Genomic DNA, 72089 nt, shown 5'->3' on the forward strand with positions numbered 1-72089 from the left:
TCACCTCTGAGCAGGCGGTATGCTACTGAATAGAGCTGGACTTTCTTTAGTCTGGCAGAATAAGACATATGTTGGAGACCCTTGATCATCTTGGTGAGGTACTTTTGTGGTCTCTCCAGCTGTTGCAAATGCCGGGTGAGGTACATACCAAATGGGGCATTGTACTCAATCATGGGTCTGATGAGGGGGGAGTATAGGGGTACAATGACATCCTTGGATCTGGATGTGAATCCCTTCATGATGAGGTGTGCAAGGTAGAATGTTTTTCTAACCACTTTGGCAACGTGGGTATCAAATGAGAGGTCGCTGTCAACTTGGGTCCCTAGGTCTCTGATTACTTTTTCCCTACTCAGTGGGTTGCTGTCTATGTGATAATTTGTGGGTACTTTGTTTTTCCCAAAGGGGATGACTATACATTTTTTGGCATTAAGTTTAAGGCCGTGACTCCGGCACCAGTTGTCCGTTTCTGTGAGGCCTTTTTGTAGGATGTATGTGTCCGCTGGTGTATCGACTATGGTGCCTAGTTTGCAGTCATCTGAGAACTTTGTCAGCCACAACCCTCCCATGTTTGCTTTAACATCTGAGAAATAAATGCCGAACAAGAGGGGTCCCAGGATAGATCCCTGTGGGACACCACTTGTGACTGGCTTTGAGTCTGACATTGCTCCAGCAATTTTAACTTTATGGGTTCTGTCCTTTAGCCAGTTTGCAACCCATCTAGTGACATAAGGGTTTATGTTTAAGATGTTGAGCTTATCTATGATGCCTGAGTGGGGTATTGTGTCGAAGGCCTTAGCCAAGTCCAGGTAGGCTGTATGGACTGCTTTGCCCTCATCAATGGCTCTAGTAACTGTTTTGAAAAAGTCAACCAGGTTCAAAAGGCAGGATCTGCCCTTTACAAAGCCAAACTGGGTGGGGTCAAGTGTCTGTAGGTCCCCTATGTCTCTGTTTATGAGTTCCATAATGATTCTTTCCATAGCTTTGCAGACCAGGCTGGTTAAGCTTATGGGGCGGTAGTTCCCAGGGTCTGTAGAGGTACCCCCTTTGTAAAGTGGGACCACTGTTGCTGTACGCCAGTGATCAGGTACATACCCTGTAGTAAGGCTAAGGTTAAATAGCATTTTTATGTGTGGGTTTAGCTCCTCTTGGAGTTCACGTAGCACGCAACCCGGGATACCGTCAGGTCCCATTGATGCTGTGTTTTTATCTTTGTTGAGAGTGGTTCTCACTTGGACATCTGAGATGACAGGGAGATTACATTCAGCTGGGATAAGTATTTCTTCTTTTGGGGGTGAGGGAGGGGAGAAATTTGCACTGAACCTGTCAGCCAGAATGTTGGCAATATCTGTGGGTTCAGTGTATTTTTTGTTGTTGTGAACTAACTCTGAGCATATCTGAGGGTTTCCGCTCAGGTTTCTAACATAGCTGAAGAAGGCTTTGTGGTTATCTTTAGTGTCCTTAGCGATTTTTCGCTCAATCTACACGGCACTGTACAGCAATTCAACATCCTGCCATGTATCACCTGCATTGAACATGTGATACACATGGGACACTGGCTAGCCAGATGGTATTTGCAGGGATGGATATCAACTATAGCATGTACAGTCAAAGTTAACTAGTAGGCTATATGCCCTGGGCCATGTATGAATCTTGGATGAAAGGTTACCTAGCTGTAGCCGACAGGTGGGTCTCTGGGGCAAGGTGGAGCAGTGCCACATAACTGATCCACAGGGTTAATGATACATTTACCATGTGGTCATCACACCATGTCTGAGAGGGGGGCAATGTGCAGCTTTACTGGATGGGAATGCATAGTATGGCAGGACTGTGTAAAGTGTATGGGACAAGGATCTGTCCAGCATCTGGTGATCCTAGTACTAGGAAGGTGGATGTCCATGAAGTATGTGTTTGAGATCAGAATGTGTACGTGTAGCATGTCCAACATCACTGGGTTGGACATGGATTTATTCAGGGTATGCATCATGCTACATAGTGGAGATGGGGAATGGAAAGGATGGTGTAGGCCATCTGAACATGGCCAATACCCCTTAAAGGAAATATGTGATCTGATATGGGTCACTTGAGTGTTGTGTATGGCTGGACAATGATCTCTATATTCATGGATGGCACCCTGTCATGATTAGGGTTGCCACATATGACTACCTGAGAGGTGTGGTGACGTAACTATCACAGGAAAGACAACTGCCCAGCTGCATCCCTTGCACACAGTGTCCATTATGTTGACTGCTGCCTAGGTGGCAGTTAATGGGTGCAGGGTTATTAACATAGGGGTGACAATGCAATATGTAGCTCTCAGATTGTGGCCATATGTCACACAACCTCACCCACAAAGCCCCTTCTGTATGTTGTCCACAACAGTCTGAGTTGGCTATTGCTCCTAGGTCATAGTCATTTGCATACTTCAATAGGCAGATGCCTTCTGTTTGTCTGTGTGGTATGGACTACAATGAGGGGGAGTGCAATTAATTAACCCTATCTTACTGTAGCTGACACTGGTGTGATGTGCATGTATTATTCAGACACCTTCTGTAGTGCTGGTTCTGCCAGCAGTCCCATTGTAAAACACTCCTGTGACATGTACATCTAGTATACAGAGTATAGGTGGAACACAGTATGGGTGATGATCTCCTATGACTTGGCAAGGTTATGATATGCAGTGTGAAATCAACCTTACTGTCATCTATATATCATCATATATGTGTATATAGCATACACCTTTCATTGGGTACATGCCGGTTTGTCCTATTTCCACACACTCCTACCTTTTGTGTTTTAACCTGACAGTATACACAACTGCCCTTGGTACATCTCAGGTAGCTTAGTGGTAGGTCATTGTGAAGATTGTGTACATGGTTGCATGTTCTAATCCTGGCAGTGGAAATTTTACCTCTCAGAGCAGGTACTGGTAGTGCAATGGTAATTAACGCACATTCCAGCGGTTGTGTGTTCCAAATGTTTATTATTCTGTGGAATACTACCTATATATGCAAGCTGTGGTTAAGGTATACTATGTAACATGTAAATAATCTGAGAAGATTCTTGTCATGGGTACTCCCCATTATTTGGAACTACATCCCTAATTACATTATACGAAACCACTCACTAACACTCCAGAGAATCCTTGCAGAGTGGGTGGGGAACAGTGGATACACCCCAGGGATCCTGCAATTGTCTCTGCTCCACAGAGGGACAGTTAGTTAATCAATGGGGTGGCAACAGCAGACACTTTTTGGCTATGCTTATGAGTGGCCTTGGCGGTTGGGCATGTACCTACCTATGTATCTATGAACCTGTACATACAGTATGGACAGATGCTGATAGCTTAATTTACTGTTCAGGTATTGACTTACCTTGTGCCAATGGCAATTGTGTGTACAATAGTTGAGGGCTACCTATGTAGGATGCAGACAGTAGACCACCTATACATGACAATTTACAGTTGGTCATGTGTGTGTGTGCCATCCATGTTTGCTGTGTGTGCAGGTGGAGAAGGGTGTCAGTCCATAAGTGCCTACACTGTCAGTGTGTGTGCTGTACGTTCCCACTTTGCCAAGGCATAGGCATACTGGGCACGCCTCAATCTGCCTACTGGGGCTGGTCTGAGTCCCTCTGTGCCTGCGGGGCCCTTGGCAATGGTGGTGGGCTGTGAGGGCCTTCACCATTCTGTCCCTGCTGCAGCTGTTTCCGCAGGATCATATTGTGTAGCATGGCACATAATATGAAGATGTGGGCAATTGTGCTTGGAGAGTACTCAGAGCTCCACCAGATATGTCCCAGCAATGGAACCATGATTTCATCATCCCAAACACACTCTCTATGATGATTCTGGTTTCTGCATGTGCCTCATTATGGCATTCTTGCATGGCTGTGTGTGCATTTTTGATGGGAGTCATCATCCACGGTTCCAGTGCATAGCCAGCATCCCCTACCAGGTGGCCATATGGGATGCCCCCCCTGGCAAATTCCTGATAGAGCTGTGAGGCATGCCAGATGTGGGAGTCGTGATAGCTTCCAGGGCTGCCGGCACACACGTCCATGATAATGCCCTGGGCATTGCACATGACCTGGCAGTTGATGGAGGAGTATTCCTTGCGGTTTATGAAATGCCTATCCTGCTCACTGGGGGGTGTCTTGATGTGTATGTGCATGCAGTCTATTGCACCCAGTACCTCCGGGTAGTCTGTCACATGGTGGAAGAAACGCATGTTGCTGGCCAACTCCTCCTGCATTTGAGGGAAGTATATGTGCTCATTGGCATGTGGTAACATGGCATTCAGGAACTGGTGGAGTACCCTGGATGCTGATGCCTGTGAGATCCCCATGATATCCCCAGTTGGCCTTTGAAAGGTACCTGTGGCTAGTATTCTCAAGCTTACACATACCTTCATGTCCACTGGGATGGGTTCCCCTCTGTTATTTCTGCCTCTGAGTCATGGCTGGCAGAGCTCAACAAGTTGCTGTATGGTGTCCCTGTCCACCCTGTAATGCTCTACTATCTCCAGATCATGTAGCCCCTGGTAGGTTACCCTGGGTCTGAACACTCTTCTCCTCCTCCAGTGCCTGAGATGGTTGTCAGCATCATCCTCCACACCACCGTCAGTCTCCAACACATGCTGGTGAATCAAAGCTATGGCAGCCCCTAACATGTACTTATTAAAAGTTCCCCATCTGTATACACCAATGGTGCAGAGTGTCTGGGAATACACAAGTGTGTGTGTGGGACTTTCACACCTTATACTATTGTGCAATGGATAATGCTGGTGTAATTGGGTGTGTATGTGTAATTCCAGCTGCAGGGTATCTTAATTATGGGTTTTACAGCAGGTACTGCTATTGTGGGGCCTTTGGTGTTGACTTACGCTTGGCTGCCATGATTCATCTATTGTCCTCTACTTCACTTTTCAACCCGATTTCCCTCCCATTGTCATTCATGCATCCAGCTGCCTGCTTTCTTGTTTTGTACTTCCACAACCCAGGATTGTGTTGCAAAATGTGTTATGTAGCTGATCTTCTGCAAGTTTGTTTTGTTCTGCTGTGACAGTTCTCTTTTCTTTGCAGTACGGCACCTCTCCTTTCCTGTTCTGCAGGTAGTTGCTAGCAGCCTTGTTAGCTGTTGTCAATGGCCCACTGTGAGTTCCTAGGTGTTAATTACTCATTTGTACTCCAATTGCCAGGCTGCAGCATTTCCTTATTGTCTTCCCATATCCTTCCTGTTTCAGCTGTGGTGTGTGCCACGCACAGCCATTTACCAGGTTTCGAGCACGTTTTCATCCACGTTCACATGCACTTTTGATTACCTTGTGTGCTCTCAGCTAAGCAAAGCTATGGCTACTTCCACACCCCTATCCTGCAGCTTTGCTTAGCAATAGGCAACCCGGATTAGCAATCCTCCAATGTGCTTACAGCTATGGTGGCGCACTCCTCTCTTGATGTCATGTTTACCTCCAGGCCACACCTCGGTGTTGTACTGCTACGCTGTGTGGTAGATCCTTACACCGGCAGGGAGTTTGCGATTCAGTATTACTTGACTCATTTGCATGGCATTGACTACTAATTCCTAGTTACCATGCAGAACACTGTCACAGACCCTTAGCAACTTGCGCCATGGTTGTGGTGTAGAATGCGTGCCATTGACTATTATGGGGAATTCATGAAATGCGTTACATTGCAGTTTTATGACATCTAAATATATTTTCATTGTGATCCTGTTTGAGCACCGATGCACTGCGGTTTTACTTTGTGTTAGTGTGGCCATGACATTAAATGCTATTTTTTATGTGTTGTGCATTTTTGTATGCCATTGGCTATATATTTAGCCATTGGCATACATTAACATTATAACACGTAAGTTTGGTCCACTTTCATGGCTCCGATTTTATGTTTGAAAAAATGTAAACCTTTTTTTGGTTGACATTTCTTCATGCTTACGCTATGCCTGCACCACTTCATGAATCGCTATATACCTTCATTTGCATGCTACACTGCTGCGCATGGGGTAATTAGCATACATGCACCGGGAGCTGCGCAGCTCTGGTGTACGCTGGTAGTGCATGTGGAAACAGCTTGTACCTGAATTGCTCGGTGGCCATATTTGGCGTTAGATTGTCAATGCTACTCTGGCACCTGGCGCAAGCTTCATGAATCCCAGAGATTGTTTTTTCATTTATTTATTTATTTTTTTTTTGGATCTCAACCCAGCTGTTCACCACTAGCTGTGTAATGGAACCCCTCCTCTTTTATCTGTTCCACGTTCCCTGATACCTGTCTGACTTACTTCTTCAGGCAAAGCCCCAGAAGTGAGGATATCCTTAGTGTAACCAGTCAGAAGAAGATGAGTGAAGGGAGATCAAGTCACCCTGATATCTTTCCATCCCACTGTGCATATATATGCACATGCTTACAGATTAGTATGATTGCACTGTATGAATGAATGCTAATTATTGGCTATGAACCTGCATCTCCTATGAGATTAAACTAGCAAACTAGCAAAAATGCCACCACATAATGTATCATTACCATTAAGCATAAAAAAAGAATTTCCAGATAGAGGATACGAGGAAAGAATAAGAGGAAAATTAGAGGAAAGAAAATACTTGCACAATAAAAGTTATTAAAAACTATAGATAATTCCCATAGCAATGGTTAAAAAAACATTTTATAGATGAAGAAACATTGGGCCATTTGAAAAGGGATTTGAAAGAATAAGTGAGGCAAGATAAAGAACAATAAACAGAGGTCATTGAAAGATCTGCAAAAAAATATGGACATGGGAAAGAAAAATATATCTGATATAGTGCAATATTTATGCAGAGAAGAAAGCCAAACTAATCACTATTAAACATGCAACTACAGAGGCAATTGAAGTGAAGTACAGGCAAAGGCACTCAGATATGGTAAATCTTGCATTAAAAAATAAGATCACAAAGGTGGAATGTAATTGACAAAAAGGAAGTTCAACAAGGCAGAAATTGGACAAATAGAAACTGAAGTGATAGAACGTCTGTGAAGTGAAGAATTTAGTTTTGAAACTCTTGCTGAGGTAATATCACAGCATGATGGGTCAACAAGTTTCTGGATGGAGGGGCAGCAGACGGAGCCATCTATGTTTGAAGAAGGCAAGCCACACGGCGATGTTATGGAGCCTTCTGTAGGAGTGCAATTAAAATTGCAGGTCAAGGGAACTAGCAAGAAACAGAGAGCAAAGGGAATGCTCTTGGTCCAGAAGATGTGCTTGGTTTAATAGAGATAGAAAGACGTATTAACCTAGATGAAAGAACTAGATTACAAAAAGTCAATAAGACTCAAATATTAAAACAAATGAAGATGGTATTTCAGACTATTAAGAGAAAGTCATGTGATACAACAAAAATAAATATACTATACTAACGTGCTTCTCAACAAATGACAGTGTTACCACAAAAATGTAGCATGACAAAGAAAAGAAATGGAACAAATAGAATGTATTCATGGAACAACTGAAAAGAGAAAACGATGAAGCAAGAGGTGTCACGGTTAGAAGAATACAGACAAAGGCACAGGTCATCAAAACTTCTTACAAAGATAAATCTGGTTAAAGCAACACACAATGTTAAAACAGAACAGGATTTACCATAAAATATTTATAATTTATTTATTTATTTTCCAGTGTAGAGCTCTGGTGTCCATGGACCTTTCTCACTCAGCCTGGGAGCGGTGTCTGGTTAAGTTATCTGCTCAAGTCAAACAATAATTAACTAAAAATATCAGCACAAGCAGAAAAAAACTTAGAAGATATGTACATAAATATAAAGGAAAAGTATAAAGCAAGCAATTTACTGATTACCAAAAATGGTTTTATAGAGAAATGGAAAACAAAGCAAAAACAGTAGAATCACCACAAACAAAAAAAGGAAGAAATGCATACATTTTTGACTAGCATTTATGAAGACCTTGTTGAATATAACAAAGATGCCGGATGGATAAACAATTAAAATAAATAGTAAGGAGCTTCAATATAGAAGGTGTGAAATAGGAGGAAGTAATAGCCAGAGAAACTGAGACAAAATTAACTCATTCCCTCCAGTACAACTCTTTTGAGTGTGTACCTTTAACTCCTAGTGGGTGTGGTTTGAGCCTTTAAAAATGAAGTTATCACCTTACAATTCTAACAAATACTGACTGACAGAGGTCAGATATCAATTCAATTGTGTTTGCCATCATGTATGCTTCAAGATAAAATATTCTGACACCTTGTATGTAGCATGATTTTGGAATTATTAATGCAAGTATGAACAAGTAACATTTGACGCCTAGAGGAGCAGTAGGAGGTAACTGCAGATGAACCTGGAGGCATCACTTGGATGCAATGAGTTAAGAAAAGCTTTTAAATGGAAAATTGCAGGTCCAGATGCATTACCTAACTTCTGGCTAAATGTATTAACATCTTTAGACAAACATTTAGCCCATGAGATTAGTGATTAGTAACAGGAGAAAACATACTCTTTATCAAGGTTTGACCTGCAAGCCATCTTAAGAACTATGGACCAGTTACTTGCCTTCTAACAGTATTTCAGCTATATACTAGAATTAATGCAGACCGAGATAATAGCCATTGAGAAAAAAAAATCAATCATAGCAATATAACAGAAAAAGTATTGAAAAAGTCTTGGAACAAAGGATCATCTATATTTAAACAAAACAATAATATTGAGCTGTAAAAGGGAGTTATCTAACTATATCACAGTATCCCACATTTTATCGATTATGGAGCACTTGTAGATGTATAAGATACACCCTGCTTTGATCACCACTACTAACTATAACTTCTCAATTACTCTTTTCACTTCTACCCCTAAATTGCTCTACTTCCTGCTCCCTCACACATTTACTTGTTCCTACTGCTCTCCCTACCTCTGTCTCCTACCTCCTTCTCATTTAACTTCTTTTCCTTTCCTGTGGACTTTTCCCAAACTCTGAGTTGCTTATCGCTGCCTTATCTTCCTTCATTGTATGTACATTAATTTAGCCTGTAAATAGTTTGTCAACTGCTTTCAGCAGCCTCTGCACATTGACAATTAGCAGCATTATTTTTTGTAACCAAGTGTATTCCACACTACATTTTCTCTGTAATGTGCTCATAATTTGTTACTTTGTCAACTTTGTGCATACTTTTGTGGAGCTTTTCTCCTCGGGCCTCCATTGAAAAAGGGCTCTGGCTCAGTCATATATTCCTGGTCAACAAATATCACATAATTAAATAGGATAGATTCCTGACCCAGAGACTCCCGAGACTCTGAAATAGACTGCTCATACATGTCAAGCAGAGTGCCTCTTTGGCCCTCTTCAAAAGGAACCTTGATGACTGGATGGGAGAAAGGAAATTCACCCCGGGGATCATGTCAGTCATCCTGCTAGACAGGGGTCCAGGGAAGTAAACAGTGTGGGAAGAAATAGCCAGGGAATTGTTATGGCTAAGCTTGTATAGGCCCTGGGGCCGATAGCCTAGTACCAACCTATGAATCTATGAACATCAATTTACATTGCAATGATTATGAAACACTGGCAAACTGGTTTGCAATTGAGCCATGATAAAGGATAAGTTATTATCCCAGGGATAAAAATTCAAAGGGGGATATTCCAAGATGATTATTTGACACCACTGTAGGCTTGTGTTTCCTTACCCAGTAAGCTATTGAATTAATATACTAGGTCATGATTACAGGTTAATTTTTAGAAACCAGTCTTGTTCAAGTACATCTCATCTACTTTTTATGGATAAATTAAAATTGTAGCGTTCATAAAAAGTGGATATGAAAGCACAACTACCAATTGCTAAACTTTCTTAGATGATATAAGAATGACAGTTGATCTTGATAAATGTGCAATTGCAGCATTTATAACAGGAAAACTTCTGCACCAAGAAAATATCAACCTCAGATATGGATTTGATATAAAAGATATGAGCAGAAAGGAGTGTGCATATGTTGGCGAATAGATGAAATATCAGCAATAAAACATAAAAAATGAGAATAAATCTTAGTAAGGAATACCTCAGAAGATGAAAGCTAATACTGAAAACTGCCTTAACTTCTAGGAATAAAGTCTTCACTTTAAATCAGTATGGTCTTCCTATTCTGACTTACAGCTTTGGTGTAATTGTTTGTCCACAAATAACAATGAATCAGATGGACAAGAAAACAAGGAAAATGGTTTGTGCATATCAAATGATCTATAAAACCAAGTGAATACCAAGATTATATACTCCTTAGTCTGAATGAGGTATGGACCTCATCAAAACTGATGACACGTATACATCTGCATTTGATGAGTGAATGCATATTTGCTGACTTCATCAGCTCCATACATAGTAAAAGTTGTAAAACATAAAGAAAAGTATAACATGAGATCTTTTCTTCACTTAGCAGAAGCATTTTGGAAAGGAGTGGGAATGGAAATCAAACTAGAAGTAGGCAAAAGTGCCAAAAAACAAAACAAAGAATATAAAGACAATGACAAGACTAAAGGAAAAGGAAACTAGAAAGCCCACAAATATAGTAGCAAATGTAGAGAACTCTTAGAGCAATCACATGTTGACCAAGATTAAGACAGGTGAATTTAAACCTAAAGATGGAAGGCTAATAGTGACAACCCAGGACAGTGGGCTGCGTAGTCATTGGTTTACAAAGTCCATTGAAACAGTGGAAGAAACAAACAAATTAAGGTTCTGTAAAACAGAACTGGAAACAGTTGTCTATTTTATTCCCAAGTGTGATACACTCATGATTGAGGGTCTACATACTGAAAGTCAAAATAATGTAGCAAGACTGTTGCATTAGGGATTGGGCAAACAACAAAATACAAAAGTAGCCAAGAAGCATTGGAAACATGAACCTGGAAGCATTATTGAAAGTGATGAAGTTCAGATCACATTGGATCACCAAATACCAGCAGTTAAGAAAATAGATACAAGAAAACCAGATATAGTAGTCCAGGAAAAAAAAGGGTCAACAGCGGTAGTAATTATTGAAATAGATAAATACAGTGATTCTGGTGTTTTACTTACTAGTATTTGTTAAGTTATAAAATAAAAGAATTTGTAAACAGAAACGAGAGCAGTGTGGAATAAAGAGACACAGAGGATGGCATTTATAGTTGCTTGAGCAAATGTGATAGAGGTATTCCTGATGCTTACAAAAAAGCATAGCAAAGGTGCAATTCCTAGATGTCATTTACACTAATGCACAAGGTGTAAGAAGTAATGAGATGCAAACAATGTTACAAAGTATGGTATGCTAATGAGGTGGTTTTGCAGTTTGTAGTCCAACATCCCTGCAGTGCACACATCCATTGTTAAATGCAGTGCTTCATCTTTGATATTGGAGTTACAATCTGTAAACTTGTTTGTCCAAATATCCATCAGCACTTCCCTGACACGCAAATAATTTCCCCCAATAATCCCTTCATTAATTTGTAATAAGTAAGCACAAGCACTAAAATGACACAATAAATTATTTTACCCAGCGATAACTTCATCAGTCTGACTATGTATGAACAAGCACTTTCCTGAGACACAAATGAATTGCCTTCTCCAGTGACCCCTTTAGTAACATTTCCTAGTATGCACAAACATGGAAATGAAGTACTCACTCAAGCGATCCCTTCAGTAACATGCCCCAGTATGTATAATCACTAAATAGAATATGCCACCCAAGCAACCCCTTCAGTAATCTCTCCAGGTATGCACAAGCATTAAAATAAACCTTTCACTCAAGTCACCCCTTCAGTAATATCTCCAGGTATGCATAATCAATGAAATAAACATTTCACCCAAGTGACCCCTTCATTAATATCTCCAGGTTTGCACAAGCATCAAAATAAAATTTTACCCAAGCAACCCTGCAGTAAAAATGTCAAGGTATGTACAAGCACCAACTCAGCTCCTGTTGCTTCTCCGTATTCAACTGAAAATGGCTGCTTTCTGCCAAAACTTCAGGGTCATTTACACACTTTGTATGTAAATGAGATATAGATTTATGTCTATGAATCAAACACACAAGCATATGTGTAAACCCCCTTAACAGTGTAGCAGCTGCCCCTATTGGTTATTCGTAAATCACATTACGCATTTCCGATGGGAGGGTGTGTTCACAAAAAAGTCCTCTGCATTTCTGTAATCATCCTGACAGTCTGGGATTTACCTAACCTTGTAGCTCTGCTCTTCATGGATCACCACTACAAGTATGTGAAGCCCTGGACTATGAATCCCACCCAGACATTTCCAATAGTGGCAGTAGCAGCAGGGCTAATAAAAAATATAATTTCTATACATGCTTAAATATGCTAAAAATACATGCAACCCTGTATGAAGTCCATATGGAAGCAAGTCTGGGTACACTGCAGGTGCTGAAAACAGCACTCTTAGCTAACATCAAAGACTGAAATAATACTGATTTCATGAACTTTAACCATACCTTCAGTCAACAATGGCATCTATTCCTGACATGGTATTAGAAACCCAAAAGATTTGCAGAAATAAAAAAAGAAAGAAAACAGCAGACTGCCTTTGTATTACATAGCCAAAGTATGTGAAATTTAATTTTACTATTAGGCCTTACACTCACTTTTTTAGGTATTGACTAATTTTATCTTCTTGCAGTCCACAAAATTCTCAAAAGTTTTCTCCAACACCACAGTTTAAAGGTATTGCTTTTCTGGTGGACAGACTTACTTGTAGTCTAATTTTCACAGCTGCAGGTTACTAAAGGGAAAACCATTGCTTTGTATATACAGACATTTGATGCCCTTGGTCTTTAAGATCTTATCTAGATTTACCAGAGCTGTCTTTCCAAGTAACATGCATGCTTTATTTTCATGACGACAGTCACTGTCTGCAGAGATATTTGAGACCAGAAAATGAAATCTGTTAACGGGCTCTAATTCTTCTCCACCTATTTGCAAAAAATTAATCTGTCTAGACGACATTGTTTTACTTGTTATGTTGTTGAGCAGGAAGCCAGGTTTTGCACTTTCTACCTTTACCTTCATTAACAGGCTGTTCAGGCTTCCGAATAGTACAGACCACATATCTGAGGTTGTTCATACTTCTGCCAACAGTTTTGATTGTATAATGTGATACATTTATCCCAGTAGTTCCCATGGTATATATATTCAGTTTTTAAACTAAGTAAGTAAGCTGGCAATATATAGCCGTGTCATACTCCTTTCCCAATCATGAACTAACCAGTTATTGCATATTTGGTTCTAAAAGTTAATTCTTAGTCTGCATACGTATGCCTTAGAGGAAAGTACAATGATCATTATGCCCAGTTCTTTAAGAACTTGCTACAGTTTGCTATAGCACACATAGTCAAAGGCTTTTCATTAGTCAATAAAGCGGAAGAAAATATTTTTCTGGAACTCTGTTGCTTTTTCTATTATCCAATAAATGCTGCTAATCTGATTGCTGATGTTGGTGCCTTTTCTTAAACCAGCTAGCATACCAGCCAGTCCTGAGTGCATGTATTGTTACACACTAGTAAAATTCTCTTGCTATTAGCAACTACCTCATAATGTACACAGCAAAGGCTATTATCAAAACTAGCACCACTGAACCTCCTAAACAGTGCAAATCCATTTCTAAAAAAAAAAAAAAACATTTACTTTATTTTTTTGTATTATGAGTGAAGTGCAGCACAGCAACTTTTAAATTGTTTATATGTGTGTACGTGCTAATGAATTTGCTCTTTTGTTTGCACACATTTTGTTACTGTAACAATGTCATTTTAGTATCACTTACATCAATATTTTTTTCATCTTTGAATTCTGTGGCTATATAAATCATTCCACTACATTTTTTTTAACTGGCTAAACCATGCAGGTATTAAACAGTAGGCCCACTGTATGCTACAGATATATATTGGCCCTTGACCCTAACCTTAAATGCCCATCCTGTCATCATGCTTTGTCCACAGCATGCTCTGTCTATCAGTTTCCAAACACTGTAAGCTATGCTGAACTATGGCATGCAGTAGTCAATTGAAAGCAAAACATCCAAGTGAATGACATCATTTGAAAGATTACTATAAAGGTCCTTACTAATACTTTCTTAAATTGCAAAATTAGATGCAAACTTTACTTGTAGTTAAAATGCTGCCATAAATCTACAGTCCCTTTTGTACTTTTATTTGTATTAGTCACTATCTAGAAACATGATACACAGTAAGTGGGTCCAGTATGATATAAAATAGGGAAACGGCCATCTTGGACTGCAAACTGCAAAAGAATAATGCTACTGTTCACCAAGAAGGTAGCATATGCAAATGAACTACACAGAATGAATGTTAGTGCTATCACAGTTTCAAAACAGCTGTGCCATGTGCCAAAACTATTTTCTGATACCTGCTGCAGTAAACAGATAAGCAATTGCAGAAGAGTCTAGTCTGCCATATGGAGCAAAACTAGCAATCCTGCTAATGGAACTATACTAGCTTTTGCAGAAGTGCGTTACCATCAGGGGAGTTTAAACTAACCTAAAGAAACCTACAGAGACAATTGCAGGTACTGCTTCATTTCACTACACTATTATCTTGATGCAGTGATGTAGGGCACACACTTCCACCATTATGGGAACCCATTCTGTCTTCCTAAATCCTTCCCCAGCACTGTTTTATGCCAATGATCAATGTGCTGTGGAAAAGAATGGATGATAGAACAGGTTTAATATATCTGCTCTGTACTTTTCATTCCAGTGCATGGAGCACGGTGACAAAGAGCTGACAGATATGCAGCATCTAATAATCCAAAATCTGCTTTCTCTGTGTAAATGTGTTCACAGCACGACACCTGAGCACTGCAGATTATATGCATGAATCCAGCCCAATACGTGTAGTGAGCTGCTCCATTATGTAATAAGAGATTGATGGCTGATGACCACCTAGAATTCCTTTTTTTTTGTTTCATTTTCTTGCTCTCTTCTTACTCTTCCGACATATTGGAATTAATTCCTGTCATTCCATACTATTCCATTATATTAGCACACTGGACAGAACTCAAAATTCTAAAATAGTTTAACAGGTTAACACAGCATATACCTTGAATAAATAGGGATATATTTTTCTTAACATTTCACATATGGTAGACAGGGTTGCTTTTAGAATGCATTAGAGATGTAGATTCTGTTAGACTATGGGTGAACATTGAAAGTAGCTAGGCATGCTTCTAGGCACTGTGTAATGGCAAGATCAAATTGTTAGTGTTTATGCTATACTATAAGAGAAACAAGAGTAGAGTTCAAAGCCTGAGAGATAGCATGTGGAGTAAAACAGAGATCTCCAAAGATTTTAGGGGAGTATTTAGAAAATGTTATAAAAAATTATATAATAAACTAAATTAGAGTATCACATGTTTTGTAAGATGAAGGAGAGACTCTGTTGAGTGAAAATATACTGGGTAATTAAGTATTGAACACAATTAGGAAAATCTTCTTCTTCTTTCGGCTGCTCCCTTTAGGGGTCACCACAGCAGATCAACTGTTTCCATTTCTTCCTGTCCTCTGCATCTTGCTCTGTCACACCAACCACCTGCATGTCATCTCTCATCACATCCATAAAACTTATCTTAAGCCTCCCTCTTTTACTGTTACCTGGCAGTTTCATCCTTAGCATCTTTTTTCCCAATATACTCTGCATCCCTCCTCAGCACATATCCAAACCAACATAATTTTTCCTCTCTGGCTTTGCCTCCAAACCTTCCAACCTGGGCTGACCCTCTAATAGACTTATTCCTAATCCTGTCCATCCTCATCACACCCAGTGCAAATCTTAACATCTTCAACTCTGCCACATCAAGCTCTGACTCCTGCCTTTTTGTCAATGCCACTGTCTCCAACCCATATAACATAGGTGGTCTCACTACCCTCTTGTAGACCTTCCCTTTCACTCTTACTGGTACCCGTCTGTCACAAATCACTCCTGACACTCTTCTCCACCCACGCCATCCTGCCTGTACTCTCTTGTTCACCTCTCTTCCACACTAACCATTACTCTGAACTGCTGATCCCAAGTACTTAAACTCATCCACCTTCCCCACCTCTACTCCCTGCATCCTCATCATTCCTCTATCCTCCCTCTCATTCACACACATATATTCTGTCTTAGTCCTGCTGACCTTCATTCCTCTTCTCTCTAGAGAATATCTCCACCTCTCCAGGGTCTACTCCAACTGTTCCCTACTCTCACTACAGATCACAATGTCATCTGCAAACATCATAGTCCATGGGGACTCCTGTCTGATCTCGTCTGTCAACCTGTCCATCACCATTGCAAATAAGAAAGGGCTCAGAGCTGATCCTTGATGTAATCCCACCTCCACCTTAAACACATCCATCACTCCCACCACAGACCTCACCACTGTCACACTACCCTCGTACATATCCTGTATCACTCTTACATACTTCTCTGACACTCCCGACTTCCTCATACAATGCAACAACTCCCCTCTAGGCACCCTGTCATATGCTTTCTCTAAATCCACAAAGACACAATGCAACTCCTTCTGACCTTCTCTGTACTTCTCCATCAACACTCTCAGAGCAAACATCACATCTGTAGTGCTCTTTCCTGGCATGAAACCATACTGCTGATCACTAATCATCACCTCCCTTCTTAACCTAGCTTCCACTACTCTTTCACATAACTTCATGCTGTGACTGATCAGTTTAATCCCTCTGTAGTTACTACAGCTCTGCACATCACCCTTATTCTTAAAAATCGGTGCCAAAACACTTTTTCTCCATTCCTCAGGCATCTTCTCACTTTCCAAGATTTCATTAAACAATCTAGTTAAAAACTCCGCAGACATTTCACCTAAACACCTCCATGCTTCCACAGGTATGTTATCTGGACCAACAGCCTTTCCGTTCTTCATCCTCTTCATAGCTATCCTTACTTCCTCCTTGCTAATCCACTGCACGTCATGATTCACTATCCGCACATCATCCAACCTTCTCTCCCTCTTATTCTCTTCATTCATCAACCCCTCAAAGTACTCTTTCCATCTGCTCAACACACTCTACTCGCTTGTGAGTATGTTTCCCTCATTATCCTTTATCATCTTTACCTGCTGCACATCTTTACTAGCTCGGTCCCTCTGTCTAGCCAATCGGTACAGGTCCTTTTCTCTCCTTAGTGTCCAACCTTTTATACAACTCTTCATACGCCTTATCCTTAGTCTTCACCACCTCTCTCTTTGCCATGCACCTCATCTCCTTATACTCTTGTCTACTTTCTTCATCTTTTTGACAATCCCACTTCTTCTTTGCCAACCTCTTTCTCTGTATACTCTCCTGTACTTCTTCATTCCACCACCAGGTCTCCTTGTCCTCCTTCCTCTTTCCAGATGTCACACCAAGCACCTTTCTAGCCATCTCTCTTACTAGCTCTGCTATAGTTACCCAGCTATTCAGTAACTCTTCACTGCCACCCAGTGCCTGTCTTAACTCTTTCCTGAACATCACACACAATTAGGAAAATAAAGAAGGGAAATTCTGAGGGAAGATAGACAGTAGATTTTATAAGGTAGTATGTCAACAGTTAGTGGTAGACATGGCAGTAGTCATTATTGTTGTGCTAAAGGGGGATAATAGTCCACCACTGTGGATGTGGGCATCTATAATAGTTTTCCCCAAGAGGACAGAGAAACTCCTTTAAATTATAGACAGCATTAACAAATGTTGGCAATATGATATATGCAAAGACATAAATGATCCCTTTTGACAAATTTTGTTGATAAATGTTGATGTTAAGATGATTGCAAGGACCATATTGGCCAAACTGGAGCAATGTATTTGGCATACAGTGGGTGAAATGAAGCTTGACTTTGTAATGGGCACATGTCAGAAGACCACCTGCATCTTCTTTTAGACTTTTTTACTTATTTTTGCCTGTTTATTGGCCGTGTAATTCCTCTGAACAAATTGCCTCTTTCCGGGTTCATCGAAGGAGCATTGTCTGGTTAAGTGAATGGCTCAGTGGTGCAGCGGTAGCATTGTCACCTCACAGCAAGAGGTTCTCCAGTTCAATTCTCGGCTGAAGTGCCTTCTGTGTGGAGTCTGCATGTCCTCCTTGCATTAGTGTGGGTTTTCTCTGGGTACTGCAGTTTCTTCCCATGTTCCAAAGACATGCATCTAGAGTGCTTCTCCCTGGGCCTCTGCTGAAAATTGGCTTTGTTCCAAGCCAGATTTTCCCAGTAAAGAAATGTTAAATAAATAAATAAAAATAAATAAAGTGACTTTCTCAGAGTCATGATTTAGGCAAATGAATGTGAAAAAAAATTCAAACCCTGTACACTGGGCACAGAAAGCAGTGAAAAGAATCAAACCCTGTACACAGGGCACAGAAAGCAGTGAAAAGAATCAAACCCTGTACACAGGGCACAGGAAGCAGTGAAAAGAATCAAACCCTGTACACAGGGCACAGGAAGCAGTGAAAAGAATCAAACCCTGTGCACAGGGCACAGGAAGCAGTGAAAAGAATCAAACCCTGTACACAGGGCACAGGAGGCAACTCATTGACAGTCCTCTGCCATAACTGCCAAGACTTGTTGGATGCAGTTGAGACAAAAAACATCAGGAAAGCAGGAATCTTTCTATTCAGTAGCAAAAAGATCGTTGATAGTCTAAGCTGGAATATAACGATACATGTGTTATGAACAGAGGGACAACGTGGTGTTTTTAGTTTAGGGTTCATAGGTTCATCTGTTGATACTAGGCTACTGGCCCTAGGGCCTATACAAGCCTAGCCATAACAATTCCCTGGCTATTTCTTCCCACACTATTTACTTCCCTGGACCCCTGTCTAGCAGGGCAACTGATGTGATCCCCAGGGTGAATTTCCTTTCTCCCATCCAATCATCAAGGTTCCTTTTGAAGAGGGCCAAAGAGGTGCTCTGCTTGACATGTATGGGCAGTCTATTCCAGAGTCTGGGGAGTCTGTACGTCAGGAACCTATCCCTCCAGCATGTTTTGTTTATTGTGATGACAAGGTTTAGATCCCTGGAGCATGTGGCTCTGAGGGATTGGGATTTCTTTAAATGTAGCATGTCCAACAGCTCTGGGTTTGACATGGCCTTGTATGTTGAGCAGAGATCACCTCAAAGTAGATGACATGCGACAGAGTATAGCTGGAGTTTTTTAAAGCGGTCAGCATAGGGCATCTGCTTTAGACCTGTGATTATTTTAGTGAGGTATTTCTGCGGCCTTTCCAGTTGTTGCAGATGTCTTGAGAGGTACATACCAAATGGGGCATTGTATTCTATAATGGGTCTAATGAGGGATGAGTACAGTGGGACAATGACCTCCTTTTTTCTGGATGAAAAGCCCTTAGTGATGAGTTGTGCCACATAGAAAGATTTCCTGACTGTTGTGGCAATGTGGTTATTGAAGGTGAGACCACTGTACACCTGTGTCCCTAAGTCTCTTATCACACTTTCAGTGTTTATTGTACTGCCACCTATGTGGTAATTCACTGGTACATGTTTTTTCTCAAATGGGATAACTATACATTTCTTGGTATAGAACTTGAGCCCATGGCTCTGTCACCAAGCATCTGTTTCTCTAAGGCCCTTTTGTAGAGTATCCACATCATTTGAGGATTCAATAATGGCTCCCAGTTTGCAGTCATCTGCGAACTTTGTTAGCCAGAGTCCCTTAGTGTTGGCATCTACTTCAGAGAAATAGATGCCAAACAAGAGATCTATACCACAACCAGACCTTGAGAATAGTGTTAAATGAGGGCAGATCTAGGTCAGTGAATATCAGAAGATGTAAAAGGTAGGAATATCTCCTCCCACCCCCCTCTGTTTTTATTCCAAGTCATTGAAGTTTGCCTGGCAGATTTGAAGGAAGTTTTTTTTATATTTTATTATATTCTATTTTATTCATTTCATACCGAGGTAAGCTCACTGGATACAAGTGTACATTTTCATAGGTGACATAGGAGAACTGTCCGTTCATGTACTTTGTTCAGAATCACACAGTAGTCAAATGGAAATGGAAGGAATCAAACACTGAACCCTTGACTGCAGGAAATAGTTGGTTAAGAGCTCATTGATTGCTGACAGCCATTAACATTTCACACCCTAAATCCTCTACGCTAACTCCCAGAGTGAGCTTTAAGTTGGAAGAGGAATAAAGGGCACAGGGAATGAGGTACTTGCAGAGCCTCTAGCTTTTGGTGGATGATTTTATGTTGATGTGGAATGTTGGGAGAAAGCTCCATAATATCTTGACTGAGTTCATGGAATTTGGTCAGCTATCAGTCCTTGAATACTATCCTCATACATCTGTAAGAGTTCATGAAGGAGATAAAAAAAAAGCCAAAGGGCTGCCATAACTTTCTTGTAGGAATCAAAATGCTTAAAATAATGACTTTGTCATGCGTTCTGTGTATGGATAGGTACATCTTTCTCAGCCAGGAGAACAATATTAGAAAACTACAAGAGTGCTGTGATAGTTTTGCTTGGACAATGAATGGGAAAGGGGAGGGGTCAAAAATGCCACGGAGTGGCTCATATTAGTAGCAGTGAATGGGGAATGTCAGACCTAGGAATATATACATTAGCAGATAATCTAGCTAATTTATGGTTTAGATGGGAGACGTATCAGTAGGAAGTGTATAAAAACGATGAGTCGAATTATTAAGATGATCAAGCAAACAGAATAAATGGATGAACTGATGTTAAAGCATTACCTGTTGTAAGAGATTGAGGAGCTTACAATGGAAGAAAAGAGTATACTTCATTAGAAATATGAAATAAAGTTAGAGACAAAGAGGTACGAGCTAAATAAGAGGGCTGTTATGGACAAGGAATCAAGAAGACATTTCGATCTGATCATTGGAAAAATGATAAGGTGAGCATTTTGAGGAAAATTTAAATATATTTTAGAGATGATGGTGAAACAGGAGCTTTCGGAAAATAACATAAGAAATGGCACAATATGGGTAGAAGGATGAAGCAAGGTGAGAAGAGCTAAGAAGAGCAGAGGAAAATTAGTGGAATAGAGTCAGTATTATTTTGAACACGGCATCAATGACACATTTTGTCACCTGGCTCTGAGGTATAGAAGGAAAGACCACTGACTACATCTCAGAAGACTGAATTTCAAACAATGTATTGGGTCTTGGAACAATGACACAGGAAAGAGTGGCAATGAGTGGCTTATGGCAGCTCAGTCATTCTGAGCAAGGGTATGATAGCCCCAGCTGGCTGGCCTGCTCCTGTTAAAGAATAGGCTTGCTGTCTGTGGCTGTAGGGCTATGGAATACAAGCATGGTGATCCTAATTCACTGATGGTAGCCTTCTCTGGGTACGCAGAGAATTCTCACAGTAACAGGGTGTCATGCCCTGCCACAGACAGGAGTTTTGGCCAAATAGAAACACATGTAATGGCTGCCTGTATGAAGGCCATGGCATGGATTGCTCTCATCAGCTGGCAAAAAAAACAACAACACAATCTTATATATATATATATATATATATATATATATATATATATATATATATATATATATATATATATATATATATATATATATATATATATATATATATATATATATCAAGCATCATTATCTAACAAGTTTCAAATATATGGTATTTATTTATCATTTATGTATCATCCACAAAACTTTGGTTGTTACTTCTTATCAAGATTTGGGTATCCATGTCTCTTCCAACTTGACCTTTAAAAAACATGATGATTAAGTTTCTGCCAAGATTGTTAGGTGTATGGGTTTTTTATTAAAACAATCTTACTACAAGAAATTAATTTCATTGATGTGAATTATTTATAACACATATAGTCCCATTAATTAACACAAAATTACATTTTGGACATTTACACAGACATACCTGAGCTGCCTAGAGAGGGTTAAATGGAAGTTTACTAAAAACATTCTTCCTTTGAAACACCTAGACTCTGGATTTCTTTACTAAAATAGGTAAACATAGTTTTAGACACTTGTTTATTCCTGTTAAGATGGCCCATCTGTGGAACAATCTACTTGTACATATAAGATCTGCAAAGGGATTGGATTGTTTTATTGGGAGTCTGGATGCTTGGTTTGGTGATAAAGTGTATGCATTTCCATTAAATGAATCGGTGCTTTTAGATGGCTCTAGGGCCAAAGCACTGTATAAATATACATATATGTAAGTGTGTATGTATGTATGTATGTGTATATATAATATATATATATATATATATATATATATATATATATATATATATATATATATATATATAACAACGGTGCATTTCTGATTTACATCTGTGATGACAATGGCAGAGGTATACTGAACAACATCCAGCATAAGATGGGATCAAAATAAAACAGAGAGGGAGAGACAGAGAGGACAGAGAGTTTGAAGATGGGGGTTGATTAAGGATGGGAATGCTGGTAAATGGAAAGCACAGCTATATCCAGTTAATGTGAGAAAGGCTTGTGCATGATAGTTACTTAACTAATGGGAGAAGTGAAGTAAAGGAATACAGAAATTTTGAAAAGACTGGAAGACATAATTAGGAGAAATAGAGAATGAGAATGAGAGAAAATAATGAATTATAAACAACCTATAATGGGTAGCCATCTTTTAATGAAAGAAGGCAGTGTGAGAGTAGCCCATCTAAAGCATTGGCAAGATAGAAAATAGGGGTCTCACATACACTTATGGACCATTTATGGTTTAGACCAAATGGCATTTATCTAACAAATTTCCATTCCTGTGATGACACTAAAGGGTGGTGGCTAGACAACATCAGTAGAGACATTCCTTACATATTTATCCCCAAAATAATCTTTCACTTGTACCCCATGTAGGTAGGTTAGTAATCCAGTGGATAATAGAGAAATTGAGGACTAAGGTTTGGCAGAATAGGGAATATATTAGACATATGAATTGACACATAGCATCAGTAGGGACTGACAGAGATGATAACTGGGGCAATCAGCCTAGAAAATGTCATGGAAGATGAAAACATATAAGTATAGAAGGTTGCCCTAGAAATGTTGGGGAGCTTTACTTCTTCATGACCGTCAAGCTACTTTTCCCAGGCCTTTCACCTTCAGTTTGGGTCTTCCAGTAGCAGTATTTTCCTTACTGGCAACAATGCTCATATGTTTCTTTTCTTTTTTGCCAAACCAGGATGTGTGGTGGGACCCACAGCTAATGAAAACAGTAATATTGTAATGTATTTTGTTTTTCTTCTTGGATTCTGTGAGTTTGCTACAGCCTTCCATGATGCTGCACAGCTCAATAAATATCTGACTTACTGTTTTGCACTCTGTTGTTAATTATTTTTTATATTTATACTTTTACTTTGTAGAATCAATAAAAAAGTATTTAATGAGAAATAAAAACAAAGGTTATTGTTATACAGCATTAAGCAAGAGCTAAAGAGATTCCAAAAGACAAAGTTTAAACACTGTCAAGTATAACTTAATCTGCACTGCATTATTTAATGCAAAAGCAAGAGGGCTGGTTTATTATTCTTACTAGTAGCATGAATACAGGTGCATTTCATGGCACTGATCTATGCAAGGAATACTAACTCTATTAAAAGCAAACCTGTGATATTTGAGTGGGTTTCCACATCAAAGAGATGTTACACCAAACTATGTAAATCAGTCAACCAGAAATTATATAAAGTGAATCCTGTAACATTTCAGCTAATTACTTGAATCTTGATGGGGTAATTATTTGTATCTGATGGGCATACAGAGACATATGTCAGAACCTCCTATGCATGTTACAAATGCAGGCAAGACACTGGTCTTGAGATGAATCCCTTTATCACCTTGAATGATGCCTGGATATAAAGAAAAGATAATTAGCTTCAATAATAAATAGTTGGCATCATCACAAGGGAATCCAGTAAGTGTCAGCATAGGATGAGATGCTTAAAAGTACCACTTGCTTCACTAAGGATGGCCTGTACCTATCATTCAATGGATTTCAGATAATGTCTAAGTCTTTTGCAAGTGGCTTTTTAGGCAGATTCCAGCCCACAGGCATTCCATTGTAACTATCAGTCCTGAAAATGGGTTACATTAGGCTGTCTAGCTCAGTGCCAGAAGTCCAAACAATAAATTGCCTGATTTCTAGGCACTCCTGCATTTATAAAACATTCCAGGCTGCATAGTTACTGAGACTTGCTTTAACTGTAAAGTGAGAACTACCTCTATACCAGGATTTTGTATTTTTCAAGTCTTCAGACTCGAGGGCAACTATTATCCAGTCTTCTTATCTGTCAAAGAACACATGATTTCCTGGAAGATCCCTAGGGAGCAGAGTTGCCCGGCATCCCTATTTGAGCAGGACTGTCCCAAGTTCAGCAGCCCAATCACAAAGTCCCGCACTGCCTCTTAAAATCCCAGCTGAAGTTAGTGAACCCGTATACTGCCATAAGAGCCAATCAAAACTTTCAAAGTGGAGCCACTTCTGTTCAATGCAGAGCAGCCCGCGGTTTCGCATTGAACAGAAAAACTTTTTGGGGGGGTGTTCACTTAATATGAAAGACCCCCACATGTGCTCTCATGCCGACACACACACACACACACACACACACACACACACACACACACACACACACACACACACCTGTCCTTTTGGAAATCTCTCAACCCTGCTAGGGACCCCCAAACTGAACTTGAAGTACAGATCACCCTACATAGGATTAATTATCAATTAATAGCTTGCTCTAGCATACCTTCTTTGTCCGCTGATGACCATGCAAGATTCCTCAGTGTTCTAAATGATCTTCCTATTAGTAAAAGCTCCACTAGTTTGGATGACTTTAACTACCCTTCAATAAACTGGGCACCTACTCTCCAATGTAGAATACATCCAAAAATTCTTAAGCTGTATAAACAATATCTCCATTGAGCAGTTAGTAAAAAAACTTACTAGGGGCACAGTATGCTTGACCCGATTTTTACAAATACAGCCACATCTTGCACAACCTCACTGGTATCTTCTTCTTCTGAAGTCTGACCACAAACTTGTAGCCTTCTTTTTTAAACTCTTAAAATTGCAAAGAATAACTAAATTTAAACCGACTACTAACATGTAAAAATGTACCCATCAAGGCATATAATTTAAAATTCTCTTTGAAAAGGGTAATGCCTTAGAATTCATTCCCAACTTAACAACATGTTTATAGTTCAGAATTAACCAATTAGGTGACCATTTATAATTGGATATGTCATAATTAGCCACTCTTAGAATTCTATTAGAGTTTATTATTAAATAATATAACTCAAAGTAAGGTAAATCTAAACCTCCCTTAACCTTCGGAATCATCAATTTCTCATAAGCTATTCTGGTTTTCTTAGGCTCCCATACAAATTTAGCTAATTCTGTGTGAATTTGTTGAAAGAATTTCTTGGAAATTGAGACTTGAGATCGAAAGATATATAACATTTTAGGGAGTACGTTCATTTTAATGATTGAGACTTTGGCCATTGTTGGTAATTTCAAATTATTCCATCTTTTTAGATCAGACAATATAAGATTCCAGGTCAACTTAATGTTATTCATTAGGAAATCTGTATTATTTGTGGAAAAGACAATACCCAAATACTTTATTTTTTCTTCCGATTTTAGTTGACCTACAAATGGTAAAAGCGAAAAGGGTTTAGGTGTTTTTAGAGGGAATAACTTACTTTTTCTAAGATTTATTTTATAATTAGAAATCTCTGCAAATTCTTCCACTGCTTTCAAGATTTTCTTAGTATCTGATATAGGTGTTGTACAATAAATATTTAGATCATCAGCAAAAGCAGCCATGGATATCTTGGTACCATAAATTATTGGAGCATTAGGATATATATTTTGCTTTATATGTAAAAATAATGGTTCTAAATATAAATTGAATAACATATAGGAGATAGTGGACAACCCTGACGTGTTCCATTTTTAATTTGTATTCTTTTAGAAAAATTCTTATTGATATATAGAGTTGTATAAGGGTTATTATAAAGTTTTTTTAATGTTAGAATAAAGTCTTGAGGTATATTAAAGTATGTTAAAATATCAAATAAGAATTTTAGATTAACTCTATCAAATGCTTTCTGTGCATCAATTATAAGTGCATAAATATTCAGATTTCTTTGACTGGCATAAGAAATTAATGTTTGAAGAGATAGGGTATTATCAGTTGTTTGTCTACCATTCATGAAGCCGGCTTGTTCATTAGATATTATTAAATTTATTACCTTTTTCAATCTATTAGCTAAAATAGAGGTCATAATTTTCATGACTATATTTTAAAGTGAAATGGGCCTATAATTGCCTGGATTTTGAAGATCTGCCTTTTCTTTGGGTATGAGAATTGTTTTTGAAGCATTAAAATGAAGGTAATTAATTTTATTATTAATTATGTGGTTAAGTGCATAATGAAGTATTTTACTTAAAATATCACCAAAAGTTTTATAGAACTCTGCAGTTAGACCATCTGGTCCTGGAGCTTTATGTGGTTAGGATTTTGTATTTTTCAAGTCTTCAGACTCGAGGGCAACTATTATCCAGTCTTCTTATCTGTCAAAGAACACATGATTTCCTGGCAGATCCCTAGGGAGCAGAGTTGCCAGGCATCCCTATTTGAGCAGGACTGTCCCAAGTTCAGCAGCCCAATCACAAAGTCCCGCACTGCCTCTTAAAATCCCAGCTGAAGTTAGTGAACCCGTATACTGCCATAAGAGCCAATCAAAACTTTCAAAGTGGAGCCTCTTCTGTTCAATGCAGAACAGCCCGCTGTTTTGCATTGAACTGAAAAACTTTTTGGGGGGGGTGTTCACTTAATATGAAAGACCCCCACATGTGCTCTCATGACGACACACACACACACACACACACACACACACACACACACACACACACACACACACACACACACACCTGTCCTTTTGGAAATCTCTCAACCCTGCTAGAGACCCCCAAATTGAACTTGAACTACAGATCACCCTACATAGGATTATCAATTAATAGCTTGCTCTAGCATACCTTCTTTGTCCGCTGATGACCATGCAAGATTCCTCAGTGTTCTAAATGATCTGCCTATTAGTAAAAGCTCCACTAGTTTGGATGACTTTAACTACCCTTCAATAAACTGGGCACCTACTCTCCAATGTAGAATATGTCCAAAAATTCTTAAGCTGTATAAACAATATCTCCATTGAGCAGTTAGTAAAAAAACTTACTAGGGGCACAGTATGCTTGACCCGATTTTTACAAATACAGCCACATCTTGCACAACCTCACTGGTATCTTCTTCTTCTGAAGTCTGACCACAAACTTGTAGCCTTCTTTTTTAAACTCTTAAAATTGCAACAGCCAATCCTACTGAATATAAAGACTACAAACATGCCAACATCAACCTGCTCTATGATGAAATTTCAAAATTCACTTATAACTGCACTATCCCTGACCTTGATACAACAGTAGCCTTCACCTAGGAAGTCTACACCCATTTATTAAACTGCATGAAGCTAGCTGTCCCTTCCAGAACAAAGCATCTTCAAAAATTAAGAAAAAATAAACCACCTTTTTAGTCCACAAACACAAATAAACTCAAAAACAAAAGAAAGAAACTCCTTAAATCATAGAGCAGATCCAAAACCCAAATGTTTATGGTAAATGTCAAAAACATTACAAAAAAACTGAAGAACACTACCAGGTCCACTAAAGGAGCTTATGAACTTAGGCTAGCCTATGAAGTTAATGATAATTGTAATTTCTTCTTTAACTACGTATGTTAGAAAGCAATACCCCTACATGGCTCTTAACTTATTTAAAATTACATCGCCTATGTGGACTCATATCCTTGCAAACAAATCCAGCCAGCTTTATCTCCAAAACTATTATTCAAAACCTGAAATACCTAAATCCCATATTCCCTATTTGTCTCAAAAGATTGTTTACTGAAAGTGATAACCAAGGCCAACACTACTTCTTCCATGGGACATGAGAATATATAGTTGCTTAATTAATAGTGTTAAACATACCCTTGCAGACTCACTTCCTATACCGTTTAATCTATGTGTAGCTATGGGTTTCATCTCTGATGAGTGGTGCACAGCAATGGTGATGCCCTTCTATAAGGGTGGCCTTACAAGTGACGTCATTCCGATTTGCACCGAAGTTCGAAAATCAGCAAATCAAAAAGCAGATTCGCTGATTTTTGAACTTCAATTCAAAGACAAAGTGTAATGTAGGGGAGCTGCACCCCCCCTGCACCCCCCATGTGGGGGTGCTGTGCCCCCATCCCCCACCCCCTACTTTATTATTCTAACTCTGAGGTCGCACTACAGTGGGGAAAAGGTCCACTTCCCGATCCCTACTATAGTGCACCTCATACCAAAAATGCCGAATCTGCAATGAGCGAACGTTACTGAGCATTCCATTATTGCACATTCGATGCATTCTGTTTTCGGCCTTCCGAAAACTTGAAAAAGACCTTTCAGACTTTTGTATTTCACTCATGTGCATTACGCACATGTAAAGGTAAACTGGTAATTACAGGCCTATCAGTCTTACAAGCCTTATCTACAAAGCCATGGAACATATTATAACTGACCTCATAAGCTACAATATCAAGAAAATTATTATATCTGACCCTAACCATTCGGATTTCTGAAGGGTGGATCCTGTTTACTGAATCTAATAAACTTCTTTCAAAATGTTGCTCAGGTTGCATACAGTGGATACGCAGTACACACAGTGTATCTTGACCTGGCCAAAATCCTTGGCACCATTCCTAATGCTGGTATCATACAAAAAAGTTAAATGCTTTAAAATTGACACTTTTGTTATAAGATGGATAGCAAACTGGCTGAAATAGAACTCACACAATGCAAGTTACTGGATCCACATCAGAAAATATGAAAGTGAACAACACCATTTCTCAAGGCATGGTGCTAAGACCACTCCTTTTTGGCCTTTACTTCACATACCTCCAAGCAGAGAGGAAAGTCCTCTAGCTAGAAAAGCTTGCAAATGACTGTAAACTGTGGATTTTTGTTAAGTTACCCTCTAAAACCCCAAGCCTCCAGAATGAAATGTCCCTAATTAATTTTTGGTTTTCTAAAAATAGACTCAAACTAGATGTTAAAAAGTATAGAATCACTTCTTTTAGTAGACAGTCCCCTTATTCATACTGTATAGCCAACACTCCACTAAAAATGAAAATGTAGTCAAGGACCTAAGAACTTGAGTTGATAATTTCCTTTCTTTGGACCATCTTGTGATAACATTTGTCAAAAAATCCTTTAATTTAGCACAGCTAATTGCAAAAGGACTATCTACATAGACTAAAGAAGTAATGACTCCCTTGTACTCAGCACTTATTAGACCAATTATCTATTAAAATGCTCCCTGAAAAAAAAACACAGGTCTAAAATTCCTGAACTGTCAAGAGAGCCTAGAAACTCTGTTCCTTTATTCAGAGTCTTTTAGACTTTTGTATGGAGATCCCTGTGTTGCTTACCATGTTATTAGAGACCCAGTTGTAGTGGAATTCCTGTATCTCCATAAGTTAAATGGTTCGACACTAGAACTAGTTATCTAAATCTTTACCAACAGATAAATAAAACATGGCAGAGGATTATGATTATAACCCAGCACCTACCTAACCTCAGCAATAAACTTCCCCTGCATGTTAAGTGGTGCAACTCTCTATTTTCCTTTAAATATAATGTAGATTACAAGATGTATTTTCACAAAGGTACTCCAGGATTGACTGGTAAGGCCCTTCTGGAGATATGAGGTATGACCTGAGGGAAGGTAATTGCAAGGCTTAAATGGTCATAAGAGTCTAATAGCCATGGACTATCTATGAGTCTATAAATCCTATAATATGGGCCACCCCGTCACCACCATCACTACCCTATCCTGCTCATTAAAGATACTGTAGTCAATTACATTTTGTACTACAAAATTGCATTTTGTTTGAATCAAATTTTCCCCCATAATTTGAGTTATGTTTTGGCTTACAGCAGAGACTAACGTTATGTTGCAAACTACTTTTTTATCCATGCAGATGGTCTTCATTTATTTATGTATTTTTTGGGGGGGCTTTATTTATTTATTTATTTTAATTCTGTTTGTTGAATGTGTAAATGGGCTGGTTTAACCAACCCTTTTCAGCCATGATCCTGGCTCACAGAGCAATTGGCAGCTCAAATAATATTGGTGAATATTATCACAGAGTTACATTTTATAATATTGTTTACATCATTTTATTTATTTACTTGCTTTAGTTTGTTAAGCGGGTTTTTTCCATGTTTACATAATTTACTTATATGCTTGTTTAAGTACATTAACAGGGCTTGCTTGTTGGACAGTTTCCATTTTCAGATTGTATACAACCAGAAAACATTCCAATATAAGTTATCATAAACAGAACAATAGTAGAAATAAATCTATATTGGTCAGCAAAACAATTTACAAAACTCAGTGCTAATAAAAACATAACTGTATATAAATTTGTACACACTAAAGTTAGGCAGTGCACAATTTAAGGATACCTTATATTTTACAAGTATTAGCATTGTATATAGTTCTTTGGTCAGTAATACTGCAACGTAACTATAGTAACATATGGAGTCTCAGTGACACCCAACTTATCATGCCACATCTTAAGTAATAATTAAAATTACAAATATCAGACCAATTACCAACATCATAATGTCCACCACCTTGTGAATGCAGATATCACTAGTTTCCATTTTATCCTTCATGAAATGACTTGTTTACCTCTACGAGTAGTAGCAAAGAGTTTGACAGTTCTAATGGGATGTAAAGTAATGAATCACTGAAAATGCTTGAAGTAAATGTACAAATTATGGTAGAATCATTTGAGGATTGAGGATCCCAAGCTTATCTATTTGGAGGCCCATCTCTTGCTTGCATGTTTATTCTCTGCCTGTTGTTTCAGCTGTGCCCTTTATTTTTATCATAATGAATTACTCATTGCAGTCACTTAGAAGATCTGCCTATATGACATGTGTAAAGGTACTAGTGCTGTGCAGTTGCTGGTACTACAACACAGTGGCTCTACTCCTTAAAGTACCTTTGAAGTTACTTGCTATCATCAGTGTACTTTTGTAGTTGACATCTAACAGTATTTTCCATCTTTATTATGGCCTTGCCCTTATTTGTTGTATTGCAGTTTATTGTGCACTGTTTTATCATTATCATAAATCACCATGGTATAAAGCTTGTGATTCCTTATAGGCAGCATTACAGTATGTCAGAGCATGTCACAAATGTAGTGCTCTATTTTTAGTTGTGGGACACTGAGAAGAGGGACAAGATGAATTTTATGTTCCCTTTTTCCATTTCGTCTCTTCTCCTATATCAAAGGGGTCCAGTGGGTCTTGTGCCCAAACAAGAGTGATTGTTTAGGAGAGTTTGGCGATTATGTTAGTGTCACTTGTGTGGGTGTATGATTTAGTGTAGCTTTAGATGTTTTAGCTGATATTATTCACAGCATTTTGTAATTATTCATGGTAATCCATCATTAGTAGCTGCAGTATGTTATCTTCATGAACAGTTTCATTTATTCACTTAATACATAAACAGAATAAGACAATAACTCAATCTGTTAATGATTTACATTGTCAAACTAAATATGAAAATACTGTAAGGTTAGCAATAAAACATATGTTGAAATGCATTCTTCCTACAGTTAGGGGATATGCCTTTAAAAAAGACTAGATACCTTTGCTGTAAAAATATACACTTTTGAGAATCAAAGCTTTATAAAACAAACATTATAAAATAATTTCCCATGATCTACAACTAGCTCTTCTTGTATTAAGTCTATATAAACAAACAAAATATTTAAAGAACTCCTACAGCAGCATTTGGTAGTATAATTTTATGAAGCAACAAAAACATTTTTATTTCTTTCTGTATTTCAATGATAACCCATGCACCCTTTTTATACAGTAATCAGTAATGCAAACACAATGCAAAACTAATCATATATCTAAGAATAGCATGATAAACAATTTTGGCCTTTATAATAGATTGCAAAAAAAAAAAAAATTAGAATATTACAATTAAACACAGAAAATAATGAAGTTCTTCCCCAAAGCACATTAACATTATCTGGCAAAGAAAATATAGACAAATGCAATGTTGCTAATTTAGATATATTTTTTTCCAACTTTTTCTATTTATAAACAGAAAGAAACATGTAATTTAAAAATTTTCTAATGCAGTTTATCTGAGAATATTCAAAACACGTTAGTTTAATTACTGGTTCAGAAGTGAATAAACACATAGCCTTATTTCATTTAATTTTTATATAAGGCCATTTGCCCAGTCTTTTAGTATCTCAATGTCATCATTAAATTTTAATATTACTTTTTATTTGAGGAAGATGCACTCAGAATACTGCAATCTATATAAGTTGGTTTCTCAGGAGACAATCAAATGTTATCATGACATTTATATCATCTGAAAACACAAGGGATGTTGCATTGTATGTGGTGAAGATGTACATTGCTGAAAAACTGAAGAAAAATAAACCATGCCCATTCTAGTGGAACAGTGCTTTCCTTGGAGGTAAATAGAATCACACCAAGTGTTTCAAGAGATTTGTATGGTATAAAAAACTTCAGTTAGGTCAATAAAAGCACTATTCCTGCTAGAAGTTTTTCATAATTTTTATAAATGATACTTAGCAAAGATAGCAGTACAAATTCCACATTGTGGCCTAGTCAGAAGCCATAAAGAATACCACTTAACAAAGTGTGGGTCTCTAAAGAATTCCTTAACTGTTTCTTAAGCATTTTTTCAGCAATCTTAATGCTTATAACAAGTCCCTTGGCAGACAGTTCCTTATATTATTTGGTCATGTTTTGAAATATAGGCATCAAGGTTGCTTTCTCCAAGCTCCCAGGGAATTTGACCTCCAAAAATAGAAGCAAGAAGCTCTAGGGCAAAGTTTATAATTCTCTAATAAGCTCTGTCGAACATATACCCAAGTATAGATATCATTATTGATAATGACACAATGCCCTTTTAACAGAATGTGAACAAAGAAAATATACCAATTCCCTCATTTTATTCTCCATTTATAGTTGTCTTTACTAATACGCAAACAAGGAAAATATTCATTATGAGAAGCAACAATATCTAAAAGATCTTTAAGTTAAACCTTTGCATCTAATTACAACAGTGATGAAACAAATTCCCACTGCATACTTTTGCAATTTGCACAGCTTTCCATATATGAGCAGAATGTCCTGTACATTTATTTTTAATTTATTAAACCAATATATGTTTGTGTTTATTCAGTATTTTTGACCAATTTTAATTTTATGTGCAAACCACTTGTTTCCTTAGTCACAGCATACATTTTAAACTAATGCTTTTATCCCTTTGACTGCTGCCCCTAAATCATCATAAGTCATGCAGTTAAATGATATACAGTATGGCATAATTATGATTTTAGAAATGTTGCAAAAACTGCATGGTCAAATCAGTCATAAAGCTGGCACTTTTTCTTTACCAGCTGAAATGCAATTGAATTTATCAGCTGATGGTGGCTGTCTCATCCTGATGTGTCTGCATGGAATTTCTTGGACTGATATTGCTGTCAGATGTAACTTTGCATACATCCTAGCATGAATTTGGTACCATATTACACCAAACACAAACAGGCAGATCTGAGCATGATAGTTTACATGGATGACCAGATTTGTGGGTTTCCAGGAACATTCCAAAAGGGAATCTACTAGGCCATCATAACAACTATGTCTCACCACAGCATGAAAATAAGGGCTACTCTTCAGATATTCATTGGCTTCATTTGACCACAGTGGGAGAAAGTCGATGGTACAAATTCCAAGAAAAAGACAGGTGACATCCGTGAGGAACAGGCACATGGATCTGACCTAATGTTTGGGTCAGAACAACCTAATTTAGTTTTATAACAGGTTTATGAAGGAATTTCACAAAGGTAAACAGGCAAATGAGTGAACTCATAAGGAGAGGAGTAAGGGAAAAACAGTGTGGTTGTTAGAAAAATGGATAGATTAGAGTATGCAGGAGTGGCTGGTAAAGAAGACACTATTAGAGTACAGAAAGATTACTGGCAGTGTCCTTAGGGGTTAGTCTTGGCTTGGGGTTAATGCTCTTTAATGTGTTTGCATTGGGCATAGCATGGGCCTTGACAGCAATATTTTGTGGTCATTGCCAAAACTGGAGTTATTGTGACTGATGAAGGCATAAGCCTAGAAAGGGACCCAACAAAACTATCCAGATGAGTGGGTATGTGGAAGCATAGATAGATTCAGTACAAATAAATGAAAAGTCCAACACCTGGGGCAAAAAAAAATATAGTGGGCTTTGTCTTGAGGAGGATACAGCACAAGCATACAAAACAGGAGACGTGTTTGGGACAGACAAAAAGAGGATGTAAAGAATACGTTGTTGGGGGGAGTGCAGTGGCTTGACTGTGAGGAATGATCTACCTATGAGTTAATGTTTGTCTATTGGATACATACAGTTATATAGGGGATCTGCAAAGGACTGGAGTCCAGGAGAAAGTCAGTGAGGACAGGAGAAAGCCAGCCACAAATAGAGAGTATAAACTTAATCGTGAATTTATGTTAGTAATATTTCTCAGACAACGTGATCATTTCATAGATTCATGGAATGAGTTACTGCAATGAATGATGAGGAGTAGTTCAACTAATTTAAGAGAATGTGGAACAACCAGAAAGGGGGGGGGGTATTTGAAAGGGTGTCTGTAAGTGTGCTATCTTTGTAGATTGATTAAATAGGCTATTAGTATCCAGTTAATGGTCAGAATGTATACATAGATATACCTGTTAGCAAATTCTTAATGGCAAGAGCATACTGTTTCTTCACAGGAAAGAAATGATTTTAAGATAGAGTTGAAAGGGCAAGGGATAGTGGAGAAATCAGGTATTTGAAGAGCTCATCAGCAAAATACAGCTAGTTTTGACTTTTAGAAAAGAAACAGCAAACTCATAGAGTTGACGAGATGGTCACTTTATGGAGATGGCTTCACAAAGGCTTCCTAACTACAGCAAAAGAAAAACATGCCCTAAAATAATAATTTTAGGGCAAGCACACAACAAAACTCTGATAAGGAAAACAATTCACATAAATTATTAACTGACATCTCACACTGTACAGAATAATGGGATGTGTGATAATTTCCTTTTCTTTTTTTTTTTTAATTTCTCATTTCCCCTGCAACCTGGTATTGACCTTTAATCTATGTTCCCAAACATCTAATCCACTACTAACAGATGTCCCTTTGCCTGGTAAGCCCCCTGACATCTTGGGGAGATGGCTTTGTGACATAAGTCCTTGAGCCAGAGAGTGAGGATAGGGTGCAGTGGATGAGGTGACAGAAGCCATCATCCTGCAGCAGTGGTTGGTCACAATTTCTACCTTGAAGAAGTTACTTGAAATGACAACAATGAGTCCATCACTCTCCCTGCTGAATCACTGAGCTATCAGGCTTCTGTTTTTCATCAGATGTCACACAAGCAACAGTTCTGCCTAAAACCTTTCTCTAAGACAAGAGAGCTGGCCATCAGCAACTTCACCCTATCTCCCTAACTGGTCCTACCAGTAGCCTATGCTCATTACAAACCTCGAGGCACTGGTGGTACAGGTATATACCTTACCTGTGTACCACTGGACCTATTAATATTAATGGCCATTTTGATGCAAATATCAATATTCTTCTGTATGAGCATTATTTTTACACAATTGTTTTAATTAGTGCCAAATTAAGCAATTATGGTTTACCCTCTTTGGACACACATCAGCATGGTGCAACTTGTCTAATATTGGGAAAGAAAGTAGTAAATTTATAGACTGAAATGACATTATTGTTAGAGTGACCACTTCTCAGAAAAATTCCCAGTAAGAAAATAAACTCTTAGAAATTCTGCAATCTATTAGTACATAAGTGTTTTCAAGTTTTTCCTTGACTGTTTAGAAAAGTGACTGTTCATAGCTCAATATCATTGCTCTGCTGGTTCTCATGTTTTGATTCTGATATTGCATATCACCTGCACCACACTTGTTTTATATCTGATCAGGAATGTGTCACTTATTCCCTCATAATCATTCAGGACTCATTCCAGATGGAGTTCGGATCTATTCCTTGAGGAAAGAATATCTGTTCAAAAGTAAAGTACAATTCTACAAGTGATTACTCCAGACCATAGTCATTTTTCAGTATTCCATCATTAGTGGTACATTAAATGTTTTAAAGCTTTTGGCAGCAGTCAGATTCTGACTGATAGGCATATCATTCTCAATAGCAATTTCCTAACTTGCACATAGTTGCCCTATCGGTGAAAAACTGGTCATGTTGCTTGAGTTTCTGATACTGTTCTTTGACGGAACAGTTGAGTACAACTGCAATTTGAGGTGACAGAGTCATAATGTTTGTTTGTTTTGTGTGTGTGTGTGTGTGTGTGTGTGTGTGTGTGTGTGTGTGTGTGTGTGTGTGTGTGTGTGTGTGTAATTATTACCATGTGAACACATGGTTGAGATTTAAGATTAAGCCGGCACGATGCACTATATAGAGCACAGAAGTGTGTCCCAGTCTTTTGCTCTATAAAGTCCATCATTTAAGGAGACTGTGCTAACAGGACTGACAGCATGGGCAACAAATGAGTGGGCTGGATTCAAAGGTATGTCTAGTTGATCGGTGTCCTGTATAAGTTCTTTACAGAAATTTAAACTAGATTAAGGGACTCTACTATAAAACAAAGGAATAGTGACTCTATGCAGTACTATATTCAATGCAGAATTTTTGTAGCTATTCTTCATTTTACTGATTACAAAATAGGCCTGTTTTATAAAGCATAATGCGACTTGTCTCCCTCAAGCACACCTATTCATTCTCAGAAAAAGAAATCAAAAGCATGTCAGTAAAAGCTGTTTGGGAAACATTTGCCATAATTTATTTATTATTTTATTTTATTTTACATTTGTTAACTGGGATGGTCCGACTGGATACATGTCCTTTGGGAGAAAAGCTCCAACAGAGTTACATTGATAATTAGGTACAGTAAATGAGCTGAAAGAACTTAACAAAAACATAGGCTATTTACATACAAGTACAAGACTGCCATTACTATTTCTGAGATTACTACAAATGTAACATTATTAACATATTAGCAAGGACGGTAGGCAGTATAATGACATAGAGTTAGACAGGATACATATTTCTTTATCACAGTATACAAAGTACTTATCATCTTAGCTAGTTGTTTATGTTTTAGTTAATGGCACAGAGCTAGTCTGGGTTTGAGCAAGGACATAGCCAGTGTGACTTGAAGTGGAGTTTTAGACTATTTTTGAATTGACTTAGAGAAGTTACAAGTGTGATGTTATTTGGGAGAGAGTTCCATATTTTACCAGTGGTGTTGGCAAACCACCTAGGTTGAGAGATTTAGTTGTTTGGACAAGGAGTCTGTTTGCAGTCATTAAGTTTTTAGTGCTGGGGTATTCTCAGGTTGTTTAAGGATTTTGAATGCCTCTATGAGTTGGGACTGGTGAAGGAATTCTATCCATCCAAGCTTTTTCAGGTTAGTACAGTGGTGTGTTCTGTAGGGTAGGCCTGTAACGAACCTGGCAATGTGATTATAGCAGGATGAGAGCTTGACCAGATCAGATTTGTTAAGGTGAGTGAGGACAGGAGAGGCATATAGTAGGGTAGAGAGAAGGTGTGAACGGGCTGTGGCTGCCATATAGGGTCCAAAGTTTCTTGTTGACTGACTTAATGGCTTGGTTGATATGTATATCAAATCTGAGTTTATATAGGTGTCTGGGGAGATGATGGTCCCATTATTGGATTTTATAGTGAAGTTTTCAGTCGGAGATCTATTGGTTGGGTAGAAGAGAAGTAACTTGGTTTTGTTTGGATTTAAGATCAGGAGATGGTTGGCAAACCAGTTTCCGACTTTGGTGAAGCTATGTTGGGTGGTAGTTAGTAGATTTGCAAGAGAGGCATTGGAACATATTATAGTCGAGTCATCTGCATATTGAATGCAGGTGGCTTCAGGGATGACTGTTTGAATGTCGTTTATGAAGACTGAAAAGAGGAGAGATCCTAATATGGAAGGTTGAGGAACTCCTATGGTATTTGGTAGTAGGCAGGAGAGCTTGTTTTGCCAGATTACTGCTTGTTGTCTCCCAGTGAGGTAAGCTTGAAACCAGTCAAGGGCTGGAGTATCTAGATACAGGGTTTTTAAAGTATATAGAAGTAACTGATGGTTTACCATATCTAAGGCTTTCGATAGGTCCAGGAAGAGAGTGGAGGATATTTTTTTATTCCGGTTAAGATTAATGTTTTCAGTAAAAGAGAGGAGGGCAGTGGTTGTACTATGATGGGGTCTGAATCCATGTTGAGAGTCTGTGAGTAGTTTATTTTGGGTTAGATAGAGCATTAGTTGGTTGTGCATGCACTTTTCCATAATTTTGGCAAGGGGTGATAGTATGGCTATAGGTCTATAGTTGGATAGTTCTGTGGATGAACCTCCTTTGTGGAGTGGAATAACATAGGATATTTTCCAAATTGGGGGGATTGAGGCCTCAGTTATGGTTCTGTTAATTAGGATTGAGATAGGGAAAGGGCAAAAGGGATCTGATAAAGGATGTGGACACTGGCTGGAAGTTAAAAGAGAGTGGTGAGATGGGTATAGTGTTTATAGAAGTGTGGGGAGGAGAAAGTTGGTTAGCTAATGACTGGATGGTTTCTGTGAAGAAAGTATTGAATTAATTGGCTATATCTTCTTGGCTCTTGTCAGATAATGTTCTTGGGGTCGGAGTAGTGGATTTGCCTGGTTGGAGAAGTTTATTTATGCCTGCCCAGTACTTTTGAGGGTTATTCTGGTGTTTATGTTGCAGATTGTAGAAGTAATTTTTCTTATCTAGTATGATGGCTTTTTTAGTCTCATTTCTAAGTTGTTGGAATTTGATACGATCTAGGGGTAGTTTGGTAGTGTGCCATTTATCCCACGCTTTGTCTCTAGTTGTTATTTTGGTTTTGGTGTCTGTTGTTAGCCAGGGTGCTAGTTGAGTTTTAATTTTTATTAGTCAAGTATAGTAAGGAATGAATTGTTAAATGATGACACTGCCTCATCAAGGGAAGGAACTTTAGTTTTGTCCAGTTACATGATTTGAGTTCAAGTTGAAATTTAGTTGGGTCAAAGTTTTATCTGATAGACCTATAAATAGGTAAGCTTGTACAATTAATTTTGTCTTTCATGATGTATGTGAGCAGGTGATCACTAAGATCATTAGGGAGAGTTCCAGACATATAGTTCTGGGATGACTGTTGGTGAGTATCCAGTCTAGTATACTCTCTTTTGGTTATTGTTACCTGTACATGTGGTAGATGATATTATCTGAGAGAATCCGTAGGTTAACAGGGATGGGGTTGGACTGTGCTGTGCATTGGTTCCAGTCAATATTAACATCGCCCAGGACAATGGTTTCTTGAGGTATCCAATGTAGAATGACCTATAGTGTTTCTACATTGTTCCCAGGGGAATATAGGTGACAATTAGGTTAATGCCCTTATGATTATTTAGTAGAATTTTAGAGCTAGTATTTCATAGAGACCTGGGGTGGTTGTATAGGGTTATTTATGATGTTAAGTGTGCTATTATATAAGATGGCTATTCCACCTCCTCTTTACTCTATCTGCCCTAAGTATATTGTAACCAGGAGGCAGGATCTCATTGTCTTTGGTTGATGCAGATAGACACATTATGTTGGGGAGGTATGTGGCTAGTACAGCATGCAGGCTATGTATCTTATTGTTTAGGCTTCTAATGTTTAAGTGGCATATTAGTAGTCTAATAACTTTGAATAGTAGTTTTAGTTCATATTTGGATTTTGGTGTTGATTGTGGTTGGAATGTATAATTTTGGGGTAGTGTAGTAGTGGGCAAGTTCGTCAGTGGAGGTAGGGTGTGAGAATTTCATAGCTAGTAAGAAAGTATGGCAGAATTAAGAGTGGTAAGTTAAGAGGAAGGAGTTTATAATTATTTATAGACATGTTGTATGTCATCAATGAGAGGAATAGTAGTGGTTAAACAGTAAAGTGGTGGGGAGTGGCTATAAATGAAGACACAGCAGGTGGAATAAGGAGGCAGGGAGGGGAGCAGCCCGAGCTGCAGTGAGGGCAAAGTGGAGCGGGGCTAACCCAGTCCCAGTTTTTGGTCCTATGAGTGGGGTAAATAGTCTGATAGTGTAAGTAAGCAGATTGGAGTACAGGCTTGAAATTCAACATAAACATATACAGTTGTAAAATGTCTAATACAATTCAACATAAATAGGCATTTACAGTTGTAAAACACTTACTGGAGAGACACTGAGCCTTCATGGGGCCTGTAGCAGAGTGGATTGTAGTTTTACAAATGGTGCCTGCCACAGGTAATATTTATTGACTCTGGGATTGTCTTAAGGTAATGAACAGGGAAGGGGAGAAAAGGGTAGGGTGAGCAGGCAGTTCTTTGTACTGCTGCTAATGAGCCAAAGCAAGACAAGTATGTGTTAAGAACAATCACAATTGACCAAGGACTGCTCTGAAACTGTAAGTCTTGTCTTAATTTCTCAGGTGGAAAACCATTTATGTTTGTGACTCAGAAAGTGCTGCACAGCTTAACTGTTTGAGTATTGCAACTGATGTAGTTACAGACACATCCATAGCAGGAATTGAGGATGACACATCAAGCTAGCATTTCTGGTAGAAAAAAGGACATGTTTACCAATAGCAGCATGCATACTGTGCCTTCTGTTTCTCACTTACCTCTTATGCTGTACTCCATTCCTTCTGTCCAAACTGGAATTGTTCTATATTTTTTCATAAAATAGCACCATTCATGATCTGAACATCTTGTTTTTTATAAGAGTGTGATGATTACTGCTGCTGGCATTTGTCTTGAAGTTCACTAAACAGAAACAACCCGAACAGTGTGAGAGCACTAACAAATTCTGCTCACTTTGTTCTTGGTTATAAAACTGATATGTATTTCAACAGACATGGGACATTGTGGTGGACTCAATAAGGATAGAGATAACCTGCAAAGGATTAACCTGTTGTGATATACAGGTTTGAAGAGAAGAGCTCTAGCTCAGTGGGCAAGAGCTCCTAATGATATCATGACAAATGCACTCTGCATTCGGGACACATACAGCAAGCCAGATATAGTCCTGAAAGTGTAACTATGTATCACCTCTTCTGTCAGAAAATGGACTGTTAATGTTTGTGCCTCTCTGCAATGTGTTCTAAAAAGAAAAGTGGATCTAGGCAATTAGTTTTAAGATGTCATTGTGTCACTGGAACTGTTGAAATAAACAAATAAAAGACAGCAACAGTATGCTATGTGAGGATTCATGCAATATGCCAGATGTAAAGCGAAAGACAGTTTTCTTGTGTGTGTGTGTGTGTGTGTGTGTGTGTGTGTGTGTGTGTGTGTGTGTGTGTGTGTGTGTGTGTGTGTGTGTGTGTGTGTGCTATGTAGAACGGAGGGGGACACTTTGAATACCACCTGCTGACGAAGTCCATGGCAGACACAGCCAGACCACATTAAAATAGTTAAGGAGTCATTTTCAATGTGCATTAAGGGACTGTCTGACATTTGATTTAAAGGTCAATTACTGTTTTAAGAGACATCCTTTCTAATCATTTGTCAAGAGATGCTAAAGGCAGTGTCATTATTGTTAAATGAACTGCAACAGCATTTATCATTAAACTTAGTATTACTTTTCACTAAAAGCTCAAATTCTATTTCAAAGTTTTTAGAAGTCAATTTTTCTTTCCAGTTCGTCTCATCTGCATCATAAAAAAATGTGTTGTGTTATATGAATATATTTGGGTTATTTCGCAGCATATAGATGTCTGAATGTGTATTTTCTAAATAATAAAAAAAAAAAACACTAACAGTATAGTCAAAAGAAATTATTAGGTTTCTGTAATTCCCTTTGCATAAGGGGTGTCTATGCTGTGCTCGTATACTGAAGTCCAGACAATATACAGAGGAAGCTGATAAAATAATTTGCACTGTTTTAACATGGTATAACAATATAAAGTGATAGTTTTACATTTTGCACAAACCAGTCTGACTGTAATTTTTAGCAACCTATATAGACTATATAATCAGGTATATCTGCAGGTGGTCAAAGTGAAATTCCTTGAGCATCAGTTACCCAAAGCATAAGATGCTGAAGAAGACAATGTCTGTTGCTATTTTTATAGGAAATCTCTTCCATTGTGATTTCTTGGGGTAAGACAGCAGTGGTTTCCTTCTTTTTTGAGATTTCTCACTTCTATGAGTGGAAATCATACCTCTCAACTGTACAGATTTTCACAGAATGTCCAGATTTTTGCCTCATATTTTTGTTCTACTCCTCATAAAAATTGTGTTTTTCTGTCAAATCACTGGGATAACCTAAGGATTAAAGTCACTAAATCATGAAATGTGTTTGAATTTCAGACTTCATATCCTTAAGAAAATGTATGCTAACACAAATCCTGTTATTCTAGAAATTTTATAAGTTTATAACAGCAATATTTAAAATCTGTCCCTATTTTTGAGCCCTTGTCTCTCCGTTATGTCAGACTTTTTCCAGATATCTTGTGCCAAAAGATTGAGAGGTATGGAGTGGATGCATTTGTGAAGATGGCATTGCATTTTCTGTTAAATCTGAGTGCTGTTTTCTGTAGCACTCCTTGTGTGGTCTAAAGCATAGTAAATGCTTGCAACATTGCAGCAAGATGTTTGCTGTACTTCATAAGAAGAAATGTTCATTTGTTAAGTACAGCATGAGTGCCATAGCACTCTATGCACGTTAGAAACTGCAGCAACTATTTGCTACAGTTTAAAAGAAGAAGATATTCCTTTATTTAAAAAAATGGAGGAGTATCAGGACCTGGGCACAGAAGTGGGACTTGAATGGCTTGTTGTGCAACTAGCCACCTGCCTGTTGTACCAGTCGAAGGAATGAGGAAGAGGAATGGTCTGTAATAAGCCAATCACTACAAAGTAGAGGTCATTTTAATAAAGGAAAGTGATTATTTGGTTCTCTTTTTTTCCTGCTCTTCCCTTGAAGAGCTGAGGGGGTGGGTTGCTGGTTGAGCCTGCTATGCTTGTGTTCAAATATGTTCCCCAGGTAAGATACTTCTTAGAAGTGATTCAAATGTTACTATACTCTATCAGTGCAAGCTGATTTGCTTTCACATTTTGACATTTCTGATCTGTGCACATGTAATAACTACAGTTTTTGGTTAAAGCAATATACCTATTCTCCTGATAATGGGCTTTACTCATCCCAAACAAGTTCACAGACTGGCAAAGAAATATTCCCTTTTACAAACTGACATACTGTTAGCATCAGAAGAGTGTGTTTAAGAACTGGGGCATTTGTATGACATATTTATTGGTACAATCATAAGCAATGAAGTTGTTCACACTAAAAACAATTCATGTTTGAAATAAGGGCTAGAATGTTCAGTAAATTAGCCTTCAATTGAGTTTTACATGTGATCCCTCCATGAAAAGAAAGTGAACAGAAACTGAAGGAAAAAAGCTTGTGTTATATTTTTCCAACATGACCTGTTCCTATAACTTTTCCCTGGTTTAAAATTCTTAAATTGCAAAATTTATTTATGAGCCAGTTAAATCTCAGCAGAGAAAACTGCTTGCTTTCCACAGCATCCTGGGAACAGTGATTTGGTCTTGCTAAAGAATCAAACACAAGACTTCAGGAAGATTACCACTAATGCACAGTTTTAACCCTTTTATTCTTGGTACATTTTCACACTGCAGACCCATAGCCTTACATGGCAGTCTTTCATCCAAAATAATATAATTTTACAAATAGTTTAGTTTATCAATGAAGTATGTTATAATGACATATTTTTGTAGCAATTGCTCTTTGTTCTTCAGTCTTCAGATTTCCTTGTATCAGAGTTCATGCACTTCTTCTCCACTACAACCATCTTAGTAGTGACTCAAAGCACAATAGAATTTGTCAGACTTCTCATCTTAAGCCTCACTAAATACTCTTTCCACAGACAAACTGTTTTAGTCTTCCCATAAGTAATTTATAGCAGCTAATTTCTGTAGTAAAAGCTTGAAAAACGTCATATCAGTGATGTTAGGTGCACACCCTTTGTCTCAGTAAAATCTTGCTTTTTCTATTCATTCACTAAATACTTCATGCACTAAAATAACTGCATGACAGCATGTTACAGCATTCAAAGCTGTACAGTGTTTAGCACTCCCACACTGCTTTCTCTGCCTATAACTGGTAGTATATAGAGGAGATAACGCTGATTGCTCCATGTACTTCAAAGATTTATGACAAAGTCTCTTTGATAATAGGCAGGTACAGTAATTATAGGTTCTCAAAAGGGTAAATTATAGGTCGATGAACACTGAATTCTCAAGCATCATTTTCCTGAAGTTTAACCACCAAGGATCAGAGCTCCTTCTTATGAAGTCACTGTCAGTGAGCTGTCCCAGCAGTGATGCTCTTTTGGGGGTGTAATTTCCCCTTTTTTAAGTTGATGTCACCTTGAAATTGGTATATATGAGTTTGGTGGTACAGAAGGCTTGCCTCCTGCAAAAATGGTACAGAAGGCTTGCCTCCTGCAAAAAAAAAAAAAAAAAAATACCACTTAAAATGTTTTTTCAACCATTTATTTTCAGAAGATGGAGTTCAGGAATACTGATCTTCATCAGACTGATTTTCAACTACTCAGTGGACGCTTCTCAAAACTCTGGAAAAAAATCCCCACACATAAAAAAGTTAAACAGATTCAAAACCTTTGTAAAAGAAAAAATGTTCCAAACACTAAAACCAAGGAAAAGCCAAAATCCAATAAAAATCCAAGTAAGAATCCAAATAAAGTTCCACAGAAACCTTTATTGGATAGGTAAGCGCTTTCGTAACCTCTCCTGGTTGCTTCCTCAGACCAAAAAAAAAACCAAGATTTAAAACCTTGCTTAAACAGCAACTGAGTCAGAGATGGTACTGCTTTTTCTGCTCTCCAGGCTAGACTTGCCCCCAGATAACTCTTGCCATCACCTCTAACTACCGTTATGTTTTCCAACCCCCTGTAGCTTACCTCTCCTCTTTTCACCCTACTAACTCCTAAACTATTACTTTCTCACTTCTTACTCCACTAACAATTACTAACCAAACTTAGTTTTTCTCTTATCCCTAACACTGATATACTAGTACTGTTCTCAAGTTACTCTCAACAATGAAAACATCAGTATTCAGCTCCTTTACTTCCTGTAAACTTTATAATGTAGGTATTTTTAATTGCTTCTCTTGTGAACTTCATTTTTCTCATGGCAATTTAGCCAATATGTGATCTTTCTGTTTTACTTGTTCTATTAATGCAATTTTCCTTTTTTGCTTTACAATTAACTCTCCAATAATATTTCATGTAAAAATGTGTAATGCTCACATAAATGTTTTACTGCACATATACAATGTACCTCACTTGTGATTTAACTATGGAGTGTTTTACTGCACTTATTCAAATGTATGTCACTTGTGGTTTAACTGTAGAGCTTTTCTCCCAAAGCCTCCACTGAAAAATAGGTTCTGTCCAGTCAATAAAGATAAATACATAAATAAATAAATAAATAAATAAATAATTGAACAAATTAATAAATACATTGAAATTAATGTTGAAATCCATCTCTTGACCTTTTCTTTGGTCCATTCTCAAGGTGGATTTCTTGGCATCCATTTCTCCAACATATACATAATAGCTTAGTTATAATCAGAGACATGATTATAATGCTCTATATAAGACACACACGTGGGACAGTCTAACGCCAGCTGCTGCACCAACATGCTTTCTTTCCATATAGTCAGCTACTAGTGGATGGGGGTCATCTTGCTAAGGAAATGGGGAAAGGAATCCAAAGAGGGGTAACATGGGTGAAGCTAAGTGTCTGATAATTCATGTATTTGGCAGCTATAGCTCATTAAGTGTAAACTGCATGAGGAACTGACTTACTGAGCACAACTCAGTGAAGAGGAACTCATCAGTCATAGTTTTCATTGGGAAATCACTGTCGGTGCACCTGAGCGAGTTCTTTCAAAGTGTGTACCTGTAGGGACTCCTTTCCTTGTGACAACAGAGCTGGGATACATAAGTTTGGGTTGGAGTTCCACATGGAGAGGTACAAAAAAAACACATTTAATTTCTGCAGTAAGTTAATTTTCAGACCTGTTGTGTTTCAGCAGTTTTTTTTCATCAAGGTGTAACTTAACAAGTTATCGTGGAGACAATTATTAATTTTATCTGTTTGCCTGTCTATGCTCTTATTTACATTCAATGATTGGGTGTACCCACTGGGTCATCTGAACATGCACTTGCAAAGGTTACCCAGAAGGCATTTTTTTATACTTCATTTCAGAGATTTCAAAGATGGTGTGTGTGTGTGTGTGTGTGTGTGTGTGTGTGTGTGTGTGTGTGTGTGTGTGTGTGTGTGTGTGTGTCTGTGTGCATGTGTGTGCGTGTGTGTGCATGTATGTCTGTGTGTGTGTGTGTGTGTGTGTGTGTGTGTGTGTGTGTGTGTGTGTGTGTGTGTGTGTGTGTGTGTGTGTGTGTGTGTGTGTGTCTTTGTATATATATATATATATATATATATATATATATATATATATATATATATATATATATATATTCACATGAGTGCATATGTGTGTGTGTGTGTGTGTGTGTGTGTGTGTGTGTGTGTGTGTGTGTGCTTTGTGTATGCCTGTGTGTGCATTCTTGTGTACGTATGTGTGTGTGTGTGTGTGTGTGTGTGTGTGTGTGTGTGTGTGTGTGTGTGTGTGTATATATATATATATATATATATATATATATATATATATATCTTTTTGTGAACATGTTTGTGTGTGCATGCATGTATGTGGGTTTTAGGAATGTGCCACATAACATTTTAAGGGATGAGTTTCCTGATACACTGCAAGGCCACAAGTCAACAAACCTTTACTCTGCCTTTATTAGGCCAGCCATTGAGTATAACACCCCTTTTACATGTATCTGTCCAGACACATGCAACAACTGGAACAAATTCCCACCTATGAAGATACCTTGCTAAAAGGAAACAAGGGCTAAGGACAATTTTTCCTAAATGGACTGACTCAAAGTCTTGCCACTATATTTGGTATGCTACATACTGCTAAGAGGTAATCTGTGTCTGTCATACAAAGCATCTGCCAACCCAATAGTGATGGACCTCCTGTACATCAGCAAGTCAAATAGCATCAGAAATACTCACTCTAGGAATATAAACATCTTCTGCAACATTGACAGAATAGTTTGGAGAGACAGGTATATCTTACACAAGCTACCACTGCTCTGTAACTGACTCCCCATTCATGGAAAACAAAGCTCATCCCTGTTCATATTCAACAGCAACATGGATCTATGAATAGTAAACAGAAAATTTCCCCCAGGACTGTCCCTGTACTACTAATGGACAGAGGCAGCTCCTACATGCTTTATCCCATTCATGGGTCCCCTCAAATTATCTTGGTATTATTAGGAGTCATGTATATTATTAACCATGGGATGGGTAAAGTCAATCTAACACCAAATGGGTAGATTAAGTCATGGACCAAAAGGAAAATTTGATTGGTTTAAAATGGCATGCAAGGGCAGCTAGCCTAGTACTTATCTATGAACCTATGGATGTGTAAGTGTGGGTGTGTCTGCATTTATGTACATGTTTATTCATAATACTTATTTTTCCATCTCCCTTGCTACAATCTTTATTGTAATGTCGGGTGCACAAGCTGACATGGTGTGCACCCTTCATTTCTCAGAGAGTGGTCTACATCTCACAATATTCAGTAACCTGAAGGAGTATACATCAAACTGTACGCAGTTGTTATATCACTTGCATGACTAATATTCTGAAACATGCATGAGGCAATTCATGAACAGCACATATGTCAAAAAGCAAATAAGACAGGATTTGCCTTGCATCTCATATGCACAGTACATTAGGCCTCTAAATCCAATGCTGAATATAAACTACTCACAAAAAAATCATATAAAATAGGTGATGAATGTAGGCACATGAAACCTAAAACATTATCGAAGACTCAGAAAGAACTGACCCACATGTAGTAAAAAAAAGACATAAAAATAGAAAGAGCTGCAATAAAAAGATGTTAAAAAGCAGGTAAAAAAATCCCAATCACACAAGAAATCACTGGCAATCAAAATTAAAGATCAAATTAGGAACACTGGAAATAATGATGTAAAAAGACATTTCCATTTAGAAAACAAGGATGCACACTAATGTCTACCCATCACCCACTTTTAAACATAAATGCCAGTCCTTGGACCAAAATAATCATCAAAAACATTAATAAAATGACTTTGCAAAATGAAAAGTATTACTATCCTGTTAGATGAAATATCTATACTAAAATAATATTCCACAATATCCTCCAGATGCCATCTACATCTACATGACTAAAGTCATACTTTAACATAGCCAGACACAAAGCAACAAAACATAGATTTTAAGGGCTGAATTCCAAAAGAAAGTTGCACTAAGTACATCATGCCAAAATAGGTTATCAGTAATATAACTGATTCCAAAACCTCAACAAGCTCAGAATTTAGTAAATGAGAATTGTATAGTGGAATTGTGACATCCACTGATTTACTCCTAATTAAAAACACAATGTACACTCCACATGGAAAAAAGAGAGAGAAGGGAATTTTAAGTGGGATATGTCATTATTGGTATAGAGACATATGGTGGAGGCCATGCATCTTTTGTGGAAAATATTTATTTTAACTATGTGGATTTTGTAGTGTTCATCAGAAAAATGTAGCATATAGTGAGCTGCAACAGGCCAGGATATAGCAGGTAGTGCTGGAAGATGAGCTTCAAATGCATCCAGTTCCAAGAAGATAGCCGGCGTGGTGGCAAACCTGGTTCTAGTTAAGCCAGCTATCAGCCCAGGAAATTATAGACTGATACAGGTTAAACATAATACTGCTGGGGGATGGGTGTTAAATAAAATCAAGAGCTCAATACACAGGAGCTTCAGGTTCAAAAGTTTATTAGTGTACACCAGGAGACAAAAAACGTACAAGTACAGAATTTTGTCTGACATGAAACAGGAAGTATACAATTTTATATAGTCTATACATTCAAGCTGTGCCCAACTTACTGACATTGTATGTCACAGGGCATCTACATCACTCTAGCTTACAATGTTCTATTCATTGATCTATGCTGATGCTGTATATTTTAAAAAAGTTTTCCTCTGGTAACAATACGGCCTTGCTATCCACCTGGTCAGACATAATGTCTTTCTGTAAAGTTACGTCTTCAAGGCTTCAAACTAGTCCGAATACAATAGCAGATTCAGTCTTTTAATACACTTCTTTGTTCCCTGTAACACTTTCCCAACAGCTGCATGTTATCTTAGTAACACATATACAAGGCCAAATCAACCCAGCAGGAAAGAGCAGAAGATTTCATTATTTCACATATTTAATTTCCTGACCCAGCAGATAATCACTTGTGAAAAGCATAAACATTAAAACTTGCTGAGCTGGCAGCTGCCAGGGCCAGAGGTCAACTTGCTACAAGCCACACTGCAGTTTCAAAACTACTTACAATTGCACATGAATTCAGCCTTTTTGTTATATCATTAATAGAATAAAATGCATTACATACTACTTTGCTTTTAAACTAGCATTTCACATATATTTAAATGCATATTTTTCTAACATTTTCCCTCTTATTAATTATTTTTATTCTATTTTGAAGTATGCATGATGTCATTTCATCTCCTAACCTCTTCCACTAAGGATTTTCAGCTAGGTGAGTCATTCGATCTATACTTCAGAAAAAGTTTCATCTGAAATCAATTTTTCAATCTCGATATCTTGGTACAAATTTCAGTAACAGATACATCAATAAAATCTTTGATTAATCTTTTCATGCAGGGAATTCCACAACAAACACATGCTCCTATTAGGAGTATACCCACACAAATAGCAATTAGAATATTCATTAGGATGGAACCCCACCCCCCGAATAGATTCTGGAAAAAGTCCGTCAGTGGGTTTGGGCCTGGTTCAGTCATGGCTGATACTTGCTGAATTACCTCTAGGTGGTTGTTAATTTCATGCCTATTGTCTGGTATGTATGCACAGCATTATTCTTTGATAAGCGCGCACGTACCACCTCTCGCCGCTAGGGTGAAGTCAAGAGCCATTCGATTTTGTAGCACAACAGTTCTCATTGCATTCAGTTCATCAGTCACCAGTTCTAGGGCAGAGAAAGTTGCATTACTCATTACTTCAAGAAGTTTCGACAGCTTCCTCAGCTCCCAGATTGATTTGACTGCTCCATATACTGGGAATATTCCTGCCCAAGATATAACACTGTCACTCAAGTCCATATGAGTCAATTTGCTTTTGTCCTTTACATTATTATGGTCTTTCCAGCCAGCTTCGATCCGTCCAACTGGATTTACAGATTTCTCGACTGGACCTCCAGGTTTCCGAGCTGCTTCTCTCACGTTTTGTATCTTTCCCAAAGGTAATTCTGCAGTATGTCTTATTGCCGGAACCAGATAACCCAAAAAACAACTGCCGGACCAATTCTCAGGTAGCCATTTATATGCTTTTTTCCCCACAAATAAAATAACAGTTTTCTATTTTAGTACTAATACACATTAACCCTGCATGAAACATTTTCTGGTCTATAACTGACAATTGTTTAAATAAAACAGGATTCTTGCGAATATCATTCATGGTGGTTTTCAGTGAGTTCAAATATGAGTCATAATTAGTATTGCAAAGAATATTGCCATTACTAGTCTTAATATAACACCGATAAGATATTGTTATATTACAATTGCTCCAGCCCACCTGGAGAGTGTCATTTTTGTAAAAACATACAATTCCCTTTTGTGTGACAGGTAAAAATAAAGCTATTTTGTCCTGTGATCTCACAGTTCCTGTATCAAAAAGTAAATTCTCCCAAGTCTCATTTATCCCCAGAGGGACAGCGGACATTATCAGTCCTCCATATGCTGTTGGTATAGCTGTACAAACCCAGCAATTCAAAATGTTCATAGTCTCTGCATATACACGTTTCATAGCTAGGTATGTGTTAAAATTTGGATGCCAGTCTATAGACGTCTCGTCACGCCTTCCCACTTTCACTTGTGTGGTTGAGTGAAGGAAAAACCACAACAAGAGGAAAATTGTCACAATTATAGTCAATAAATGTATACTCAACAAAATGATTATGCAACATCTCTAGGGTTGATCTAAATTTCTATTCGCTTTGTTCTTGGCCATTTTTCCCTTGTTGTATATCAGTCACAAAGTTTTTATCAAGTTGAAAGTTCTTTACCAGTTTGCAGTGTGTCAAATGAACCCAGGACGTCCTCTCAGCCACTCTGACTGCAGTAGGCATTGCCAACAGTACCTGGTATGGTCCTTCCCACTTTGGACTCGCCCAATTCTTCCTCTTCGTCACTTTCAGCCACACCCACGTTCCGGGATCCAAAACTGATTCCACCGGTCTGGTCTGTTCCTTATCTGAAAAAGAGTTAAACTGCAAAACAGATTTATTTGTTAACAGTTTCCTCATATAATTAGCTAATGAACTGTCAGCCTCTTGTTCTGCGGGCATGAGTGCTTTTGTAGTAAGCGTCTGCATTGTTTTTAACATGTCTAAATCTAAAATCTCAGAGGGTTGTAATTCCTCATTCAAAAGTAAAGTTTCTGAGTCTGAGGCCGCTTGCTTCGCAGCTGCATCAGCTCTTGCATTGCCTTTCGAAATTCTATCCTGTTGTTTTGTATGAGCTATACATTTGCAAATAGCTACTTTGGTAGGTAACTGAATAGATTCTAATAGTTCCAAAATAAATTGCGCATGATTAATTGGTTTCCCACTAGATGTTATCATTCCCCTATTTTTCCATTGTTGTGCAAATACATGTACTGTAGAGAAAGCATACTGACTATCAGTATATATGTTTACACATTTGTCTTTTGCTAAAGTACATGCCCGTGTCAAAGCTATCAATTCTGCTGCTTGTGCAGATAAGTTATGTGGTAAGGATTGAGCTTCTAGAATTTCAGTGTCTGTAACTACTGCATACCCCACTAGATTCTTTCCTGTAGGGCCCCTTCTGCATGAGCCGTCCACGTAATATGTCACCTCGGCATTATCCAAGGGCATAACTGTGAGATCTTGTCTAGGCAAGGTTAACTGTTCAATCTCTTGCAGACAGCTGTGCGGTGTGCCATCTGCAGGAGTTGGAAGTAACGTTGATGGATTTAATGTTGTACATCATTCAACTGTCATATGAGGTTGGCTCAGCAGTATAGTCATACATGAAAGATGTCTAGCAGGAGAAAGATATGCTACTTTTTCTTGCAGTAAAATTATTGCGACTGCATGAGGCACTCTCAATGTGAGAGGGTGGAACAATACCACTGAGGCCAAAGCTTGTACTGCCATTGCAGCTGCAACTACCGCTTGTACACAGTGGGGCAAGGATCATGCCACTGGGTCTAACTGTGATGAATAATAGGCTATGGGGCATTGCTTATCCCCATGTTGTTGCATCAGTACTGACGTCATATATCCTTGCTTGCAATCTATGGTCTGAAAGAACCGTTTATGATAATTTGGAAGTCCTAAAACTAATGAAGAAGCTATCAACTGCTTCAACCTGCAGAAAGCCGTTTCTGCTTCGGGTGTCCATTGTAAAATATCTTGTGCTGCCATTGGTGTCTTATATATCAAGTCAGTCAGTGGAGCAGATTCCAAAGCATAATTTGGTATCCAACTCAGACAGAAATTAGTTGTCCCCAAGAAGGACATCATTTCCTTCTTGGTTGCTGGTTTGGGTGCTTGCAAAATTGCTGTTTTTCTATCCTCGTCTAATATCCTACCTTCATTGGATATCACATATCCTAGGTATCTAACTTGCTTTTTCCAAAGTTGTAACTTACTTTTATTTACTTTGTGTCCTTGTGTTGCTAAAAATTTCAGTAACGCTACAGTATCCTCCCTGCATTGCTGCTGGGTGGGGGCTGCTAGCAAGATGTCATCTACGTAAAGTAGAATTTGACTACCTCCTGGTGGGGTAAACCCTGCCAGGTTGCTAGCCATTTCTTGTGCAAATATTGTTGGGCTCTCACAATATCCCTGTGGTAGTTGAGTATAAGTATACCTTTTACCCTGAAATGTAAATGCAAACCAATATTGACTATCAGGATGTATAGGTTTCGAAAATAAAGCATTACTGATATCTACCACAGAGAAATATTTTTGTTGCGGTTTTAAATCATTTAACAAAGTATGTGGGTCTGGCACCGTGGGTGCTCTGGGTATCATTGCATTGTTCACAGCTTGTAAATCTTGAACCATCCATCATTCCCTGTTTGCTTTTTTAACAGGAAATAGGGGTGTATTACATGGTGAATCAGGAGATTCTACCAGTACTCCTTCCCTGAGTAATGCTGCTATTATAGGTTTGATTCCTATTTCTGCATCCTTCCTCAAGGGGTATTGTCTTTTCTGTGGCCTAAATGCCAATTTTGGTGTAATTGTAACTGGTCCTGCTGTTCGAATAAGTCCTACATCTGACTTGCCTGTCGACCAAAGAGTCATTGGAATTTCACATAAGGCTTTCTCTTCTTCTAATAAAAATGCTAATCAGCTGTCCTCGCTAGATTGCAAGTGTACAGCTGGATGTGTCTGTGTCAACCAATTCAACTTTTGTTTTTGTATTCCTTGTTCTGACAATTCTAAGTCAGTCTGTTTCTCCCATCTTGTCACCTTTTCTCCTAAGTCTGCCCATTTTACATTTTGTTCTTTGTCAAGCTGACATGTGGTAATCGATTTGATCTATATAATGCAAGGAATTCTTGAGGTAATGAACAGCTAACTACACTGTTCCCCTCAGTATCCCAATACAAAGTACGTAAAACCAATCTAGTTGCGCGATTTCTGAACAATTCTTGCTCATACTCTCTATCAGGTCCTGGCGTAGTACAGTAGTATAGAGTACAGTGTAACAAATGATGTCGATCAGTGTCGAGGGAGGGGGCTTTACTGATGGCTACATTCATCAGTTCCTCGGTTACTGCCCCTGGACCAGTTGTAACTAGGTCCTGGCTGTACCAGTAAAAAGTTTCACCCTCCGATCGCACTACAAAAGTATCCATTTGCCTCTGTGCTTCCATACCCTGCACAGTCGGAACTATTGCTATGCCAAATATCTGCATAAGGTCCCTGCCCAATAGGTTCACTGGACACTTTGCAGAAACAACGATTTTACTTCTTTGGGTCATACCTGAAACAGGGTCAGTTATTGCTATATCATGGGAAAGTGGTTCCCTGTATAGCTGCCCATTTGCAGCTTTCACTAGTATATAATCAGGTGATTCAGAATGTTCTGGTAACTTGGAGGGGTGTATCAGGGTCCGTGACGCTCCTGAGTCACACAGGAATTTGACTTCCCTTCCCTCCACCAGAAGTGTAACTTCCGGTTTCATATCTGCTAAGTAGAGCTCTAAGCTCAATAATGCTAAATCCAAAATTTCACTTTCTTCATCTTCCATATCTACTTGCACTTCCTCTATTCCTTCTATCACATTTATATTTGTCTTCTGTTTATTAACTTCTCCTGATGATTTCTGACTTTTGCATGATGTATCTTCACTATCATATAGTCAGTCCTCATCTCCCTTATCTTCTGTAATTACCTTTTTGTTCTGTTTACAATCCCTCACTAAATGTCCCTTTTTTCCACACTTAAAGCACTCACCTCTCTTTTTCCTTTCCTCAAAATCTTCTGATCATTTGTCAGACTGTTTGTTTCCCTGGGCATTCTTCTTGCCCTTTTTACCTGACTGTAACACAAATACTTCAGCTCCGTCTTCAGCAGTGAAGACTTGCGCCTTCTTTTTCTTCTTGCTATTAAAATGTCTTTCAGCATGTCTAGCATATTCAAGTAAGGCTTGTAGCCTACCTGTTCGATGGTCTATCATATGCTTCGTAATGAAGCTACTGATAGGTGCAATGCAACCTTTCAAAAATGCATTTTTTTAATTGTTGTTCATACGGGGAATCATTTGTTTGGTTTTCAGGAACCGTCATACCACTATGATTATTAAAACACTCCAATAATCTAGCATAGTACCCATCTATTGTCTCATTTTCCTGTTGTATGCATTGATTAATGCAAGTCCAGTCTGCTCTAGGTTTCCATTTCTCAGAGATTCGGTCTGTAAGACCTTTCACTCTGTTGCCTAATTCTGCGTCACTATGTGGGAGTGGTTTAAGCTCTGCATTACGAGGATTCCAGGTGCCACAAATCATGTGCCAATCTGGACCTATAATTTGTCTTACTACATTTTCTACTTCTTCCCCATTCAAGTGGTAATTCAACCTCATGCCTTGTAAATCTTCTAAAAATTTTGTAAAATTAACTTTCGGATGGGGGATTCCCTCAGTAGCTTTCTGGATATCTTCCGGTGTCCATGGTCTATATACTAAGAGTGTTAGGTCCTGCCCTGCCTGTCCTGCCTGAGGATTTGGGACCTCTATAAGTGGACATATTTCTTCCTCACTCTCATCCTGTAGGTTTCTTTTTATTTGATATGATTCTGCGTCCCCACGTATTTTACGTGCTCAGGACCTAGTTTCAATGGGATCTCTAACAAATGGTTGTGGTCTCGCTGAGACTTCAGGATAACGCGGAGGTGGACCAGCCTGTCCACTCGCTTCATATCCTGAAAAGGGTAAAGGAGGGGGCAAGGGAGGAGGAGGAGCTGTTGCTATTACTAAGTTATTATCTTCTTTGTCTAAAAATAATGTTTTTGAATTTTTAATCTTCTGTTCTCTACGATTTGCTTCCTCGATCCACCTGTGTGCCTGAGGAATGCCTAATTGGCATTGCTTTTTTGCCTGACCTCCCGCATCGGATTTAAGTTGCTTAAGGAGTTTAACCAGCGAAGTTTTATCTAATTTACCATCAAATTCATATTTGTTAACCCATTTCGCATAATACCTAACATTATCAGAACGTTGTGATTGCATCTATTTTGCGTCTTCGGTTAGGGGCGGATCTCGTGATGTTTTAGTGCACTGATTTCCCATGGTAAAAGAAAAAATGTTACGTAACCCTTCTTATCACGTGATATCAAGTTTTCAGTTCCTTTTCACAGTTTATCTAGAATAACTGCCTACCTAATTCTGTTACCCTGATCTATGACCAAATATACAGTAATTCCTTTTGTCCCTGATCTGCATAACAAATCTTGACAACGATATTTACTGTAACCTAGTCCCTGATCTAAAACAGAATAAAGGCAAAATCTTCCTACCTGAGCCTCTGGTATTGAGCCGTCCAGGATCCGCTCTTCAGCCACAGATCAGAAAGTGGACAGCCTCTTTAAACAACAATTCAGTCGGAGGTCTTTTCACCCAAGAAGAACCATTTCGGTAACTTCTCCAGCACAGTATTCGACCACCGGTAGACTCTGATCTGCAGCTGTCTGAGGGATTTCCAGCTAAGAAGGACTAAACTGTTAAATAAAATCAAGAGTTCAATACACAGGAGGTTCAGGTTCAAACGTTTACTAGTGTACACCAGGAGGCAAAAAATGTACAAGTACAGAATTTTGTCTGACATGAAACAGGAAGTATACAATTTTATATAGTCTTTACATTCAAGCTGTGCCCACCTTACTGACGTGGTATGTCACAGGGCATCTACATCACTCTAGCTTACAATGTTCTATTCATTGATCTATGCTGATGCTGTATATTTTAAAAAAGTTTTCCGCTGGTAACAATACGGCCTTGCTATCCACCTGGTCAGACATAATGTCTTTCTGTAAAGTTACTTCTTCAAGGCTTCAAACTATTCCAAATACAATAGCAGATTCAGTCTTTTAATACACTTCTTTGTTTCCTGTAACACTTTCCCAACAGCTGCATGTTATCTTAGTAACACATATACTAGGCCAAATCATCCCAGCAGGAAAGAGCAGAAGATTTCATTATTTCATATATTTAATTTCCTGACCCAGCAGATAATCACTTGTGAAAAGCATAAACATTAAAACTTGCTGAGCTGGCAGCTGCCAGGGCCAGAGGTCAACTTGCTACAAGCCACACTGCAGTTTCAAAACTACTTACAATTGCATATGAATTCAGCCTTTTTGTTATATCATTAATAGAATAAAATGCATTACATACTACTTTGCTTTTTAACTAGCATTTCACATATATTTAAATGCATATTTTTCTAACAATGGGTGTGTGATGTGTACACCCCACATGTCTTCACACAGTCTGTGGTGTAACCCAGTCCCATTAAAAACTAAGGCATGTCTGACCCTGGTGTATCAGCTTCTGATATATTCTAGCATGAATGAGTATTACTATAGGGGTTTCCAAGACAACTGCTAGTTGCATTTTATGACAGTTTCTGGCAGTTCAGTTTCTGGCATTCATGTGCAGCAAGACACAGGAGCTCATCCACTTCCCAAGAACACTACAGGGATGACAGACTGTCATGAAACATTTCAATACATAGCCAACTTCTCCCATATCCTCAGTACAATTGACTGCACATGCATATCAATAAAATCCCAGCTGGTGTAAATGCAGAACTGTGCTACAACCAGATGGAATGAACTTTGCTCTATTGTCAGGTAGTGTGATCAGCAGATGGTCTCATTATTCACCTTATGGCACACCCTAGTGATGTTCAAAGTGTTACCATATGACAGGAAAGTGCTCTACATGCAATATTCATGGATGGCCACATCCCGAGGGGCTACTACTAGGTAAGTATAACAGTATGAGCATATGTATGTGTGTCTTACACCGTGTGATAGTGCATTGCTAATGTGTATTCTTTTCCATGCTAACAGGTGACGGTTGTTATTTACTGTGCCCTGTTTCAAAACACCATTCACAGCCCTATCCACTCCTGCTGAGAATGCATTTGAAAGGGTGCACTTCACTCATGACACCATTCAGAGCCTCACCTACTCCTGCTGAGGATGCATTTAAAAGGCACACATCACTCATGACACCATTCAGAGCCCCACCCACTGCTGCCAAGAATGCATTTAAAGGGGCACACATCGCTGAGCAAGTATTTGGTGTGCTGAAAGCCAGATTCAGGTGAGATACATCCAGAGGTGTACTGTAGGATGCACCGAAAATGGATGCACAGATGGTCAGGAGGTATGCCATGCTGTACAAAATGATAACTTCCAAACATGGTATTCTACCAACCTTAGCTGTAGAAGATCTAACACCAGGCATCTGAAAGGAACCAAGCACAGGCATCAGATGATGCTCAGGAGGATACAGCTGTATTAACAAGGTATGGCCAATGAAAACTACAGCCAAATGCAAGCTTGTAGGGCCAGGCAATATCTGACTAAAAACTTTCAGTGTTGCTATTTTGTACATACAGTTGTAAACAGAACAACATGTCATACACATCTATATACCTTTATAAAGAACTGCAACACTTGACAGACAAACTGAATATATTTGACCTGTAAATGAGACACATCACACATATTTTATTTATTTATTTATTTATTTATTTATTTATTTATTTATTTATTTATTTATTTAATTCATTTGTTAACTGGGTGTGAGAGCTGTCGACTGACCCTTTTCATCAAAACCTGGGTGCAATTAATGTTCAAGGAATACATTACAAGAGAAGAAACTTAATAAAATATACAGTTACTATACAAAATAGTGAAGTTTTTCAATATATGTACATTGAGGAATAGCATTTAAAACAAATAATACAAAATGAAAGTTTCATTTGTCAAGAGTAATGCAAGTTTCCTTATTGTCAGTTAAAACATCAGTAGATAATAACATATCAGCCTGTGTCACAAAAGCAGGTGCAGTCTGCTTCATTTTGCAGGTGAGCCCTTAAAGATCATTTGAATTCAAAGAATTAATGAATGCTTTTTAGATCTCTGGAAGGTGGTTCCAGGTGGCTGATCCTATCTTTGACAAGGGCTGTTTTCGAATTAATGTCTTGTAGAGAGATCTGATTAATGTGACAGTGTTATTTTGGGTAAGCATAAAAGAGTAATTAGTTCCCTAATAAGTAATTTTCACTTTTAAGGTGGATAGTAGAGTGATTTTAGGATTTTATAAAGTAGTGAACTAAGAAGGAGAGTGGCATAACACAAGTGTATAATTATAAAAAGGACCGTAGTATGACTGGGAATAAACAACCATTTAATTTTATGTAATACTTAGCAGTGATGCATACATTAATCTGCAAGGAGGGCAAACCTCCCTATCTTGTTTTTAATTGTTTGGAGTTTATGATGAGTGTTATACGTAGAATGGAGACATGTTGTTGGGAGGCACTACTCTAACTTGGGAATGACTGTATTCTTAGCAGTTGCACTCCTAACTATGGGAGTTGAGATAGTACTTGATACTTCAGTTATGTTTAACAATGTGTGCCTTACTGGATCAGGTACACAGTGTGCAGGTAGACATAGCAGTAATATACAATACTGTCAGCAGTGAGACCTGGTATTAATAAGATAATAATCACCAGATCATCAAGTGTGCATGAAATATGACAGACATGCTACATGTATTCTTTGTCAGGCCTGTGATAATGACAATATGCAGGCATGAAGTATGTATACTGCAAATGCTTGTGTGTGTGTGTGTGTGTGTGTGTGTGTGTGTGTGTGTGTGTGTGTGTGTGTGTGTGTGTGTGTGTGTGTGTGTACAAGTACATGCGTGCATGTATGGGACACATCTGAGAAGCATCTAGTCTTTATATTTTACATTTGCTTATCATTCAATTTTGACAAGCTAATGCCAGTGTTTTAATAATGTTCTTTAGTTAGTATAACAATGTATCTGCTACTACTTTTCTTGTATCTTTTTACAATGTCTGTTGCTTGGCAAAAACTGATTTTTGCAAATTTACTGCATAATTGCAGTTATCTTTTCCAGATTTAAATTGTATTACATTGTTGTTGTTTTGTAAGGTGTTTAGAAATTTAAGCACTATAGCAAACCTGAACTTGAATTTGCCACGGCCTCATTACACCTTTGCTCCCAACACTAGTGCAGCACCCTGATCTGGAGTAAATCCAATCAGTTGCCAGAGCAACTTCACAAAGCTCTGTGCCATGATAATGTTGTGATTGCTCTCATGCCTCTAAAAACAGGCAGCACCTTCAGAGCTCTAGCCTCATATCTCTTCCACATGTCCATGTTCCCTCTATGTGCACTTGATGTCTGAAGTGGAGTTATGTCTTCATCTTGACCATCACCTGACACTCCACTGTAACCAACATGATCAAGTTCACTGTCCTCTATATTGCAGCAAACATCCTGACCAGATGGACTGTTCAACACAGGACTGGATGATAGCACTCTGTGCAGTCCCTGTGTGTCACAGGCTGCATCCTTTCTCTCTGCCACATAATTTCGTGTGTCGGCATCAGTGAAAGAGTCCTGGGTCAGTGCAGGATGTGGATGAGCTGCAATGATGCAAACCAAAATACAATCACATATTGTGCATGTCAAAATAATACAACCATTTTGTGAATGCAGCAAACATGACTGCCATGTGCAATCCTGAAAAATACAATGGAAGGAATGTGTACAGAGCTGTTGGTCAGCTGGCTGATATGATAGTATATGAAGGTCCTTTAATGAAATAAATGTGAAAACAAATCAGCATAGGAAAATCAAAAAAGTTTGAAGTATCACTGCAACATAATCATCTGGTCTGTCATTATTTGAGGATGCCACACGATTCCTAGAAGATTGTGTAGCTGTAATAAACATGGCCTATCAGCTATGAAAAGGGAATACTATCAGCACTTGGTTATCTCAAATGAATACCTCTTTCAAATACCATACCTCTGTGTCATCAGACACAGACCTCAGTTCCTCCCTTTGGATACCACACGTTCTGGACTGTAGATGGTATAAGGACAGAAGCTTCTCTGTGTCTGACGGAGCCAGTAATGATGTCCCACCACTAGTCACATTTTACTGTTTTCTATATTGCCATACATGGGATGGCCCAGTAAAAATCATATCAGTAATTGTACATTGTATCACTGCATTACAATAGTTCCTTATTAATCTACTGTGGCAACCACCTCCTGCATGCAATGCCCTCCTATATACAGTTTTTCCATATGTTGTCAACATGTCTGTCTACAAAATTATACCTATGCTAAGTGCCTCAGTGATTACTTCATTTTCTCTGGTTGTGAAGTTTTCCTGCTATTTATATGGCCTACACCACGGGTTCCCAAAGTATGCGCCACTGCACGCTGGGGAGCCGTGGCTTCCTCACAAGGGCACCACAAATTAATAAGCTTAGCCACAAAATAAATCACAAACTAACAAACTTAGTTAGCTTATTAGTTTGTGGTTTATTTTGTGGCCCATAGACAGTTAACTGTATTTGGCCTAATTATAATTCTAAAATTTTTCCCCCTTTGGGAGGTATACATATAGCAGCCACAGTACATATAAACTATAAATTTAAACTGCCAGTAAGATAACTGTACAGCATAACCACTTTATGAATGACTGTACCCCATAATGCAGTTTATCTAGTGCCAGTGTTTCTCTCACTATAGAAATCACCCTTTGGTTAAAATGGAAGTGTATCCAGACATTAAAGATACTGCCGACATGCATTTCTAGATAACCAGAGGTGCACACAACAGTTTGGGCAGCAGATTTTGTAGTCATTGCTCCCCAAACAACTTCAACCCTGCTCCAGAAATACAATCAATAAGAACAGCATTCATGAGTATAAATGTAATTTCAGCCATACTCTGAACAGGTCACCATTTTGTATCCAGCACTGTGCATTGTATCCAGCACTGTGCACGTCAAACGTATGCATTAATACAGCACACCATGCTTAATACAATAGTCGCATAAAGAGGGATGCCAAGCGGGCCAAGTCTTCCTCTGTTTCAGTGCAGAATGTAGTGCAATACCAGTCACGACCCAAGCCTCCTGAACTAGAGTACTATGAAACTACTGCGAATTCCCCAGGTCCTATATTTCTAATAATCATCAGTTTATATCCGTGAATCACTTAAGGGAATGTTAAACTTTAGACAGTGGGCAAGAAAGATATCTAAGGATTCTAATAATTGCAAAATAATATATCAGGGGCAAAATCGCAAAATGGCAGTGAAGGCTAAGATGCTAATACTAGTAGGAGGTCCTGTTTCTAGAAATAATGAAGTAATTATTCCTCTGCATACTGATACAGGGAATGTTAGAGCTTTTCAGTTTTCTGTTTAGTATTTTTTCACAACAAAACATGCCAAGGCAGATATAAAAAATGTTCATAAAGAGCCCTTTCTAACTATTAGATTAATTGACAACATGGTTAGATGAAATTTAAAATAAGACATCTCATTTCACCAAGGTATGTGGTTAGAATGCCAACACTTGAGGTTAAGCGAAGCATTCAAATAAATATTTTGGTAATGTATACAGATCATTAAAAAATGTCACTCTGTTGTACATATTTCACATCTGAAAATGTTGTTTTTGATTTAGTAACTTTTTTCCATTGACATATGTTGTACTCTGTGCTTATTACAGTAAATTGTACTGCTAAAATGTATAGAAATGTAGTCTTAATACCCAAAGCAGTGGTTCTGAAAAGTCAATGTGACAGGCAGAGTATTTGCTGAGCTGAGCTTTTCAGTACATTTTTGAGCTGAAACATGCTGCTTTGGTACATGCTTGGTGTTGGAGCATATATTTTAGAGTTTGTATCCGAAATGCAGACAAAGATGGAGCACAAATGTGCGCAGTGAATACAAGGGATGGATATTTTGCCTTAATCTTCCATTGAATGATGTCCTTCAATGGAGTAATATTATAAGATAAATCATCCATTCCCAAAGTCCTAACACGTAACTTATTGTGATTCTACTTTGACGCAGCCTGATAACTGCATGCATGTGCTTCCTGTTAAAATATTTCTTATGCACTCTGCCATACCTTTTCAGATACGCATGCTGCTTTCCTCTCTTTAGTAAATGGATTTCATTACCACAGATCAGCATGGCCTCTTCATTACTGCATTATATTTGACTGGCTGTCTTTATACAGCGCTAATGGCAAGCATTGATTATCATGACCAGGTAGATAAATTAGCTTAGTCTGCATCACTGCTTGTAATTTACTATATCTGTTCAGTATTTGTTATTTAATCAGGCTTTGATTATATTGTTTCTCAAAAAACTTGTTTTCCTAAATGATTGCTCTTAGTCATATAATTCTATCGTCACAGTGTGTAATTTATACAGCTGTACAACAAACTAAATGTCAGCATGGGGTCATATGTCAATATGAAAGCTCTGAATTCTTTCCCTTACAGGTCTGCATCATGGTGAAAAGGGGCTTTGGATCAGCTCAATTACCTGATCAATAAAGAGAAGTAAATAAATAAATAAATAGGGCAGTCCAACAAGGCATCAGGCAAAGTCTCTTTGTTACAATGAGAACAAAGTTGTTAACCATAACATGTATATTTCATTTCCCTCTTAACATCCAGTTTCCCAAAAGAAAGTCTCCACAAAAAAATCTACACACTCCAACCATCCCTGACATCGCTGGTTCCTTCTAGCAATGCCCTGTTTAATATTTCAATCAGTATATCTCCCTGATCCTATTAAAAATACATTCACAATATTTCTAAGTACAAATATCTTCTTATTTTAGGAAAAAGCATCCAAAGAGTATTCCCAGTACCTAATTTTCTTAAAAAATGCCAACTTCTCTCCTATATATGAGGATCTCTTCCTTTTCTTACTCTCATCAGGGAATGTAAAGCATAGAAAACCACAAAAAATATAAAAATAAAGAATTCAAAAACGTACAGTCTGGAGACGCCCAACACTCACTCCTCTGCCTTATTACATAGCGCATCTCTTTTCACAGGATTTCAATGAGATTCACAAATTACTGAAAATTAAGTTAACTTATTTTCCAAAGGAGCAGGAAACGAAAATATTCTCCAAGTATGTGTGTTATTTATTTTTACCTAACTAACCCTTTTAACTAAAAAAATTATTAGCTATTTCCCAAAGTATACTTGTTAGAATTTGACGGGGGGGGGGGGTGCCTTGGGAAAACCTGGATTCATCAAGGGAGCCGAGAATCGAAAATGTTTGGCAACCACTGGCCTACACATCTGCAAAACACATTTGTATGTGCAATGGCTGTCACTATTCATGGTGTTATAGATAAACACTGGCTACATGAAGGAGACAGGAGCAATAATAGTCAAGCAATTTGCAAGCATAAAAAAGTAATGACATCATACTTTCTTGAGTTTGAACACTCACGTCACAAAATGTAATCATATTGTAGTATATAATGACTGCATAGATAAGGACAAACTTTACTCACCTTCAGATTGGTAGATATGCACTCACCTTGTTTGCTGTAGCATAGACTAGATTCAGGCCTGCTGAATCTAGCTTTGTTTGTATGCTTGTTGTTTGTTTGCTTGTTATTTCCCTGAAATGCTAATTCCACCTAAAATGCGGCTTTTCAGCACTTCTGTGGATCCCTAGTGATATCTGCATTGCTTACTGTACTTATTTCCTTGTTTCACTTGAAAGAAAGTTACTGTTTGTCATTTTTGCATTTAAGTTACCTGTGACACATTTCATTTAAGTTACCTGGCACTTGCTCACTAAAGCAATTATATAAGTCAGCACTAACAAATTAAAAGCACTACACCCTCACAAACTCCCCTTGAGTACCTCGTTCCCCATTGGCCCTTTTTTTTCAATTATAAAGGAATTCCCAATACTATTCTAGTATGTCCAAAGGTCAGTTGTCAATTTCCTCTCCGGTCCAGCTGGTGAATCTGGGAATCTTGAGGCAATGTTACAACTGCCTCACGTACACAGACAACCCTCTCCTCCTCCCAACAAATTCCAACACATGTGAGAGATGCAACCATACAGCCATACTGGAGGCTAAGCTCTCTCAACTCAGTACTGGCAAAACCAGTCAGGAGGAGAAGGAAACCACACTCACTACAATTCCAGTCTCACATAGACCTACCACGACAGCAAATCAAACACATAAACACACAAAAACATACTCAGAGGCTCTAAATAAAAATCTGCCTAAGCAGCAGAGACCTCCAAAGCAGACACCCAAGCAACCGCTACCCCAAAACAAAACACGTGCAACACATAGCTCACAAAGCCAGTGTGCTGAACAGTCACAGTCCTTAAGGCTAAGCAACACACCTGATACACTTGTAATAGGTGACTATATCATCAGGCACACTGACGTCCCGCTCACCAGGCTGAGCAAGGAGAAGGTCACGGTGAGCTGGCTGTTGGGCGCTAGGATCTGCCACATAACACAAGCACTCAGGTCACTCCAAGGCAAGTACAAATATGACTCAGTCATTTCCATGCTGGTGTGAATGACCTGAGACGTACCTCCCTGGACTACATGAAAAGAGACATAGAGGAGCTCTCTGAGCATGTAGCCCAGGCCGGTATGACCCTGACCTTGAGTAGCATCTTACCCTCACTAAGAATGATGCCACAATATGAAGACAAGATGATCAATTTCAACAATTGGCTTAAGTATTGGTGTCATTCAAAGGGGATCCAATGCCTGTCAGCCTGGGATGACATGCTCGACAAGCCACGATGCTTCGCTAGGGACAGCTTGCACCTGTCACCCCTGGGCTTTTGGATATTGGCAAAGGCTCTTGCTACCCCCATAGTGCCTTTTTTAGGCAAGGCTGAAAAGAGAAACCAACCTCCATAGGTATTACAAGGGATAAGAAACTAAGAGTAATGCTACTCAACGCCAGAAGTCTAAACCTCAAGATGCATGCACTTGAAACTCTCCTTAGCATGGAGAACATTGATATCTGTGCAGTAACAGAAACCAGGTTCAAGGCTCTCGAGAGCACCCCAGCACTACCAGGTTATACCTCATACCATGTTTTTTGGCCCCAAAACTTAGACCGAACCACAAAAGGAGGGAGAGTATCAATATTCGTCAAAGATACCCACACCTCCAGGTTGGTGGCATAGCACGAAGCATCAGAGACTATCCATGTGTAACTAACAGTGGGTAAAACTGCCTTCCAGTTTATAGCCTGTTACAGACCACCCTCCCAAACCCAGGAACCCAACTCGGCCTTCCTGAGAACACTGGAAAATATGAAGGTCTCTCCAAACACCATTATATTGGGTGACTTCAACTACCCAAACATAGACTGGGAGCATTACTCTAGCTCCAACACCCTAGCCCAAAGGTTCCTAGAATTTATAAACTCAAATGCTATCAACAACTTGTTACCACTCCCACAAGAGGGGAAAACATACTGGACCTGATCATCACCAACATGGGGACTCTATGCTCCAGACCAGAAGTGCATCCCTCACTGGTAAGATCAGACCATAAACTAATCTCACTGGATATTCACATCCCGACTCCACCCCCTGCCCTGAAAACCACAGTGAAAAACTTCTCTAAAGCAAATTTTACACTCCTCAAAACTGAGGTGGAATCCTTCAAAGCCCCCGGGCCTGTGGAAAATACGGCCCAGACCACAGAATCCTTTATAAACGCATTCTATGAACACCTTCAGGAATGCATGGATCATGCAATCCCAAATAAAACCAAGACCCAATCCTCCAAAGGCAGACGTCCTGTCTGGTGGACCCCAGCCATAAACAAACTATACAATAGAAGGAGGAAGCTACTACATGATAGAGCAAAATCCCAAAAAGGGAAGGCATCTCTGATCAGTATTAGCAAAAAACTATGGGCACTCATAAAATCGTCTAAGGCCAGCTTCGAGAGAAAAATTGCGCAGGACACTAAGGATAATCACAAGGCTTTCTTTAGTTATGTTAGGAACCTGGGTGGGAATTCCCAGATATGCTCAGAATTAGTCCAAAATGACAAAAAATACACCGAACCCACAGACATTGCCAACATCCTAGCTGACTAGTTCAATGCAAACTTCTCCCCCCCCCCCACCAAAAGGGCAAATATCTATCCCAGCAGAGTGCTGCCCCCCTGACATCTCAGATGCTAAGGTAAGAGCTGCCCTCTCCAAAGCAAAAAACACAGCATCATTGGGACCAGACGGTGTCCCAGGCTGCATCCTACATGAACTCCAAGAAGAGCTAAACACAAACATAAAACTACTGTTCAATCTCAGCCTTACTACAGGATATGTACCCAAAGAGTGGCGTACAGCAAAAGTGGTCCCTCTCCACAAAGGTGGTGCCTCAATGGATCCTGGAAACTATCGCCCCATAAGCCTGACTAGCTTGGTCTGGAAAGCTATGGAAAGGATCATCATGGACCTCATAAATAAAGATATTGGGGACCTACAGACACTGGATCCTACCCAGTTCGGCTTTGTTAAGGGCAGATCCTGCCTCTTAAACCTGGTTGATTTCTTTGAAACAGTCACCAAGGCCATTGACGAGGGGAAGGTGGTCCACACAGCCTACCTGGACCTCACAAAAGCCTTTGATACAATACCCCACTTGGGCATTATAGATAAACTCACCAGCTTAAATATAAACCCCTATGTCACTAAATGGGTTGCAAACTGGTTCAAGGATAGAACCCACATGGTTAGAATTGCTGGAGCCATGTCAGACTCCAAACCAGTTACAAGTGGCATCCAACAAGGCTCAATCCTGGAACCTCTCTTGTTCGGTATATATTTCTCGGAGGTACAGGCCAACATGGAAGGACTGTGGCTGGCCAAGTTCGCAGATGACTGCAAACTGGGTGCCATAATCGACTCTCCAGCCGACACAAGCATCCTCCAAAAGGGCCTCATAGAAACAGACGACTGGTGCCAGAGCCATGGCCTCAAGCTAAATGCCAAAAAGTGTATAGTCATCCCCTTTGGCAAAAACAAAGTGCCCACAAATTACCACATAGGTGGTAATCCATTAAGTACAGAAGAAGTAATTAGGGACCTGGGGACCCATGTTGATAGCAATCTCTCATTTGACAACCACATGGCCAAAGTGGTTAGAAAAACATTTTATATAGCCCACCTAATCATGAAGGGATTCACATCTAGATCAAGGGAGGTCATCGTGCCTCTTTTCTCATCCCTCATCAGGCCCATATTGAGTACAATGCCTCTTTTGGGATGTACCTTACCAGACACCTGCAGCAACTGGAAAGACCCCAAAAGTACCTCACCAAGAGGAATCAAAGGGCTCAAACAGATGCCATATACTGCCCAGTTAAAGAAACTCCAGCTCTACTCAGTGGCATACCACCTGCTCAGAGGCGATCTGTGCCTGACGTATAAAGCCATGTCCAACCCGGAATTAATGGGCATGCTGCACCTCAGAAAATCCAAATCCCATCGAGCTACTCGCTCGAGAGACTTGAACCTCAGCACTGAAATAAATAAGAGGAGTGTCAATAAATTATTTTCCTGTTTTGCAATCAAGAGCATTCACAGTCTTTTAAAAGTTTTATGCAAAATTATGCAACCACAACATTAGCTGGTACTCAATGATAAACACAATAATAATAATATTCTTATCTTAATCAAACTGTACTTAAATAATATCAAATTTTAAAATAATTCTTACTTTTTGATAAATAATAATAAAATCGAATAAGCCCAAAAATGTGAATATAATGAAAATAATACAACAAGGCCACTTGATAAATGATACCAAAGATTGAAAAAAATCAAAGTTTTGCATTAAAACACTCGAAGATTCAAAGTTGCTTCCACAATGCATTAAAAGCAAAGCAAGTCGCTTTTTAATGGTTTTCCTTTTGGCGTGTAGATGAGTCTCCTCTTTTGATAGAAGAATTGTTTCTATAGATGATATTAGCTAGAAATATTGATAGACCAGCTTAAGCATTCTTGTAGCCCTTATTGCATATTACTCTAAAGATATAGCTATGATAACAGAGAAAGAAACAAAGGAAAGAAATAAAAGATCATAATGAATTTTTATGAAACAAATAATATAAAATTATGTATTACACATAATCAAATTATTATATATAAAAAAAAATTAAACTAAGAAACAAAAAATTAATGATTATAGTAATAAATGTGCTTATCCTAGACTTTCAGGACAAACATTAAAAGTAGTAGTAACTTAAAATGACAATGAGCATATAAGGAAAATGCACATATAATAATGAATCAAAATTATATAAAGAAAACCAAAAAAATAAAAAAAGAATAAAGTGGAGTAGAATAATAAATAAGAATGATAAAGGTAATACGGTAATAAATAAATAATGTAACGCAGCTGGGATGATAACTGAAGTGGACTATGATGATTGATGATGAGTGAAATCAGAAGGTGAATCATGGGACATTTCAAACCAGCAGGGTTTTCAACAGCCAATTACCCCCAGGTACACAACCACCAATATGTACAACAGCAGGAAAACCACAAGAAACCAGAGGAATCTCAGAAGAGAGAAATCTGGTTTCAGGTTTCATTTGGTTAAAAAAACAAAACTTTTTGAGAGCTCTAAATAATACTTATAATTATACTGTGTTTACATTACATCTACCTTATTTGAATTTTTATGATTTCATTTATCATTTTATCATTTTGTTCCAGGCATAAAAAGATAAACTAAAATAAATTTATTTAATTTAATTTTTAATGTACTTTAACCTTAACACTCTTTAGAAACTTCTCCTCCTCTCTGTATCTCTTCAGGGTATAAGCACACATATAATCCCTCTCTCTTCTCTTGACTCTCAAATGTGAGAGAGAAAGAAATGGATTTATGGGCTATAAAAAAAAATGAGATGTTGTGGAATTACATCCATCCTAGTAATATGAATGATTTGGAATGGGATTTTTTTATAAATTTATTGAGGATTGTAAATGATATGAATGAAGATAAAAGGCGTGGCCTGGTTTTTTATGGACCATTGTATGTATGTAGAATGTATGTTAAAACATGAATTACATACATACTTGAAGTTAGCCGCTAGGAGATTCCTCTTTTTGGAAACAAAACTTCACACAAGAGATTATACCCCCCTTCAGACCAATTATTGATGGGAGGTTCAATCACACATATGCATTAAGTGTATAGACAGCAGACAGTAAAACCATTCATTGATAGTGAAAAAATCATATGCAAAGATTCCTGGTCATTTTTGAAAAATCAAATAAATTAAAATATTTACCTGATGCCCATTTTTTGACAATAGATGTCAAGATTTATATACTGTTATACCACAAATGAGACATTATTAGAGGACTATTTTCAACTTTTTTTGAAATAAGTTTTATTTGCAAACATCTTTAAAAAAATGGGCCTTGTGGGTTTCTTTGCAAATGCTGTCAATGCTGTCATGGCGTTCTGGGAAAATAACTACTTTTTCAATAATGACTTGTTTCAAAAATATGTCACCTCATATAAGGTATCATCAAGATGACATATTTGTGTATTTGTATTTAACCAGGACCAGATTCCATCATTTATTGATGAATTTTATTTATTGATGAGCTTCTTGGATTTACCTATAATATAGGGGGTAAATGGAAATCATCAGTTTAGATGATGTGTAATAAATGATAAGACTAAAACTAAAATATAAATTTGATTTTTTTTTCAGTTTATTCTAATTCCTTGTCCTTGTTTACAAGCAATCATCATCATTCCAGAAAAAAAAAAAAGTTATTAAAGGAGGTCAAAAAGTCCTGCCCATGCGCGCATGGTATCCTGGACAGAGGACTATGATACAGAATGTAGTAGATTAAAGGATGTTTTTTAGTTTATATTATCCCTCATTAATAATAAACAACATATGAGGTTATATTACATGTAGAAGTGAGAAAGTTCATATATCCTTTATTAGGATTTAATGGTCTACAAGTCCGTAGGCAGTCAAACTTTTTAGTGATGATCATGATAGTGTAATAAGTAGAAGACAAACAGGTAATAATGATTACGCATTAGTTTTATGCATAGGTCATTCAAAAATTGGGATCTGTTAAAAATGATAGATACCTGGTAAAAGGGTTGGGTGCATGCAAACAAATTAATAGAAGAGGTGATAATAAAAAGCCTTACTAGGTAAAAAAAATAATAATTAATTAATTGTAATAGAGACAGCAAGGGATGTTTAAATTTGGCTTTACAACAACAATTATTATTTTAAAGAAAAATTGATTATTATTAATAATAGAACATATAGGGTGAACGATCATTATAACTGTGATACTAAAGTAATTGTATTTTATTAGCATAAGAATATCTGAACATCAATAAATATTATAAATAAAAGATGTAAATAATTAGTTAGCTAGGCAAGTCAAAATGGTTAGTTAACACTTTTTTAGTTATGCAATTTTACAAAAGATTGCTTCTTTTGGAGGAGCATTTTTTGGCAGATACATTTGGAAGCAATGAATGGCTCTGGCAAAGTCATATCTATCAGCTCATATCTATCTGGTATTAAATAAATGTTTATCTAAAATTTATATATAATAAAACAATCTGTAAATGTAAAAAATAATGAATTAAAATGGGCATTTTGTATATATCTAGAATATATAAAGGGTAGTAAAGTAGTATGCAACTATTAATTGTGGTAATTTAATGAATTGATATATATATATATATATATATATATATATATATATATATATATATATATATATATTATATAATATATATGTATACATATATTATATATATTTTAAAATTTTTTATTATTTTTAGCATTTGCTATTATTATATTATTATTGACATTAGCTTGAAGTGATGTATTGTTATGTATTTGTATGGCATTATATGCAATTTTAAAATTTTATAAATAATTTTAGCTGAAAGCTTTTATATTGAAATAAAAATTAATAAGCGAAGTAGC

The sequence above is a fragment of the Protopterus annectens genome, chromosome 2.part2 (genome assembly GCF_019279795.1).
Source record: "Protopterus annectens isolate FY-2018-M chromosome 2.part2, PAN1.0, whole genome shotgun sequence".
Taxonomy (NCBI): Eukaryota; Metazoa; Chordata; order Ceratodontiformes; family Protopteridae; genus Protopterus; species Protopterus annectens.